The sequence below is a fragment of the Daucus carota genome, chromosome 9 (genome assembly GCF_001625215.2).
Source record: "Daucus carota subsp. sativus chromosome 9, DH1 v3.0, whole genome shotgun sequence".
NCBI lineage: Eukaryota > Viridiplantae > Streptophyta > Magnoliopsida > Apiales > Apiaceae > Daucus > Daucus carota.
The window spans coordinates 39,155,476-39,227,564 of NC_030389.2; the positions used below are offsets into that span (position 1 = coordinate 39,155,476).

Consider the following 72,089-nt stretch of genomic DNA (forward strand, 5'->3'; position numbering starts at 1 on the left):
ATGGTAACAAGATACTGTTTTGGGAAGACTGCTGGTTTGAGGACAGTCCACTAATGGGGAAATTTAGTAGGTTGTACAGTCTGTCTAAGCTCAAAGAACACTCAGTAAGCTCCTTTATTCAGAGTTGGTTTACATCATACTCAACTAAAGACAACATCTGGAGAAGGACTCTTAGGGCTTGGGAATTGGAGGACTTAGACAGGCTATCAGCAATAGTGAATGGTGTGTCATTATCAAGCAAAGAAGACAGACTCATATGGAAGATAGCAAGGGATGAGTACTCTGCAAAAAAAGCCACTCACGAACTTACTTATTCTACGGAAAGAATTCAATGGGAATTTATTTGGAAAATGAAGGTTCCTAATAAGATCAAGCTCTTCCTGTGGAAATTTTACCTAAATATCCTTCCCACCAGAGATCTTTTATCTAAGAGAGGGGTTCACACAAAAGAAATCAATGTGTGTAGCTTCTGTGGTTATCCAGAAGAAACAGAGTTTCACCTCTTTCAAAGCTGTCCTTGTGCTATAAACATGTGGAAACATGTATGTTTTTGGTGGCAAATCCATCCTTACTATTTGCAATTCAACTCTTTAGATGCGTTATGGAAATCTTCAAAGATGTTCACACACAAAAAGGCAAGGATAGTATGGAAAATAGTCTTATGTGCCACTTTGTGGATCATCTGGCTCTCAAGAAATGCAATAGTATTCAGAGAAAAATCAAAACATTGGAGAAATGCTAGCACTGGTAAAACAACAGTCCTTAGACTCGTGTTTAGCATCAGATTTAATAGTTAAAGATTCTTCCCGGTGGTGGTACTCAAATCCAATGGGAACAGTGACCAACTTAGTGTCATTACAGAGGCAGTCTCTGCTCCAAGTTCAATCCGAATTAATAGGCTTTATTGATGGATTGTTGAAGTCTAAGAATGGGCAAGGAAATGCTGGTAAAGGAGGGTTCATTCAAAAGCAAAATGGAAATGCCATTTTAACTTTTTCAGGGCCTTGCAATGCAAATTCTCCAGTGGAAGTGGAGTGGTGTGCACTATGCTTCTTGATAAAAAAATTTGCACAATCAGTTTGGGCAGACAAATCTCTATTGGTTTATGTGGACTGCAAGCCACTTATTAACAGATTTTTGGAGATATATTCACATGCATGGGGAGAAGGTGATACTGAGCTGGCCATGCAAATAGTCTCGAGGAAAATAAATATTAAATTAATTCCTAGAGAGCTGAATAATGTGGCGGATTTATTGGCTAAATTAGGGGCCCATAAGCTGGATATATCTAAATTTTGGGCCTTTACCTAATATATTCAAATTTGGGAGGGATTTTAAACTTGTACATAATTTTCTAGAGTAATGATTAATTCTAGAATCATCTGAAGGGTCTCTACGCATCACCCAATCCTGCTTCAAGCCTGATAGCAAATGTCTGCCCAGGCGTGCTTCTTGGATTTCCAACACATCCTTCACAATGGCTATTTATACAGGCCAGTTGAAAGATGTTTTCACTCACAACTCTTGCTTAGCCCCAAATACCTCTGTATTTTTCTCCCCCTCATCTCCTTGTTTCTTTCCTCTCCCATGGCTGAGGTCGAGAACGTCGATGCCAACCCCAGGTGGATAATGCCTAGGCCTGGCATCGTCAAAATCAATGTGCACGGCTGTTTTTTCGTCAATACTTTGCCAAATGGTAATGTTTCAGGCATCGGAGTGGTCATTAGAAACTATCGTGGCAAAATCATCCGTATGCTGTCAGGCTCATTGGGGATCACTAACCCCAAGATCAATGAGTATCAGGCCATGCTAGAGGGGTGCAAACGTGCGTACGTGGAGAAAATGGAGCATTTTGTGCTGGAATGTAACCATGTGGACTCCTTCTGGGAATGGAGGAACTCCTCTCTCGAAGGGGTTCACCCAGACCACGCTGAAATAGTTCAGCAGTTGAACCAAAGAAATGCAGACAGAAACTTTCACATGGAAGTCAGACTCTGCGAGACTAATGCCAATGCTCTAGCTATTTATCTTGCTCACCATGGAGCTGAGCACTACAAACAAATAGTTATCATGGCGCAGCCCTTTGGACAGGTGTTCGAGCTCTGGAACCGGGATATGGGGTTGGATTCTGTTGACCCCCAGTTTATGGCGGTTCATGAGGAAGATGTTGTTCCTGCTGTGGTGGATGATGGAGAGCAAGCGGTTCCTGAGGTCGACGATGGTGCTCAGATGCTCGCTGGGGAGGAAATGGTGGAAGTGATAGAGATTCTTGACTAACTGCATGGGGGGAATCGTGTAGTTTGCATGGGGAGTGTTTTAGCTTTTGTCAGAAGAGATAAGATTGTGTCTAGCTATTAGGTAATTTCCAAGGTCTTATGGGATAGAGAAAAGCATGCAACTTTAGCTGATATGATTGCTATCTTTTGTAGGGTCTCTAGATCCTAGTCACTAGCTATATTATGGTATTGGCAGAAAATCTTGTAACCCTTTTATCAATGAAATCTTTGGCCTTTCAAAAAAAAAATTATTTAAAATATAACCAATTTCTTAGCACTATTTTCAACCGTAAAAATACTATTTTGTAAATTATAAATCAATATTTTGTATAAAAATCTCACAAATATAGATATATAACATATATCTAAAATTTCATCGTTTTCACCCAAAAAAATCGCTAAAAATTAATTATAGTATCCAACGTGGTTTTAATGTGAAACCATATTTATCCAAAATGTTTTTACTGTTTAATACTAAATTTTAAAAATATATATATATATAAAACACTAAGTACTCGTCTGGGCACAACACAAATAAATTACTTACTCAAAATACACTTTAAAATTTTAAATAGGTAAAAAAAGATAACAACATATATAATTCTATATTACACTGGTTGGCGCAACAGTCTAGAAGAGCTAAAGTGTTTAGCTATTTTTAATTTTGTGTACAACTTTATTAAAGAAGCAGAGACGACTAACGAAAATGAGTTAATTAACAAGATTTTAATTATTCTTCTGCACATGCACAAATATTAATGGGCCTGCTATAATTTCAACCGGGCTGGGACCAACCCCAGCCCATATGACAAGTAAAAGGCATGGGAGAGAACTAGTATAGTTGCATTGTGCACTTTAATTCTTTTTCTCCACTTCCATTTAAAATACCCAAAAATAATGTCAATCAAAATTTGGGAACATATTTCGTTGATGGATTATGTACGATTTCTGTTTTAAAACTACTTAGTTTGATTTTTAAAAAATTATGAGGCTCGGTTATATTTTTTCTTATTTCCTTGTAAATTCATTGGATTCAAGTATTGCTATATGAAATCAAGGTATTTAAGAATTTTCTTTTACATGATTGATACTTGCTTTTCCTAAATTTTGGTTCTGCTTTAATTTTATTAATTCCGATTTTGTATGAACAGGTAATATAAATGCCATAACAATATATCGTATATTTAATCAATCTTCAACGTTAGCGGTGGAACTTTTTTAGAAATAGTAAAAACCGACTATATCATATACGTATAGTCAATGTAGGTTTAAAATGAATATGTTGTACGTCATATTTCAAGCTATAAGGTAATATTGTATGTCTAGTCAACCTTCAACATTCATAGTGCTACTTGATAGATATCAAAACCATAATATTTTGCAAATATCTTTAAACCAAAATTCCCTATCCATTTTTTGAGTTTGCATATAACTTGCACCCACCTCTCTCTTAGCTTGAAGAATAACTATGGGCATCCTAGTTATGATAAACATTAATGCAAACTAGTGTCCTTACATAGATGAGTCACATAGTAGTACTGCATGAGAACATGGAAAGTAATAAAATGCATAAAAGATAAAGGGAGCCTGCCCTAACACCAATCTCTTTTAGCTTCACTACACGAAAACTGGTCAAAAGTCGGCAACTAAAGCCACCACCCATAAAAGCAACCGGTTGGTTTTTGAAATCAATTCAAATTTTAGGAGAATATGGTGTTCAATAAAAAAATTGGCGTTGTAGAAGTTAAAATACATTCATGTATAACTCATGGACAGCTTAATTACATAAAAATTAATGCAAACTAAGGTCCTTACAGAGATGAGTCACACACTGCACAAGAACCTGAAAACTAATACAATGCATAAAACATACAGGGAGCCTACGACCAATCTCAATATTTTGATGAATCAATGGTGTGGTCATTTTGTTTAGCTTCGTGATACAGTACTGATGTAGAGGATGATCAGGAATACTAGCACCATGGAGGAAAAGATTGAGGTTAAAACCGAGAATCCAATGTGTCGACAGAAGGAATCATAGTCGCAGATCTTGTGCCATCCTACATTTGAGTTTCCTTTGAGTCCTAAGTAGGCTACTTCACCTGAGGCTTCAGTTGCCCAAGCTAAAATCCCTAAGAGTAGCTGAGTACAAAAATGCAATGGTTATTTAATTATTATACATGGTGTCGTATAACAGTGTAGGGATATAGAATATATATTTCCATTGCTTACCACATCTACGGCGAAAACACATGACATCAACTTTATTGACGTACCAGAACGTCTCATGAGCGTAGATTAAGATAAAATGGTAGTAATTATGCTGCAGAAGCGAGTCACTGAAAGGGCTGATGACGAATATCTGAAAAAAAAAAGATAAAGAAAAATCCATGTTGGTAGAGGGTCATAGGCAAGAAACATTTGCATTAATTGTACTGTGCAAAACAAAAACTCCACTTACGTGAAGGATGGTAAATCTGTGAATTCAGCTGAAACAGATGCTCCGTAAGGTGGGAAAGGCATGGGAATCGTTTCGGTTTGCTTACTGGTCACTAGAGCTACAAGGGACGTTAGGAATGTTGCAAACAAGAAGGCCCTAATAATACATCATGCAATCATTGTTACACACCAAGTTTATAAACTATTTTTATGATAACTTATTTTTGTATATACAAAATAAGAAAAATATATTGATTAGCTAAAGAATGTTTTGATTATTATATTCTAGTTGAACTCTGTATAATTTACTTGGAGGTTCTGTTTTTGGGTTCTCGAGAGCCGGGGATGGATAAATTTATATTTTACATGTGTTCTTGTATACAAAATACTCCAGATACCTTGTAGCTTAACTTTTATATATAGACTAGTTGCTATACAGCATCACAACCACCTGTTTAAGCCCCTGTTTGGCTAAAGCTTCTCTAGCCGACTTTCGGCTTACAAGTCATAAAGAGCTTATTCATACTCTTTGTGCAAAGAAGTTATAGCCAAACTCCTTGCTTATATCCAAACAAATCCAAGTCATATTTAATTGCCATAACCCCAAGATTTCTTTAGCTTTTGAAATCTTTCTTTTATCAATGGGAGATGCCGGCTCTTCTAGCTATGACAGTTTCCCTTCAGCCAATCAAAGAAGAATGGAGTAGCCATGGGTCCATCACTAGGCCGGAAATCTCTGTACTGAGCATAAGAGATCTTTTTGATGAGTTTGGAGATGTTTTCTCAAAAATGCTCTAGTGGGAGGTCCCTAACAAGGCATGTTGACCTCTTGGCTTAACTTTTCTAAATCAATGTCCCTAACAAGGCTATTTCTTCCCCTCCTAATAAGAAACCAATTAAAATATTTAATATTGTGCAAATTTATTTTTTATTTTTTAACAATGTTACCCAATTCTTGAAGAAGTCTAATACAATGCATAAAACATACAGGGAGGCCGCCCTAAAACACAATCTCAATATTTTGATGAATCAATGGCATGGACATTTGTTTATCTTCCTCATACAGTAATGATGTAGAGGATGATCAGGAATTATAGCACCATGGAGGAAAAGATTGAGGTTAAAACCGAGAATCCAATGTGTCGACAGTAGGACCTATTTTGACTTGTGCATTATGTAGTTGGGTTGTGGGGGCTCTCCATCATTTATCCACCTCCTAGCACCTTCAGGTGTGTTCAAGAAACTTCTTGTGTGTCTATATAAACACTCAATTTTATAGGTGATGGATATAATATTGTAAACACTAATATAAACTTTCTCTCATAATTGTTTTGGGTTTTAATACCACTATTAAAATATTCAAATGTGTGGATTATTTGTTATTCTTTCTCCATCCATTGATATTCTTTATTAAAATGATTGTATTATCCATTTGATAGATGCATGTGTATTATTTGTTATTCTTTCTTCATCCATTTGCTCTTCAAAAGTTTATGGTAAGTGTTTATATACGATTTTTATATATGTATATGTATATGTATGGTTGTATTATTCATTTGATAGATTTGTGTGTATGTATGTATAAGGACGTTCATATTAATAAAGAAGTAATGCTTATTCTAATAACAATCTTTCTTAAAAAAAAACCTTTTAAAATGGTTTTTGTCATTTTCTTTAAAAAAATACAATTTTAATTCTTGGTAAATAAAAACAGTCAATTGTGCCTATTAGCTTAAATAAGATATTAGTTAAAATATAAATATATTGTTGCAATTACTTGTGACATGGGAAGATATCATATTGATATTATCGATGAGCCTATGATTATGAATCTAAAATCATATAAATATTACTGTGCCTATGTAATTCAGCTAAAATTTTTTACTTATCCAATATGTTATAAACTCATGTTTTCTCAGGTAGCTATAACCTTCCATTACAATCTTCCTAAACAATGAAGAAATTGCTCCAATCAAATATCAGGTATGGATACTAATTTTAATGATCTGCTTATTAATATATAAATATTAATAAAAAATTAAAAATATTTTTGACTTGGTTATTTATATATATTGGTAATAAAATTGTATATATGCATTATCTAAATAATAATCATCTAGGTTCTTTTTTTCCATTGTACTAGAATGAACCGTCATTCAAGGTTACCAGAGCTCTTGATACTCTAAGTGTGGGAGAAGAGAACAAGGAGCTACTGGTATAACAGATAGAATTGGTATATATTTTGCTACATATCAAAAGGAATATATTGCACATATCGATAAGTTTTAAAATAAATATGTTGTATTGTCCTGTTTTAAGCTACAAGATAATATATATTGTATGTGTAATCAACCTTCAACATTCATAGTGAAACTTGATTGCAAAATTAATAGCTAGATATCAAAATCATAATATTTTGGCAAACATCTTTAACCCAAAACTCGCCATCCCCACTACCTGTGCACGCGTGTCTCACTTAGCTTGAAGAATAACTATGGGCATCCTAATTATGAAAAATATTAATGCAAACTAGAGTCCTTACATACTGCATAAGAACGTGAAAAGTAATACAATGCACAAAAGATACAGGGAGCCTGCCTAGAAACCAATCTCAAAATTTTGAGATTATAAATTCACAAGTATACTAAGATTATAAATGTGAACAAATTATTAATTTTAAATTAACTACTTATGATTCACTTATTTTTAAGACAAGTATAGTATAATAATTTGTTTATAATAATATTAATTTTCACACTCGACTAAACTAAAAAAAAGTATAAAATGCACCTAAATCATGTGGAATATGTAATGGACCTCAAACTTTTCGGCCTAGTTTGACTTGTGCATTATGTAGTTGGGTTGGTTGGGCTCTCAGTCACTTATCCATCTCCTAGCACATTCAAGTTTGTTCCAGAAATTTCTTATGTATCTATATAAACACTCTATTTTATAGGTGATAGATATAATATTGTAAACACTAAATTAAGTTATATAAACTTTTCTCTTATTATTTTTTTAGTTTTAACACCACTATCAAAAACATTCAAATGTGTGGGTTATTTGTTATTCTTCCCCTATCAAATGATCCTTATTGGAATGATTGTATTATCCATTTGATAGATGCATGTGTATTACTCCCTCCGTCCCTATTTATCTGTCCACTTTCGAAGTAAAAATTTGTCCCTATTTATCTGTCCATTTATACTTTCAAAACTAACTTAATGATAGTTTTTCAAATATATCTTCATAATTTCAATTTTCAAGGCTTGACTTATTTAAAACTTGGTTGAATTCATGTTTTCAAGACATAAAGTAGGGGTATTCCACCATCTTCAAGATATTAATTAGAGGTATTTAATGAAAAAGTTTATACAATCAATTATTCCTTGGTATGCGTTTTTTTTTTCCAAAATGGACAGATAAAAAGGGACGGAGGGAGTATTTGTTATTCTTTCTCCATCCATTTGCTCTTCCAAAGTTTATGGTATGTGTTTATATATGTGTATATATATATATATATATATATATATATATATATATATATATATGTATATGTATGATTGTATTATCTTCAAAGATGCGTACATGAACATTTATATTAATACAGAAATAGTGCTTATTCTTATAATAACTAAAGTTCTTAAAAACTCCTTTTTAAAATGGTTTTTGTCATTTCCTTGAGAAAAATACAATTTTAATTCTTGATAAATAAAAACAGTCAATTGTGCCTCTTAGCTTAAATAAGATATTAGTGAAAATATAAATATATTGCTGCAGTTATTTTGACATGATATGAAGATATCATATTGATTTTATCAATGAGCCTATAATAATGAATTTAAACTTATATAATTGTTATATTTTCTCAGGTAACTATAACTGTCCATTGCAACCTTCCATTACATTCTTCCTAAACAATGAAGAAATTGCTCCTATCAAATATCAGGTATGGATACTAATTTTAATGACCTTCTTATTAATATATAAATTCAAATAAAAAATTAAAATTAATTTGGAATTGGTTGTATATAGTATAATCATGTATATATACATAAACTCGTAATAAATTTGTATATATTCATTATCTATGTAATAATCATCTAAGTTCTTGTTTATTCATGTTTGCCAAAGCTCTTGCACTAGTGTTACTTTGACTCACCTCCTCCGTCGCCGGAAAATTGAAGGTCGTCGAAGTAATGTAAATCAAAACTCGCCGGAGATATGTAGTTTTGAAGAGAGACGAGATGACACTAAAGATCAAAAAGAAAAGGAGAAGAAGAAGAAGAAGAGGAATGAAAGATGAAAAGAAAAAATAAATAGAGAAGAAGATGTAATAGAGAAGAAGATGTATATGTATATGCGTGTATATACTAGAGACAAGCTGTATAATGTATATAGACTTGATTTAGTCCGTGTTCATTTTGAATATAATAAGCGGAAGCAATTGGTATCCGCTCACACTTATCTATATAATATAATATAATTCTCTCTAAACTAATTAAATGACTTATATACACACAAATACATATATATATTACAACAACTCACGATTAAACATAATGAGAGGATTAGTTATTAGAAATTTATAAATAATTAGAAAAAACAAATCAATATTAAATCTAAGAAAATATATAAAATATTCTAATTATAGAGATGTCTACAGAGCACACATAAAACACATTTAAAAAATTTAAATAGCTTAAAAAAATTGAAAACATATATAATTTTGTAACACAAGTCCAACCAATAACAGTATAAAAGAGTTATGTATTTTGAGTGTTTAATTCTTTGTCTAATGAAAACAAGACAGAGGAGTGTTTTTTTTTTTTTAATTTTGTGTCTAATTGTGTTAAAGTAACTGAGACCATTTATAAATTGGGCTAATCAGGATCTTATTTTTTTCACCCCCTGGACTTTTACATATATATAAATATTAATGGCCTATCAAAATTTAATCTGGGCTGGGGCCAACCCCAGCCCCTCTTATGGTCCGCCCCGTATCAGTTTTTGAGAAGGTTTAAGGTTTCTTAGGGGTCAACTCGGTCCGCCCCGTATCAGTTTTTGAGAAGGTTTAAGGTTTCTTAGGGGTCAACTCTTTTGTCTCCATGTAGAAATCCCGATCAAGAAAAGTTTGTTTCTTGTTCTTTTTTGCCTGCGTTGTCAATTTTGAGAATGAGTGTCACCCTCTCTCTTGATTTCCATAAAAAATGAACAGAAAATTATCCTTCTCCACAAATTTCATTAGTCCATCATTTCTACTTCTGTTTGGTATAAAAAAGAACAGTGAACTTTTGCTTGCATATATATATATATATATATATATACTCTATCCTGCTAATTATCCTTCTCCACAAATTTCATTAGTCCATCATTTCTACTTCTGTTTGGTATAAAAAAAAACAGTGAACTTTTGCTTGCATATATATATATATATATATACTCTATCCTGTGCCCTCGGGGCACAGGTTAAGCTGTCATTAATGCTCTTTTTTTCGGCAACAAGTCAACAACTACTATTCTCTCTGTCTCCTTCTTTTCATGTGAAACAATAAATTAATGTTTTTTTATGGTTGTGTTTTCTTCTTTAACCACATATTTTACTTTTTTAACATATTATATTCAGAAAAATATTATTTATAAATTATATACAAATTAAAATTTTATTAAATACTAACTATATATTCACTCTTGATTTATCTTTCAAAATTTTATATTTATAATAAAATGTTATTTTATTTTATAAAATGCAACATAAAATAATTTTGTTCTCAAATTTTATATGACAACTTTTAATTAATATCATCCCACAAATAATAACGAGGCCCCCCTGCATATACACCAATTTTCTAATTAAAATCACCTTCTAACTAATTTTTTTATTAAATATCAAATTGGAAGATTTTAATGAATCAATGGCCTGGACATTTGTTTATCTTCGTCATACAGTAATGATGTAGAGGATGATCAGGAATGATAGAACCATGGAGGAAACACTTGAGAATTGAGATTAAAACCGAGAATCCAATGTGTCGACATTAGGAATCATAGACATTGCAGATCTTGTGCCATCCAACGTTTGAGTTTCCTTTGAATCCTAAGTATGCTACTTCACCTGAAGCTCCAGTTGAGGAAGCTAAAATCCCTAAGAGTAGCTGAGCACAAAAATGCAAAGGTTATTCAATTATTATGCATGTTGTCGTATAACAGTGTAGGCCGTAGGGAAATAAAGAATTTCCATTGCTTACCACATCTACGGCGGCAGAACTTTTCATGAGTGTTGAGAAAGATAAAATGGTAGTAATTATGCTGTAGAAGCTCACAGAAAGGGCTGATGACCAATATCTGAAAATCCATGTCCGTAGAGGGTCATAAGCAAGAACCACATCCATTTTGAATACACTGTCGTCCCAGTACAGATATTAGGGAACTCAGCGCAAATGAAGAAAATTGTAGGGGCTGCATATCTTTAATATACATCAGCATGTGAAACATTCACGCATGTAATAGTTATATACGTCCACAGCATCTAAATATATGCAAACATATAGAAATTTTATTTAAGTTAACTGAAACTTAGGATTGGTGAGTATTAGGTTTGTGGAAACTTTGGCTATATTATTCAAAGGTACATTCGGAAAACTTGGAGGGTTGAATCGAACACTTTAAACACAAACCTAATACTCACCCATCCTAAGTTTCAGTTAACTTAGATATAAGTTCTATATTTGAAATTTTGAATTTGATCAAATTACATGTTTGGATTAATTTAAAAAATAGTTGGATTAGCTTTTCATTTGAAATTCAGTACATTCAAATACAAGTATAATCGCACATCAAATCATGTCATTTGAAATCCAAAATTTGAAATGAAAAATGTATGTTGTCAAACGCAACGTGGCCATCATGCACAAAATATAAAAAAGTTTTTAAGATAGTATGTATGCCTTTATAACTTCTGAAATATTGCAATTTATGACATAACAGAGATATTAAAGTAGTTTAAAAGTATACTTATTCATTATCTTTGAGAAATATATATATATATCTATTTATAATTTGTTTTATGTTAGATAACACCCATTTCTTTTGTTAAACATAACTTCTTTTAAAATTTAGAAGTGAGGTAGAAATGTGACTCATTAGAATATAATTTTCTCGAAAACTTAGAAGTGACATATATTGACAACTCCAATCTAGGCATCCTGACGTTGCATGCATAATTTTGGATGAAAAAGTTAATGTTGTTTGGTATATCTTGAGATTGAAAAATTAGAAAATGGTGAATATTAAATCTCTTTTTTCTATTATTTTCAGATGAACTGTACTTAAGTTGTTGGAACTTCCATTCAACACCTGGACATTGATAAACACTAGACACCAAACACTTGCCAATTCCTCTCCAAAATTACAGTTCAGCATATCACTGCAGTATTTACTATATTCAGCTGAATTCTCCCATCTTAGTAATAGAAACAAAGACCTATTATATTAGAAACCATGGGGGAATCCAAAATTGTAGTATATGCCCTGCTCCCTGGCATTAGGAAACTCTAAATTTTTGAAACAAACCTTCCCTTGTTATTTGATTGAGTAATTATAGCACACTCATCATAGCTGGGTTGAAACCGCAAAAGTGTTTTAGGCCACAAATTTGGACACAACGAGCCATAAAATCCCCTCATGTATGGGAGCTTGGATTCTTTGACTATGAGCAGCGAAAGCTGTAATTTGGGTAGAACTTAATGGAAGGGATAGTTTAGTGGTTGGAGCATCATCTTTATTATATACCGAGATCGTAAGAAATCATTAGAGGTACCTCAGAAAATATGTTTCATAATTTAGTATGTAACATGTTGAACATTAGAAATATTCGCAAACAAAAGTATGACATTTTAATAATATTATATAAATTCAGTGTTAATTGCTGACTAAATTGTAATGAGAAATGTTATGTGGCAGACGACACCAGGGACTTTGTGGCATGCAAGTATTTGCGTTGATCACCATTATTACTGTGACATCCCCAAAATCCGGGGGTCTGGATTTGGTGCCACTAAAACAAAAATCATTTAAAAACCTGTATTTGCGGAAAAAGGTAAAACAGATATTTGAAAATCTGAACATTTTAAAAGAGATTCAAATAAAAATCACTTTGACCCCCTAAAAACAGGATCGCTAATAGGTTACAGCACTGAAATCAGAAACCAAAACTATCAACTCTTATTACAACTTAAACTACATTATCAGTTAAACCTCGATAACAAGAGTAACTGATAACCAAATAAATAAATCTATTGTACAACTGAACTGGATAAATCAATTCTAACCAGAACTACTCTTGTAGACACCTCCCTGGCAATCTCGCCTAGAATCAGTCTCACGCGCAGCTTATACAGGTGATCAACTTAATCCTTAGCTGAAAGGATTAGAAATAATAGCAAGAGTGAGCGAAGATGCTCAGCAAGATAATATAAAAGGAAAGAGCCACAAGATATAATTTCTTTTGAATTAAATCAGAGTATTTGAAATAAAACAAACTTTTGAAGTAAATCACAACAGTTGTAACTCAAAAGTTATCAAACATATATATCAATATGCTTGAAAATCACAAAATATATTTGACAGTAACATAAGCTATCACAAGCTTAAACAATAATGACCAGGTTTTAAACAACGGCGTACTATCACAGTTGATCAACCCGTGTGATAATACCGGGCATGTTTCGTGGAAACATGTCTCAAAATAGGTACCAATACAAGGCAACACATTGGCCTTTGGCAGAAAAGTATTATAATATTTCAATAATACCCAAATAGCCCTCCGCTGGACCGCCGTCTCGGTCTCTTACGCAAAAACAAAGAAATCTTCTGATTTCTTCCAGAAGCAGATGACTAATCATCTATTATTAACACAACATTTTGCTGGTCTATCTGGCTGGAGTATTAAATAGCCCCATACACCATAAAATCATCATTTCGAAACTTTTCCAGAAAACTCTTTAGTTTTCAAACTCAAAATACTGTCAAAATAAATTTCATTAAAGTCTGAGTATAGTTTTAAATCCACCACAATACGGTGAAAAGCAATCAACAGAGTTATTTAGTTATTTAAAATCTAGGGTTTATGTCTGGGACAGGATACCAGGCATATATTGTAGTATCGAAATATGACTACTCTAGAGTCATCAATAGTTCCAAATTGTAAAGTAACTCAGACAATAATCTTTCTAGAAAACTGATTAAAATAATCAGAATGTTTTTCAAATAAAGTTGTCACTGCACATATAACAGTAAAAAGTATCGAACTAAAGATATTCGATATTTTAATTCACAATATAAAGGTATGAATGCTTGTGGGAAATACAAGTCATGCATAAATAGAAAACTGCATTATCAAAAGAGAGAGTTAAAATACTTGCTCTTTAAATAAAAGAGAAGAATAGAAATACTTGCCTCTGATAAAAAAATAGGTGACAACTCGGTCACACTACTCGAGATTCCTAACTTGGCCTCAATTGCTACTCTCTGACATCACTACACTCTATTGGACTATCTCACGGCACAATATCGCCTTATCAAATTATTTCTGGCTTGATTTGCATCACTAATTTCTGGCTTCTGAAAGTCGCTGATGTACACGTCTCGATCGACTATTTATGACAGTAACAATACTTCAGTTGAAGAATAATCCAGAGCATCGTTTAACTTGCAGAATCGAAATTATATTACTACCCTTCGCCATATAAATATATTATATACAAATAATATATACACGTTGTGTCAAAAAGTTGAACACGTCGTCACATAAGCACTTATCAAATAATTTACATGCTTTGATATTTAAATAAATATAAATATAATTTAATAAATCATGTATATAATCTTATATTTTGATTATATACAAACAATTAACAGAGTGACAATATAACCCTGGCAATAATCCATTTCAAAAATATAACCCAAACTAATCTGAATCACAAATCCAATTGTAATTCAATCACACCTCACATCAACTCAAAATCTCATCAAACTAAATTAATAAAATAATATAATTTTGGACATCATGTATTTTAAAATCGAGCAAACCCCAACTCAATAACACAACAATCTATGTCCAAAAATATAAATATACATCACAATGTCAAAACAATCAAAGCCCGAAAATAATCTTTGACACTAAACACGTATTATTTTAATAATAATAATACAATTTGTAATTCCATTCACATTCCAACTATTTAAAATTAAACTCTAGATGCAAATTCTTAAAGCATCACATATTACTCGCATATGATAAGTCATAAAACACGTATCATTCATCGATGGCAATATCAATATTGTATATAATCAAGAATTCGCATTATTCGATCTCAAGGACAACCTTTATTCGTCAATACTCGAGACAGAAATAGAATATAATTTAATCAATTATTAATCATTAAGATTATTAAAAGTATCACTTATCATTATCATTATCAATTGAACCGATAATAATAATAATACCGATAATAATAATAACTCAACAATACATAATTAATTAATAAAATATCTATCTCTCGGCCTATCTGGTTTAGTTTCATAAGCAATAGCCGGATTTCTGGCCATTTGAATCCACTCCAACAATCACCACTGCATCCTTCTGCAGCCTCCCCTCTCTCAACCCAGTAGTTTACCTCAACCAATTTCCAACTCATACAAACATGCACCATCACAACATGCCAACAGTTGCTCCCCCTGCTAACAACTAAACCGAAAACAACCACCTCCAGGTGGTGCCAGGTGCAGCTAAACATAACAAATCCAAAGCCTTTTTTTCCATCTCCATCCCCATCTCTATCAGTCTCACTGGCTGATGCTTTTTGTTACCAACCTTGAACTATTAATCCACTACTCCTCCGTCATGCCCCAATCTATATCTTCTAACCCACCACAAACCAAATACATCCAAATCAACCCACAACCAAGTTCTGTCCCGCCCCGGCTTCTTCCACCACGACTCCAGTGTAACTTTGTAAACGCCAACAATAACTAAAACAACTCACCACCATCATCTCCTTCAAAACAGTCCCTCACTTCCCCTGCGATTCTGCTCCAATCTACTCAACTACCGGAAACGCAGCAGCCCCCTCACACAAGCAAATTCCCAGCCAGACTTGGCATCTCGACACCCTTCAAACAGCTCCAAATTCCCACGGCGGTAACACAGCCTCACGGCGGCGCTGGCCTACCCACGCACAGCCACCGGTCGCTCTCCCTCGAACAGACCCACTGGCCACCTACGTCCATGCCGCTTGTCACCGCCTCTCTTCAACTGCGCAACACCCCACTACTAACCAACACCCACAACTCGACTGCCACCATCCTGAGTTCCAACAACGCGGGGTTGCCGCTCTCTCTGCTGCAGATACAAACGCCGGCCAGCCAACAAACAACTACCTACCGTCGCCCTCCCTTTTCCTCCGACAAACAATCAGCCCCATACTCCATGATCGAACACCAACACATATACAACCCATCTCTTTCATCAGCCAACACCAGCCACCGCACCACTCCGGCCGCCGCTAGTTCAGGCCATCCCTTTCAATCCCAACAATTCCAATCACAAACAAGTAATACATACACATATAAGCATGTTTATAAACTCGACCCTCACCTGAATCGTGCTCGAATTGGATTAAAAGATTGAAACCCTAGCTTCTACTCTGTTTTCCCCAAATCGATCGACGCCTCTGTTTTTGTGTTTTTCTCGGTGTTTCATGAGTTTTGGGTTTATATATTAACAAGGAATAGCCACGTTATACACACGTAACTGCCAGCACTACATACTTATTAAAATATGTTTATATAAATAACAGTTCACATCTCGAATCAGAATAAACATCTACATTTAGCAATAGTTTTAAATTTAGGAGCTTGAAAATATTTTCAAAAATCAAACTAAAATATCCCGAATACTCAATATTTGTAGAAATAATATTTTTAAAATCTTTTCTCTATTTTTACACATAAAGCTCAATCATTTTAAAGTGCAAATAATTAAAATAATCATTTGCAAGTTTTCAAATATTTTTAAATCGCTCAGAAATATAAAAATACCAAAATTTAAATATTTTGGGTAATTTAAATCCGATAAAATTTTTGGGCTCAAATAAAACAAACTTTTGATTTTGAAATCAAAAGACAATTTTGATTTAATAAAAACTATAAATAAATCCAAATTCTAAATTAACCGCTCACACAGAAAATAAACAGTTAAAACTGCACATCTAACACATCACACAATTAAATCGATTAATCACATAATTACAGTAACTCACAAAATTGTTTTTGAAAATCCAACAAATTGAAATAAAATATAAAATTTTATTCCCGCTCTTTCATAAAATTTAAACAACTAATAAATAATATTAAAATATCCGAGTCGTCACAGACTTCCCCCCTTATAAGGATTCCGTCCTCGGAATCCACGAAGAGAAAACGAGAGCATGCTTGCCAGTTGCATCATGATCCGCTTCTATAGTTGTAGTTCTTTATGAAATCTTGAAATATATTGGCAGGTTAGCTCATTAAATCTAGTTGGCGTACCCTCAAATTTAAATATCAAAGCAACATCAGTCGTATGAGTTTGCAAAGCGAAACTGATTTGAAATGAAGAATTACTGAGAGATCAATATGATCTAGAGAACTCAATGTTGCGTATCTTGCGGAAGATACTACTAAAGGTAATTAGCCTTCTTGTAATGCACAACACACAAGTGATGGCGTCCCATCAAACTTCTATCACACAGACAGATAGTCCTTGTGTCCCCTATAATAGGGTTGTTCATCTCAGTTAGAGTAGAGAAATCTGAAAGGGATTCAAAAATGAAGTAATTAATAATTGTCTTTCGACGAATCAAGACAAATCAATCTCTAATGCATACATTGGATTAAAAGTGAAAAAATAAAAAATCCAAAGATGTTAATTTCGGAGGAAAAGAATAACCGGAAAAATCATTATACTTAACGAGTGGTGATAAATTGAATTAAGAATTATTCACCACTCAGAGAAAATGAATTTTGAATTATCACAATGTGACAGAGCCTTGCACAACCTAAAAGTAGGAATTATATCAGCCTCTATCACACTTTAATCCAAATACGAGTAACACAAGGAAAATAATACATCTCAAGAGAGAGTATTTGCTTTTTAATAAACATCCTTATGAAAGAGATGTTAAAACAATTCATTGATTGGAAAAATAATCAGTAATGAGGAAGGTATTGCCAATATTCCCACAGATGTCTTCTCGATTGATTACTCTGATGGCTTGTTTCGATTCTAACAATTCTTCTTGACGTTATTCGTGATCGCTTCCATATAATATCATTGACAGTATTTGAAGATTTCATTATAGATATCCACGATCTTCAAAAGTCCCGGTCGGCATCGCATATATAGTCAGAAATCTTATTCAGTCTTGTACCCTCATCATCACTAAGTGTTGATGGTGCAACCTACTTAAAGATACTATATCGAGTAGTCTAACACGAAATCTAAACAAGCTCTCAAACTAAGAACTATACACATGGCATCTCATTCTGACCCAACAATCTCATACTCATTCTATATGTGTCTCTAGAAAATCAATAAATGATCCTCTACCAATACTCAAGAAGTGGTAGAGATGAAAAGAAACATTCTAGACTAGACTCACGAGTCTAGCTGACATTGGTTACTCAAAAAGTCAACCTCAAGTTCAAAAAGATTGGAAATTGAAGATTCTACCATGTTTCCCTCAAATCCAAACTCACTAGTTCTAGAACTGGAAACTAGGATATCCAAATGATTACTCAGAATCACTACTCCAATCTCAATCTCAATTCCATCAACAATGACTACAACCAATAGTCTTAACTTACCTCTATATAAGGTTCCACTAAACATAATCCTATCACATCCTACATTCTGATTTCAATTACTTATAACCTATAGCTCTGATACCAACTGTGACATCCCCAAAATCCGGGGGTCTGGATTTGGTGCCACTAAAACAAAAATCATTTAAAAACCTGTATTTGCGGAAAAAGGTAAAACAGATATTTGAAAATCTGAACATTTTAAAAGAGATTCAAATAAAAATCACTTTGACCCCCTAAAAACAGGATCGCTAATAGGTTACAGCACTGAAATCAGAAACCAAAACTATCAACTCTTATTACAACTTAAACTACATTATCAGTTAAACCTCGATAACAAGAGTAACTGATAACCAAATAAATAAATCTATTGTACAACTGAACTGGATAAATCAATTCTAACCAGAACTACTCTTGTAGACACCTCCCTGGCAATCTCGCCTAGAATCAGTCTCACGCGCAGCTTATACAGGTGATCAACTTAATCCTTAGCTGAAAGGATTAGAAATAATAGCAAGAGTGAGCGAAGATGCTCAGCAAGATAATATAAAAGGAAAGAGCCACAAGATATAATTTCTTTTGAATTAAATCAGAGTATTTGAAATAAAACAAACTTTTGAAGTAAATCACAACAGTTGTAACTCAAAAGTTATCAAACATATATATCAATATGCTTGAAAATCACAAAATATATTTGACAGTAACATAAGCTATCACAAGCTTAAACAATAATGACCAGGTTTTAAACAACGGCGTACTATCACAGTTGATCAACCCGTGTGATAATACCGGGCATGTTTCGTGGAAACATGTCTCAAAATAGGTACCAATACAAGGCAACACATTGGCCTTTGGCAGAAAAGTATTATAATATTTCAATAATACCCAAATAGCCCTCCGCTGGACCGCCGTCTCGGTCTCTTACGCAAAAACAAAGAAATCTTCTGATTTCTTCCAGAAGCAGATGACTAATCATCTATTATTAACACAACATTTTGCTGGTCTATCTGGCTGGAGTATTAAATAGCCCCATACACCATAAAATCATCATTTCGAAACTTTTCCAGAAAACTCTTTAGTTTTCAAACTCAAAATACTGTCAAAATAAATTTCATTAAAGTCTGAGTATAGTTTTAAATCCACCACAATACGGTGAAAAGCAATCAACAGAGTTATTTAGTTATTTAAAATCTAGGGTTTATGTCTGGGACAGGATACCAGGCATATATTGTAGTATCGAAATATGACTACTCTAGAGTCATCAATAGTTCCAAATTGTAAAGTAACTCAGACAATAATCTTTCTAGAAAACTGATTAAAATAATCAGAATGTTTTTCAAATAAAGTTGTCACTGCACATATAACAGTAAAAAGTATCGAACTAAAGATATTCGATATTTTAATTCACAATATAAAGGTATGAATGCTTGTGGGAAATACAAGTCATGCATAAATAGAAAACTGCATTATCAAAAGAGAGAGTTAAAATACTTGCTCTTTAAATAAAAGAGAAGAATAGAAATACTTGCCTCTGATAAAAAAATAGGTGACAACTCGGTCACACTACTCGAGATTCCTAACTTGGCCTCAATTGCTACTCTCTGACATCACTACACTCTATTGGACTATCTCACGGCACAATATCGCCTTATCAAATTATTTCTGGCTTGATTTGCATCACTAATTTCTGGCTTCTGAAAGTCGCTGATGTACACGTCTCGATCGACTATTTATGACAGTAACAATACTTCAGTTGAAGAATAATCCAGAGCATCGTTTAACTTGCAGAATCGAAATTATATTACTACCCTTCGCCATATAAATATATTATATACAAATAATATATACACGTTGTGTCAAAAAGTTGAACACGTCGTCACATAAGCACTTATCAAATAATTTACATGCTTTGATATTTAAATAAATATAAATATAATTTAATAAATCATGTATATAATCTTATATTTTGATTATATACAAACAATTAACAGAGTGACAATATAACCCTGGCAATAATCCATTTCAAAAATATAACCCAAACTAATCTGAATCACAAATCCAATTGTAATTCAATCACACCTCACATCAACTCAAAATCTCATCAAACTAAATTAATAAAATAATATAATTTTGGACATCATGTATTTTAAAATCGAGCAAACCCCAACTCAATAACACAACAATCTATGTCCAAAAATATAAATATACATCACAATGTCAAAACAATCAAAGCCCGAAAATAATCTTTGACACTAAACACGTATTATTTTAATAATAATAATACAATTTGTAATTCCATTCACATTCCAACTATTTAAAATTAAACTCTAGATGCAAATTCTTAAAGCATCACATATTACTCGCATATGATAAGTCATAAAACACGTATCATTCATCGATGGCAATATCAATATTGTATATAATCAAGAATTCGCATTATTCGATCTCAAGGACAACCTTTATTCGTCAATACTCGAGACAGAAATAGAATATAATTTAATCAATTATTAATCATTAAGATTATTAAAAGTATCACTTATCATTATCATTATCAATTGAACCGATAATAATAATAATACCGATAATAATAATAACTCAACAATACATAATTAATTAATAAAATATCTATCTCTCGGCCTATCTGGTTTAGTTTCATAAGCAATAGCCGGATTTCTGGCCATTTGAATCCACTCCAACAATCACCACTGCATCCTTCTGCAGCCTCCCCTCTCTCAACCCAGTAGTTTACCTCAACCAATTTCCAACTCATACAAACATGCACCATCACAACATGCCAACAGTTGCTCCCCCTGCTAACAACTAAACCGAAAACAACCACCTCCAGGTGGTGCCAGGTGCAGCTAAACATAACAAATCCAAAGCCTTTTTTTCCATCTCCATCCCCATCTCTATCAGTCTCACTGGCTGATGCTTTTTGTTACCAACCTTGAACTATTAATCCACTACTCCTCCGTCATGCCCCAATCTATATCTTCTAACCCACCACAAACCAAATACATCCAAATCAACCCACAACCAAGTTCTGTCCCGCCCCGGCTTCTTCCACCACGACTCCAGTGTAACTTTGTAAACGCCAACAATAACTAAAACAACTCACCACCATCATCTCCTTCAAAACAGTCCCTCACTTCCCCTGCGATTCTGCTCCAATCTACTCAACTACCGGAAACGCAGCAGCCCCCTCACACAAGCAAATTCCCAGCCAGACTTGGCATCTCGACACCCTTCAAACAGCTCCAAATTCCCACGGCGGTAACACAGCCTCACGGCGGCGCTGGCCTACCCACGCACAGCCACCGGTCGCTCTCCCTCGAACAGACCCACTGGCCACCTACGTCCATGCCGCTTGTCACCGCCTCTCTTCAACTGCGCAACACCCCACTACTAACCAACACCCACAACTCGACTGCCACCATCCTGAGTTCCAACAACGCGGGGTTGCCGCTCTCTCTGCTGCAGATACAAACGCCGGCCAGCCAACAAACAACTACCTACCGTCGCCCTCCCTTTTCCTCCGACAAACAATCAGCCCCATACTCCATGATCGAACACCAACACATATACAACCCATCTCTTTCATCAGCCAACACCAGCCACCGCACCACTCCGGCCGCCGCTAGTTCAGGCCATCCCTTTCAATCCCAACAATTCCAATCACAAACAAGTAATACATACACATATAAGCATGTTTATAAACTCGACCCTCACCTGAATCGTGCTCGAATTGGATTAAAAGATTGAAACCCTAGCTTCTACTCTGTTTTCCCCAAATCGATCGACGCCTCTGTTTTTGTGTTTTTCTCGGTGTTTCATGAGTTTTGGGTTTATATATTAACAAGGAATAGCCACGTTATACACACGTAACTGCCAGCACTACATACTTATTAAAATATGTTTATATAAATAACAGTTCACATCTCGAATCAGAATAAACATCTACATTTAGCAATAGTTTTAAATTTAGGAGCTTGAAAATATTTTCAAAAATCAAACTAAAATATCCCGAATACTCAATATTTGTAGAAATAATATTTTTAAAATCTTTTCTCTATTTTTACACATAAAGCTCAATCATTTTAAAGTGCAAATAATTAAAATAATCATTTGCAAGTTTTCAAATATTTTTAAATCGCTCAGAAATATAAAAATACCAAAATTTAAATATTTTGGGTAATTTAAATCCGATAAAATTTTTGGGCTCAAATAAAACAAACTTTTGATTTTGAAATCAAAAGACAATTTTGATTTAATAAAAACTATAAATAAATCCAAATTCTAAATTAACCGCTCACACAGAAAATAAACAGTTAAAACTGCACATCTAACACATCACACAATTAAATCGATTAATCACATAATTACAGTAACTCACAAAATTGTTTTTGAAAATCCAACAAATTGAAATAAAATATAAAATTTTATTCCCGCTCTTTCATAAAATTTAAACAACTAATAAATAATATTAAAATATCCGAGTCGTCACAATTACTGTATGGTATCTGGATCCGTCACCTTGAGCAATTTTATCATAAAGTTGAATATATACATAGGGCCATTTGGTTCACCGTTAATGATCAATCGGAACCTCAATCTCATGCACAAGCGTTCGAATTAGTTATTTGGTGGTATATATGGAATGTCACCTCGATCATTTTAGGTGGTTAAATCATAATTCATACCCTTATCACCTCTTGGATTTCCATACCATTGCCATTCCTATCAAACCCATTCACATACCCCATTCTCATTTACCAACCTTAATCTAAACGCCGGTATATTGAAACTCCCACAACAATTTTCAAAATAAAATTTACCCCTTGCATACTTTTTTTTGAACTTGCAAGATTTCAAAATTCACAAAGTCATGCGTACTCCTAGGTATTTTAGCTTCCGCAACTGGAGCCTCAGGTGAAGTAGCCTACTTAGGACTCAAAGGAAACTCAAATGTAGGATGGCACAAGATCTGCAATGTCTATGATTCCTACTGTCGACACATTGGATTCTCGGTTTTAACCTCAATCTTTTCCTCCATGGTGCTATCATTCCTGATCATCCTCTACATCATTACTGTCTCACAAAGATAAACAAATGACCACGTACGCCATTGATTCATCAAAATATTAAGATTGGTTCTTAGCTCGGGCAGGCTCCCTTTATGTTTTATGCATTGTATTACTTTTCAGGTTCTTGTGCAGTGTGTGACTCATCTATGTAAGGATCTCAGTTTGCATTAATGTTTATATAATTAAGCTGTCCATGAGTTATACATGGAATGAGTTATATTATCTTCATGTCAACTCTAAAATGGATAGGGAGTTTTGGTTTAAAGATGTTTGCAAAATATTATGGTTTTGATATCTATCAAGTTCCACTCTATAAATGTTGAAGGTTGACTAGACATACAATATAAATATCTTTTAATTGCAAATTCCTAGACTGATTATATGTGATACAGTCCATTTTTTCTTATTTCTAGTAATTCCACCGCTAATGTTGAAGATTTATTAATTATATACCATATTTTGTTATAGCATTTATATTTACCGTTCATACAAAATCGGGATTAATTAAATTGTAGCATAACAAAAGTTTAGTAAAAACAAGTATTAATCATGTAAAGAAAAATCCTTAAATACCTTGACTCCATAAAGCATTGATTTTAGAGTGATTGACACTTTGCACCCCTTATGTTTAGGCGATTTTTCAATTTGGTCTTAAACAATTTTTTTTGGCAGTATGCACCCTGAAGTTTGAAAAGCGCTTCGCTTTGCACCCTTTTGACCAATCTCCGTTAATTGACCGTTAAAGTTAACAGATTTCAGGTTTTCACTTTGCACCCCACAATTTTAATTTTTTTTCATGAGTGTTTTGAATAAAGCTTTTGAGTTATTCCGTGGTTTGCGAAAGAAAGATGTGGTTGTTTATACAGCTATGATAATGGGATGCGGCATAAATGGCCGGGACAGTGACGCTATCGAGTTGTTTGAGGAGATGATACATTCTAAACTTTCTCCAAATTTAGTAACTTTCACAGGACTATTAACTGCCTTCGGTCATGTTGGTCTGGTGGAAGAAGGTTATCATTGCTTCAATTCCATGAAAAACTATGGACTTGTTCCATCTGCAGACCATTACAGCCTCATGGTTGATCTCCTTGGTCAAGCAGGGAAGTTAGTAGAAGCCCGAGATTTAATAAAGAGCATGCCTATGCAGCCTCATGCTGGGGTTTTGGATCATTACTTTCTGCTTGTAATTTACATAACAATATTGAACTTAGGGAAATTGCTGCTAAGCATTGCTTTGAGTTGGAGCCTGATACTACTAGTTATCGTTCACTTCTGGCCAATATTTACTTCTCGGCTGGGAGGTGGGATGATGCCAAGAGATTGCAAACCGCTATCCATGACACGGCTATGGAAAAGGGCATGGCCAAGATATCTGGTAGTAGTTGGATGGTACATAGTTGAGTTCCCTTGCGGTCGTGATTTTTTGCGGAGCAAACCTCCTATACACATTCGTCTCCTGTGGTACTTTTCCATGGTAATCACTTTCCTCAACTAACTTCAGTACTTAACCATATTTCCATGACGCATGTTCAGTAAATCTTATACCAGACATCATACATATGTTAGATTTTTTTTTCCTGGTCATTTTATCTTTCATATGACTATTTAACCTCGCGCGTGTGTGTAAATCTATCTATGTTTTACCCTTTTTTTTGGAAAAAAAATATTTCAAAACACTCGTGAAAAAAAATTAAAATTGTGGGGTGCAAAGTGAAAATCTGAAATCTGTTAACTTTAACGGTCAATTAACGGAGATTAGTCAAAGGGGTGCAAAGTGAAGCGCTTTTCAAACTTTAGGGTGCATACTGCCAAAAAAAATAGTTTGAGACCAAATCGAAAAAGCGCCTAAACATAAGGGGTGCAAAGTGTCAATCACTCTTGATTTTAAAAGAAAATAAGTGAATACTCTCAACTATTTTAATTCAATAAGAAATTTTTTACTTGCATCATCATGTTGTTTATTTAGGTACATAAAATTCTACAATAAATTAAAAGTAAATATACCATAAAAGTTGGTGTGATCATACAAATTCAAGCATGATTACATACAAAATTTGGACTTCAATCTTTGGCTACATGAGGTTTTCCTAGTTTGATATGGATCATATAGTTCTCATCGGGATCCTCATGTGTTGTTATAGTCACGATGTCCTATTTTAGCTTGATTCACATGAACTATCGAGTCTAGTCTCCATTGGCGCGAAAAACTTTTCTTTACTCCACTCCACTTATAAGTAATTAACTCGACCAGGAGGTCTCATATATATAAATCACGCTTAACTCTTCCTGATGATATTTTAATACACAAACGCCTTATTGCAATCTTGTAAATGAACGTTTGGGCAAAATGAGTATATATTGATAACTATCCTTGTATCAATCAATCACAAGACTAATCATTGTCAACAAAAATAAAATTGAACAATCTTTGACAATTCAAGTTTATTTCAGGTACCAATTGAAAATTTAAATATATTTGTTGAAGTCAAGATACCATGTTACTCCAATATATACACAACATATGTTATTAAAATATTCATGAAGTCAATTGTCTCAACCCAATTCTTGTGAAATATAAATGGTCCATCAAATGCTACCTAACCTGCATCCCGGCCACATAAAAAAATATGGTAAATTATAATCTTTTTGCAATTTAAACTAGCAAGGTCAATCACATAATTTTCATATATGCTAGTATCGAACAATTAATTAGTCTAAATAATATTATGTGGTGCTACTAGAAATAAATGATTTTCATTAACCATCTCAGGAAAAATAAAATTCACCATATGTCCAAGTATGCAGTATAAATGAAAGATGAAAAATATTTTAATTAATAGCTAAAACTGGATTAACATTTTTCAGATAAAAATAATAAATATGATAAATAATTGTTGTAATTAGAAAATGGGAGGTTACATAGTAACCGGCTCATTAATCTAGCATCCATGTTAGATTCCCCATATTCTACCAAAATAAGTGCCGGGCATTTTTTTTTAAAAAAAATAAACCTTTTATTGATATTATTGTGGATGAAATTAAATATTTGTTCTCGAAATTGATAACATTTTTATATAGAAACTAAAATATGGGATTGTGAAAATTAGACTTCTTCAAGAATCGATAACATTGTTACAAACTAAAACATATAATTGCATAATAATAAATATTTAAATTGGTGTCTTCAATTTAACATAATTGTATTTTATAATACAAGTAAGAATATTTATACACAAGAGGTCATAAAAAGGCCCTTATGTGGTCAACAAATAACTCCACTAACAATTGGGCTAAACTAAAATAAAACACTATGAGCCTGTACAAAATAAACAAATTTAAAGAACAAATATATAAGACAACTACTCAAAATGCTAAATTGGTTTACAAGTTATCCTCAAAACCCTCTATGCAATATCTTGAAAAATAGTACTATGCATTTGGAAACCACTGGTAGGGGAATATGATATTCCGTAGCAATCCGAAATATAAATACATAATAAAATGATAATTAATATATAATTTTACATAGCTAAGTTAAGAATATATACTAATTAGATATGTTATACCAGTAGCTCCAATTTTCTTTTCCCACACTGAGAATATCGAGTGCAAGAGCTCTGTACCATGAAACATGAAAAAGAAAGAACTTAGGTGATTATTATTTAGATAATGCGTAGATACAATTTTATTATGATTATATATATATATATATATATATGTGTGTGTGTGTGTGTGTGATTCTACTATATACAAGCAATTCAAAACTAATTTTAATTTTTTATTAAAATTTATATATATATATATATATATATATATATATATATATATATATATATCTATATCTGTGTGTGTGATTCTACTATATACAAGCAATTCAAAACTAATTTTAATTTTTTATTAAAATTTATATATTAATAAGCATGTCATTAAAATTGGAATCCATACCTGTTATTTGATTGGAGCATATTCTTCATTGTTTATAAAGACGGTAATGGAAAGTTATAGTTACCTGAGAAAAAGTTCATAATTTTGTATAACATATTTGATAAGTAATTGTAATGACGATAAAAAAGTTTTAAATATCAAAATTTGAGCGGAGTTACATAGGAAGAGTAATAACTACATAATTTTAGATTCATAATTATAGGCTCATGGATTATATCAATATGATATCTTCACATCATGTCAAAATAATTACAAATATATATTTATATTTTCACTAATATCCTATTTAAGCTAAAAGGCACAATTGACTACTGTTTTCATTTATCAAGAATTAAAATTATATTCTTCCCAAGAAAATGAAAAAACATTTTATAAGGGGTTTTTTATGAGTTGTTATTAAAATAGATAAGCATTATTTCTTTATTAAAATGAATGTCCATATACATACACACACACACAAATCTATCGAATGGATAACACAATCATACATATACATAAACACATACCATAAAATTTTGAAGAGCAAATGCATGGAGAAAGAATAACAAATAATACACACGTATCTATCAAATGGATAATACACTCATTCCAATAAGGATTAATGGATGGAGAAAGAATAACAAATAATCCACACATTTGAGTGTTTTTGATGTTTTTGACGGTGGTGTTAAAACCAAAAACAATAATGAGAAAAAAGTTTATATAAATTAATTTAGAGTTTATAATATTATATCCAATCACTTGTAAAATAGAGTGTTTATATAGATACATAGGAAATTTCTGGAACATACCTGAAGGTGCTAGGAGGCCGTGGATAAATGACAGAGCCCATAAAGCCCAACTACATAATGCACCAGTCAAACTAGGTTCAAAATTTTTAGGTCCATTACATATCCCATATGATTTAGGCCCATTATATGCTTTTTTTAGGTTCGATAGTGTGGGAAAATTAATATTATTAAAAACCAATTATTATATTACACTTGTGTTAGAAAATAAGTGAATCATAAGTAGTTAATTTTATAGTATTAATTTGTTCAAAAGTATTCACATTTATAGTATCCTTGTGGCATATACATGGATGAGTTTATAAATTCACAAGTAATTTATAAAATTCATTACTAAATAATATTTTTACAATATATATGTGTGTACACTTTAAATATTTATTTAATAATTCATTGAAAAACAAGAAATCTTAATTTTGCATACAAATATTTTTAGACAAATTTTTGTTTTTAAATATTAAATTTCTACGAATAACTGACTATATAAAATTTGTAGAATAACCGATTTTGATAAATATATATATATTCACATCATCAACTTAGTATTTCCAATAATCTCTTCTTGTTTAAGATTTGATAACGTAATCATAAATCTGAGTTGATGATGTCCAAACTCATAATATATACAAACATTATTGCAATTTGTACATATGTACTCGGTTAAAAAAAACAGATATCAAAAAAATTTGTGCGCTAGGTATTCTTGAGAACTCACCCATAGAAGTCAGAAAACATATCAATATAGCATGCAAGTCAGCTATCTGTACAAAAGGCAAATACACACACAAGCCACTTTCGCTTTTTCAGCAGGCAGGTAGCTCACAGAATGGGAATTTACAAACCCCTTAGCGAACATGTAACTATACATCATTTCTTCCATAGCATGGAAATAATTATATTTTGTTGAGATGGAACTTATCAGGCCTAATGTTAAAGAAAAATTGAAGCCCTCACCAACATGAATAAAAATTATTGTTTTTCAGTAAAAATTAAATATTACTATGTTAGATCTATATTCCTATTTGTTTACACAAAATTTAGAATTATAACATTAAATTTAAATACCTAGACTTTTTTAGAACAGGTCCGAGTCAAGGAGCAGTGATTCGTTTTTACGCCATTTCGGAAACCCAAGGATTAAATCGTATGGATATGTAAAATACAGGATTTCCAATCATAGCAGGAAAAGGAGGGAAACCGATACTCAATTTAAAGTGAGTAAACAGAATTCCATACTCGATTTTATAGATGCATATAGAATTATGCGGAAAGCCGTATTCGATGAAAGTTGTATGTACGGCTTGGAGTGAGATCTTTCTTTCGAGAACCACCCTACAATATGGACTAAAAAAGTCAAAAAAAAGTGATTTTAGCCTTTATAAAAAAATAAAACGGATTATTGAACCCCTCCACGCTCATGTCACGTCGAGGTACTGCAGAAGAAAAAACTGCAAAACCCGATCCAATTTATCGTAATCGATTAGTTAACATGTTGGTTAACCATATTCTGAAACACGGAAAAAAAATCATCAATGGCTTATCAAATTATCTATCGATCGGTGAAAAAGATTCAACAAAAGACAGAAACAAATCCACTATGTGTTTTACGTCAAGCAATATACATATTTATTTTTAAATAATAATAATATATATCCATATAAATCTTTTTCATGTGGTATAACTAATCTCAAATAATATCTGAAATTTGACATTAAAAAGTGGTTACAAATTTTATAGAAGTACTCATATTCTAAATAAATATGACTTTCAATTTTCTGATGTAATAGAAGTTGAGTAAAACTAAATCGGTAGTCTGAATCTATATTATTCAAGTATTTATGGAATAAAATGAGTTGTACAAGAACTTTCAACAACCACCTCAAATCAAAATATCATTAATTAGAAACGGGTTAATTATTAAAATCGATAAATGGTATCAACTTCATCACTAATCTCTACAGGGTCTCAAGTGACTCATTAAACTAGCTTAATGGTATCAAACTCATCACTGTCGTTAAAAATAGTAACGGAAGTATAGACAGAATAACAGATTGGCGGTTGACGTGGCACATTAATAAAAAAAGTTAGTGATATAAAAAAAATTAAAATATTTTTTTTCCAACAATAATATATTCATAAATAAAATTTATTAAAAGAGAAAACACTTCAATATTATTCAAAAATAATTATAATCTAATAAAAAACATAAAAGTTAATCTTGGATGTTTAGTTAATTATGTCTTAAAATTTAGTTCCATGCATTTATTTAGATAATTATATTCTAAAATTAATTTAATAAAAAGATTGCATACTTTATTTTCATATAAACTTCAAATTATGTGGCCTACCACATATCAAACGGTACTGCCAATCTGTCATTCCGTCTATATTTCCGTTATCTTTTTTAACGGCAGTAATGAGTTTGATACCATTAAGCGAGTTTAATGAGCCAGTTGAGACAGCCGCGGAGATCAGTGATGAAGTTGATACCATTTGTCCACTTCAGTGATGAGGTTGATAATTAACCCAATTAGAAACATAACTGAATGCCATAATGTTAAAAAATAAAGGAAAAGCAACATGATGTAAAGATACACGGCATATAGTATAAAGAAACAAGGCCACCTGGCTGGTTTAGAGGTAAATTACTAGTTCTGATCAAGGTGAAAGGGTAAAAACGTAGAGAACAATAAGCGATATTAGTGTCATGGCTGCAAAGCTTGAAATGAGGCAAGAGAATCCGACATGGAGACAAAAGGTATCATAGAAAGTGCAGATCTTGGGCCATTTAACAGCTTTGTTTCCTCTGAGTCCTATGTAAGCCGCTTCTCCTCCTGCTCCTGCTGCTGGTGCTACGATCCCAACTAGTAGTTGTGCCACATATTTGTTAAAAAAAATATTTTCTATAAAAATACTATAAACTCCATTAATTTGAAATAGAGAAGTTGAAAACCTTACCAAATCCATCACAAAAATAGTAAACGTTAGTTTTGCTGATCTTTCTGCTCCCTTCATGAAAGAAAAAAGGGATAAGAGCCCTGTGATGATGCTGTATAAGCAAGCCACCGAAAGCGCTGATATTTCATACCTGCAACAGCATTGAGTAATTCTTTTGTAATACTCTCTAGCAAAACTGCTCATAGTGGTGATATATACATGAATATCCCATCTGCAGAGGGGCGGATCTAGGATTCGAACTTTAGAGGGCACTTAATAAATTTTCAGAGAACACTTATATATTTTTTAAATTTTGCAAAATTTAAAATGGTAAAAAAAAGAAAAAAAATTTAGGGAGGACACGTGTCCCCAGTGCTCTTCCTATATCCGCCCCTGCATCTACATGATATTTTAACTAGCAAAATCATGTCGAAAGAAACCGTTTGAAAGAACGAGTAATATTCTGACGAAGATGAAACAGATTTGCTTGTAAATAGCTTACACCAAGGCAGGCATAGTAGTGAATTTAGCAGAAACTGACATTCCATAAGGAGGGAATGGTACTCGAAAAAACACCGTTTGCTTACTAGTGGCAAGGAGTATAACGGGAGCTAAAGCTGTTAATAACAAAATGAACCTCAGCACGACTTCAATGACCCTCACATAATTCTCTTGTTTATAGCTGCCAGCCTGCCATGACCATTCTTTTTATGGTCTTGAGCCATTGATTGTGATTTAGGGTTAATGGAAGACATTACTTAATATTAGTACCACTCTTCTTCCTTATATATATAGGTATGAAGCAGAGTAGAAACAAGAGTTGAAGAAATCTGAAAGCTTGAGGTTTCTTAAGAATTAAGACGTTTTAAAGCACTATTTATAGAGTTGCATGAGTTGTGAATATGAGCTCTATCGTTACCTTATTGGTGGTGATGATAAATTAATTAATGATTTTCTTCAAGTGTATTGTTAAACGTTGCCAGAGCTAAATGCATCCAATTTTAAGATATAAAACAAGAACCACATAATTGGAGTAAAAGCACGGTACTGCGTGCCACACTCCCGAACCACTGCTATAAACTTAAATTATTATTGTAAGAATTAGTGATACAAATGAAAAAAAGGTTCAAAAATATAATACCACCAATTTCTTGGAAAGAGTTACCTATTCCTCGGGAAAAAAATTCAACCACTTTATATTTTTATATATATTTTATACTCTCTTTCTCATAATATAAATTAAATTTTATTCACTCCTCATTTTTTCCCTATTTATAATTAATTACATCCGAATTCCTAATAATACTGTCTTAGCATAGGTATTAAACAATTTCTAACCATTAAAAAAATGATAGTTCCTGAAAATATATTTACAACTAATTGAAAAATTCTACATCTGGCAGCTTAATAGACTCATCCATATGCATGTTTTTCTTGCGTCTCCGCGTGAAAATGCATACTTTTCAAGTATTCATTGTTAATATGTTATTCAACTGATAAATATCATAGAAGTCAACAAATTAATTTTAATTAACTTAATAAAGTACTTTAATACTATTGTTTTAGCACTACAAGAAAAAAGGCTAAAAGCGACCGTCAAAATTTGGTAGCTTTTATCTAAAAGCGACCGTGTGCGGTCGCTTTTAACTAAAAGCGACCGCAGAGAGTTGGTAGCTTTGAAGAGGGTCGCTTTTATTGATTTCGGTCGCTTTTATATAAAAGCTACCGCTTTGTTGGTCGCTTTTGTTAAAAATTCAATCCTTTATATCACTGCAAAATTTTGGCCTATTTTGAATTTCCCGCCAATTCTACACCAACATTAAAAAGCGACCATAATTCTCCTCGGTCGCTTTTACATGGCTATTTCAAAAAAAAAAAAATTTGTTGCTACCCCTTATTTAGTGCACAACTCAATAAACTATTCAATCATTCAAATAATCAACCATTCAATTACTGTGCTGGGGGATGTGTGTGAACAAAATACAAATTAATTAACATAAAATGAAGCTTTCATAAATCCGTAAGTCATTCACGATAATAAACATATCAGATTATAAAAAGAAATCATCAGAATATCATGAATCAATCACAGTCCTGTCATCATCAGCCTCAAAACCCCATTCAATAAGAAATCAGTTTCGTACATTGAATATCAGAATTATTATCCTGCATAAACAAAACATATAGTCAGGAACGATGTGAATAGTTATAGATTACTATGTCTAATATTTGCAAACCTGACATAATTAGTAATCATGTGTTTATAAACACATATACACAACATGTTCTTCAAAAAACTGGAACCATTACTAAAACAGGAAGGACTTCTAAAATTAAATGGAACCAAATTCACAGCGATTGACTTTAGAAAACTGTTTATTTGAAAATAATGTTTCTAGATTGATTAAAGACTTCTGTCTAAAAACTATGCCCAACAAGGATCCCTTGTTTCCTTGTATTTTATCATCTCTTATTATCGCTACAAGTACATCTACAGCTCACCAAAGAATGAAAAACTTTTTTAACTTCACTACGTAATAATGTCAACATTAATCTGCCTTTATTAAGTACCAGCAGTTGAAGCAGAATTTAATATAATCATTTAGGATAAATTTAATATTTTTATACTATTTTTCACATGACTAAAATTAATATATCTTGACATCATACAGTTGGATCAATGAAAAACTTATTTCAAAATTTTAAACGAATATCATTTTAAGATTTAGTACTTTCACTAGATTTTCCTTATTAAGTCACACAAGATAATCTGTCAAAAAAAAAAAAAGTCACGCAAGATAAGTTTGAAATTTTTAGTTATTTTTTCACACAAATAAAATCAAGATATATTAACATTTATAAGTAACGGCTAAAAAAAATAGTTCTGTTTTTCTCTCCAGCCCTATGTGAGAGTTCTGAGTTTCTCTTCTTGTTCCTATTTCTTTCTTAGAGATTTGAACTGTAAGAGTTTGCTTTTTCTTTCTTTTCCAATGGCACGATATCATGATCTAGACGCTCAAATGGCTAATCTTGATATTGAAGAAGAGGAGAATGAAAGCTTTGCGTTTGGTGAAGATGTTGAGGAAACGACAAATAGGTTTGAGTTATGCTTGGTGGGTCGATTTCTTACGGAGAAGACGATCAATTCAAGGGCAATGAAAATAAAAATGGCGGATGTTTGGAAGCCTACAATGGGAATCAACATCAAAGAGTTGGAGAATGGGATCTACCTTTTCCAGTTTTTTCATAAGGAGGATATGCAATGGGTCATAAAAGGAGGACCTTGGATGTTTGACAATGTTATGATGGCTATGGAACCAGTGGCTGCTAATGAAGATCCAGTTCGAGTTCCTTTATGGCATGTTAATATTTGGATACAGATACATGACTTGCCAATGGGTTTTATGTCAGAGGCTGTAGGTAAACAACTAGGGAATTTTTTTGGAGAGTTCTTGGAGTATGATGTTAAGAATAATACCTCAATCTGGCGCGAATGTATGAGGTTGAGGATCAAACTGGACGTCAGGAAACCACTCAAGAGAAAAAAGAAGATTGTAAAGAAGGATGGTACGGAGTTTACAGTGACATGCAAGTACGAGAGGCTGGGAGAGTTCTGCTTTCTCTGTGGTCTGGTATCTCATACAGAACGGTTCTGCAGACGTTTTATTGATAAGCGAGGGGCTGAAGGGGAAAAGGAGTGGGGGCTGTGGTTGAAGGCGCCACCACGAAGGGCGGTGAACCAAACTCATAGCCGGTGGCTCAGAGAAGAAGGTGATGCCACGTGGGAAGCTAAGATTGGTGGAGAAACTAATTACCATAATTTTAGGGGGGATAATCATTTGAATGAAGAAAGACAGGTAATCAAGGAGAGTAATTCTAGGAGGGTGGTTACTGCAGAATCTCGAGCTATTGTTACGGAAAGAAGTTTAGCGGGATTCACAACAAATTCAAATGTTTTATATGGGCTTAATGAGGAAGAGAATATTGGGCTGAAGTTTAATGAACGTAAGAGAATTCGAGAAGATCCATCAGCGTTAGGCCCAAGAGATGTTGTCATGAGTCCAGCCTTCATTGGACCTCAACTAAAGGAGCATGTTTCAGAGGTTGGTATTTCTACAGGTGATTTGCCAGCTTCTTCTAGTTCTGTCTCGGCTGAGCTTGCAATGCAAGCCAGCCGGTTCCAATGAGTCTGATAAGCTGGAACTGCCGTGGCCTTGGCAACCACCAGGCAGTTCGAGTCTTAGGTGAGATGTTAAAAACTCACAAGCCTGATTTACTGTTTTTATCTGAAACTCTTTCTGTTAGTAATAAAATCGAAGAACTCTCTTCGAAGTTTGGCTTTCCAAATTTTTTCTCAGTTGATAAACAAGGCAGAGCAGGTGGTCTTGCTGTATTGTGGAAGAATAATATGATCTGTGAAGTTTTTGATTCGTCTCAAAATCATATTGACCTGATTGTTAAAGAGAATAGCTCTGTTTCTTGGAGACTCGCATGTTATTATGGCTTCACGGAGCGAGAGAGACGTAGTCAAGCCTGGGACTTCCTTCGCCAGTTATCGTCTAAATCTCAACTCCCTTGGTGCATTATGGGAGATTATAATGATCTCCTGTGTATCCAAGATAAAAAAGGAAGACATCCGCACCCGCCAAGGCTTCTTGCGGGGTTTAAGAAGGTAATAGAAGACTGTGGTCTGAATGAAGCTGATTTGATAGGGGGAAGATATACGTGGGAGAAAGGAAAAGGAAAGGAGAACTGGATTAGGGAAAGGCTTGATAGGACCTTTGCAACAGATTCTTGGTGGAGTATTTTTCCTCTGTGCACTCTCTCGGTTTTTCATGCAATAATTTCTGATCATGAGCCCATTAAACTGAATTTATTCAATACTTCGATCACAAAAAAGCAGTTCAGGTTTAAGTTTGAAAATACCTGGTTGAAAGAGGTGGATTTTGTCTCTGATGTGTCGAGATTCTGGCAGGATTTGCCTCCAATTCATCTCCTTCCAAAGCTTATCTCGGTTTCTTCTTTTATGGCTAAATGGGGAAGAGTTTTCTTTCATAAATTCAGAGATAAAGTGATAAAGCAGAAAGAAGCTCTAGACATTCTAAAAGATAGAGAGGACAACGACGGAATCCAAGCTTATTTCAGCGAAAAGGCAAAGCTGGAAGAGCTGCTATTTCAAGAGGAGACTTACTGGAAACAACGTGCCAAAACCTTTTGGTTAGAGGAGGGTGATACCAATTCAAAGTTTTTTCATGCTTCAGCGTCTGCCAGGAAAAAGATGAATCATATAGCCTCCCTTCGATCTGATAATGGGCAAATTCTAACGAACCATGCTGATCTGTGCTCTTTGCTTAAGGAATATTATTCAAATATATTCTCAGAATCTAATCCGGAGACTGAGTTCCCTGAATACGAGAATGAAGTTCAAGTGTCCGCAGAGCAGAACAATCAACTAACAGCAGATCTCACTTTTGAAGAATTTACAGAAGCAATTAAAAGTATGCATCCTGATAAGGCAAGTGGTCCGGATGGTTTGAACCCCGCTTTCTTCCAACACTTTTGGAAGCTCATTGGTAAGGAGGTGTTCCACTGTTGTAGCGACTGGCTTTCAGAGGCAAAGTTCCCAGCTACTGTAAACGATACAAATCTGGTGCTGATACCTAAGAAAGAGAAGGTTGAAGAGGTCAAAGATTTAAGGCCTATAGCCTTGTGCAATGTTTTATACAAGATTGTTGCTAAAGCTCTTGCTAATAGGCTGCAAAAAATTCTTCCAGGTCTGATTTCAGAAGAACAAAGTGCTTTCGTTCCAGGACGAAACATTACTGATAATGTTCTGGTGGCTTTCGTATTGATTCATTACATGAAGAGGAAGAGCAGTGGTGATGTAGGTGAAGTGGCCCTTAAGCTTGATATCAGCAAAGCTTATGATCGAGTCAGTTGGGGTTATTTAAAGAATCGACTGCTGTCAATGGGATTTTCAGATAAATGGGTTAGATGGATGATGATGTGTGTCACTTCTGTTTCATATTCAATCTCTTTTCAAGGGTCTAGCATTGGTCCAATAATTCCCAGTCGCGGCCTCAGACAAGGTGACCCGTTGTCACCGTATCTTTTCCTTCTTTGTGTTGAGGGTTTGTCTCTCTCCCTTAAATCTGCGGCTTCTAATGCCTCCATCACAGGTTGTCGAATTTGCCCGCAGGCCCCATCTGTAACTCACCTATTGTTTGCAGACGACAGCTTTCTATTTTTCAAAGCAACAGCAGATGAAGCAACATCCATCAAAGATCTTCTCAACCATTATGAGCTTTTTTCTGGTCAAGCAGTGAATTTCCAAAAGTCTGCTATTTTTTTCAGCTCCAACGTGCGCAGGGATAAACAGGCTGAAATAAAAAACATTCTTCAGGTGCATAGTGATCTTGGTAATAGTAAGTACCTTGGATTACCTTCTCTTCTTGGCAGATCAAAAAAGGTGGTCTTTAATTATCTTAAGGATAAAATCTGGTCAAAAATCAAGTGTTGGAGCACGAAGTTGTTATCACGAGCAGGCAAGGCTGTTTTATTGCGTAATGTAGCTCAATGCATCCCGGCGTATACCATGTCTTGCTTCCTAATTCCGAAGACACTTTGTCAAGAATTAGAGAGAATGATGAACGCATTCTGGTGGAACTCTAACTCGACAAATAATAAAGGTGTCAAGTGGCTTTCGTGGTCACGTATGAGCATACCGAAAAAACAAGGAGGGTTAGGTTTTCGCGATCTGCATGGTTTTAACCTAGCTCTTCTGGGTAAGCAGTGCTGGAACATCCTTAAAAACCCGAATGCCTTGGTGTCAAGATTGCTTAAGGCTCGGTATTATCCAGAATGCAGTTTGCTTCAAGCTAGTAGAAGTGGTGGATCGAGCTTTACTTGGTCAGGCATATGGGAAGCAAAAGAGTTCTTGAAGGATGGTTTACGATGGGTGATGGGAGATGGAAGATCAATAAATATCTATCAGGATAGATGGTTGCGTAATAAGCCAGACTTCTGTGTTGATCAGTTGACATATCATCACGCTTCTAGAGATACTAAGGTATGTGAATTTCTAATGGAGAATCAGAAGACTTGGGATGAAGAGAAAATCAGAGGAACTTTCAACACGGCTGATGCTGAAGCCATTCTAGCAATTCGAATTTCACAAAATAGTACAAGTGACAGGGTAGCCTGGCTCCATTCGGTTAATGGGCAGTACTCGGTGAAATCGGGCTACCATTTTTGGCGATCAGTTAATGGAAATGTGACGGATGTTCAACAATCTGGTGGATGGGGAAAATTATGGAGGCTCTGTGTTCCTCACAAGATCCGTGTTTTCCTTTGGAGATTATGTCGTAACAATGTACCAGTCCGTTATGTTCTGAGAGGCAAAGGTGTTATGGTTCCTATAAGCTGTAGTATGTGTACTGGTGATATCGAGCATCTGATTCACTTATTCTTTGACTGTAACTTCGCGAAGGCTTGTTGGCAATACATGGGAGTGCAATACGACATGGAAGCAGTAGACAGTGCACCTGAATGGCTCCTAAATCAGCTGCACTCTGAGACTAGTGACAACTTGATACGGATTGCGACGGTATTGTGGGGAATATGGTGGGCAAGAAATCAGCGAGTTTGGGAGGAGAAGACAATGACCCCAGCAGTTGCCATGGAATGGAGTGCTAGACAGGTGGCTGACTGGAAGCAAGCGCATAGTAAGGCAAATCACCACCACAGTCATCATCTGCAGAAGGAAAGGCCTCAGTACAGTACAAGATGGGTAGCTCCGGACATCGGCTCTCTAAAGATTAATGTTGATGCCTCAGTTCCGGACAATGCTGACTCGTTCTCTGTTGGCATGGTTCTTCGAAACCATCAAGGGACTTTCATGCGAGGTAAAACAATGAAGTTTTTGGGTAGAGTTCAAGTACTGGAAGCAGAATTAGTAGGCATCCTGGAAGCTATTAAATGGTCTGCTGAGTTTCAAGGACATGTAATCAACATTGAAAGTGATTCTCTGTGCAGTGTGCAAGCAATCAACGGGCAAGATCAGAACCAGTTAGAGGCAGGGCTGTTAATAGACCAGTGCCGTGATTTGCTTAAAAGTAGAGAGTGCGTAACATTGAGTTTTGTTAAGAAGCAGGCAAACAGGGTAGCTCACTTACTAGCTAGATTCCCTTGTATGCCTAATAGCTTCATTGTTTTATGGTCTCCTCCATCATATGTGTTGGGGACACTCATGTCGGATATTTGATTTCTATGACAGTTCCGTTATTCAAAAAAAAAAAAGATATATTAACATTTATAAGGTTGGATCATAAAAAAACTTATTCAAAAAATTATTTTATGAATCGAAAACTTCGGGTGATGATGAACTCATTAACTGTCAAATTTATACTAAGTAAAAATTCACAAAAATTAAATATATTATATCTAATTAATAAGAAAGTGAAGAATTGGATACCGTAAATATTGTGTAACCTACGGTGAATTCGATACCATAAATCTTTGTAGTTAAATTCGGTTCTAAACAAAAAACAGCAATAAATAAGAAATATTCTGAACAAAAGCGACTGCACTACAAAGGGGGTCGCTTTTATATTCCACCGAGACCGGTCGCTTTTGAATTAACATTTTTAAGCTCCCTCGGCGGGAATATTCCCGCCTTTACTCAGAAAAATAAAAGCGACCGCATAACATTTTTGGTCGCTTTTGTATTTAAAAGCGACCAAATAAAAGCTACCACATACAAAAGCTACCAATTAAAAGCGACTGCTGTTAAAAGTCACCAATAGCAGTCGCTTTTATTACAAAAGCGACCAAATAAAAGCTACCACATACAAAAGCTACCAATTAAAAGCGACCGCTATTAAAAACCACCGTTAGCGGTCGGTTTTATTACTCAGACAATTAAATTCTATACTCATGTTAAAAATGATCGAATATGGTGGCTTTTATTCGTGGTGGCTTTTACTTGGTCGCTTTTAATCAATTTTCTTGTAGTGTAGCTTAGTTGTAAAATGAGTGAAGGTAGGAAATGAGAAACGGAATGAAAATGTCTGAAATTCATAAACAAATCAGATGCATAAAAAAATTATAAAATATTTTTATCACGAAAACAATACAGTGTTATAATTACTGTCATACTTGTCCATCAAATTTTTTAGATGTATTTCAAGGTAGTGAACGGCGTCTTATTCACTAATCACTAAGTTGTTAAGGGTATGTTTAAAAAAAAATTCTTTTATAAATTAAAATCTTTTCATTTAAAAATTAACTACTAATTAATTGACTTTTCAAGATAAGTATATATAACATAATAATTTTTTTATAATAATATTATTTTTCACACACTAACTAAACTAAAAGAAGTAAATAAAGAGCATAAACTCTATCTGGTATGTAATGGACCTAAAACTTTTGGGCCTAGTTTGACTTGTAAATAATGGACCTAAAAATTTTGGGCCTAGTTTGACTTGTGCATTATGTAGTTGTGTTGTCTGGGCACTCCATCATATATCCACCTCCTAGCACCTTCGGGCGTGTTCGAGAAACTTCTTATGCATCTATATAAACACTTCATTTTATTGGTGATAGATATAACATTGTAAACACTAAATTATGTTATAAAAACTTTTCTATCATTATTGTTTTCATTATAACATCACTATCAAGAAACATTATAATTTATAAGGTGTGGATTATTAGTTATTTCTCCACCCATTGATCCTCATTGGAATGTATCAATCAAATTGATGCCTGTGTATTATTTGTTATTCTTTCTCCATCTGTCTATTCTTTAATTATGACCTGATATTTTTCCAGGTAACTATAATGCTTCATTACAATCTTCCTAAACAATGAAGAATATGCTCCAATCAAATATCAGGTATATGATGATCACCATATTCCAGGACCGATGGGATAGTAATCCTGCCCAACCTGTCCCTTCATTATAACTAGTTGGTCGGAACTGCTGTCAGAATCTCCTCAATCCACCCATCTTCCTCTTCCTTCTCTCCTTCATCATTTTCAGTGTGAAGCTCGAGAAGTTCTGGCTCAGAACCAACTTTATCCAAGACATCCATAACAGAAACAAAATAATGGTTTCCTTTCACTAATCCTCTTGAAAACTTCTCAACACCAGGAGTAAGAAAGACCAGGGTATCCTTTGCACCTGGAACACAAGCTTGTTTCTTTGGCTGTTCTGAGTGCCATCCGCTTGCCAACAAACGTGGCCAGACTGCTACTATACTTTGTATTTGTATATTAAATTCAATATCAAATATTAATGTCCCTCGGATTTTTTCATTTTTCTAAATATAATTTTTTTCAATTTTTTTATACACTTTAAAAAGCTTAAATTAAAAACAACAAGTAATCCCCAATTTAATTCACATGATTATACCAACTTCTACATTCAACTCCTATATACATATTATGGGTAACAGGAAATAGGTTTGTGAGTAGCTTTTATCTTTAAAAAGAAAAAGTAAAATATATTTAATTTTAGTTATGTTACTAAAATACTTTATTTTATTTTTTTAGTTTTTTTATATGATCTAAATTATTCTCCTAATTTTATGTTGATATCATAATATTTTTCGTTTCGTGATAGCTGCCTGCAATTTATATTAGTATAAATACTTGTTTAATTAAAAATTAGCAGAAAATAATATTATATTCATAAATATATAACTTTTAAGGAAAATGTTTTAGCCAAGTTGTAAAATCCGTGGAGGTAGGAAATGAGAAACGAAATGAAAATGTCTGGCCATAAACAGATCATAAAAAATTATAAAATATTTGTCATGAGTCTTAAAAAATTTTAGAGGTATTTCAAGGTAGTTTACGCCACCCTATTCACTGATTTGTTTCACTCATTATTTTTAAAAAATTTCTTTTATAAATAATTTTTTTTCATATTTATTTATTTTAAAAATTAATCTGAAAACGACTTTTAAACTAGGAAATTAAATGAGATAGAGTATAAAATTACTCAACAACAACTTGCATGTGAATATTAATAAATAGTGTCATACATTAATCATACTTATAAATGAAGTAATATCATTTCTCTCCTGAGTAAAAGTTTCTTTTTAATAAACTCATTCATGTATATGTCACATGTATATTATTCGAACAAATTAATAATAAAAAGTAACTACTTTTAATTCACTGATTTTACAAAATAAGTATAATATAATAATTTGTTTATAATAAGATTATTTCTCACACACTTACTAAACTAAAAGAAGTATATAAAAGGCCTAAATTCTATGGGATATGTAACGGGCCTAAACTCTATAGGATATGTAACGGGCCTAAAATTTTTGGGCCTAGTTTAACTTGTGCATTATGTAGTTGGATTTTGTGGGCACTCCATCATTTATCCACCTCCTAGCACATTCGGGTGTGTTCGAGAAACTTCTTATGTGTCTATATAAACGCTTCATTTTATTGGTGATAGCTAGGTACAATATTGTAAAGGCTAAATTATGTTATTAAAACTTTTCTATTATTATTGTTTTCATTATAACACTACTATCAAAAAACATTCTAAGGTGTGGATTATGGATTATTTCTCCATTCATTGATTCTTATTAGGATGATTGTATTATCCATATGATAGATGCGTGTGTATTGTTTGTTATTCTTTTTCCATCCATCTGCCTCTTCAAAAGTTTATGGCATGTGTTTATATATGATTCTTGTATATGTATAGGTACGATTCTATCATCCATTCTAGAGATACATGTGTGTGTATGTATATGGACATTCATATTAATAAAAAAAATTGTGCTTATTCTACCAACTTTTTAAGAAACCCCTTTTGAAATATTTTTTGTCATTTTCTTGAGAAAAATACAATTTTGATTCTTGATAAATAAAAACAGTCAATTGTGCTGCTTACCTTAAATAAGATATTAGTGAAAATACAAATATATTGTTGCAATTATTTTGACATGATCTGAATATATCATACTGATATTATCAATCAGCATAAATATGAATCTAAAATTATATAATTATTACTATGTCTATGTAATTCGGTTAAAATTTTTTATATTTAAACTTTTTTTTGTCATTCAAGTTACTTACCAAATATGTTAAACAAAATTATAACCTGATATTTTTCCAGGTAACTATAATGTTTCATTACAATCTTCCTAAACAATGAAGAATCTGCTCCAATCAAATATCATCAGGTAATGTTGAATCTGTGGGGAAAACGCTGTTTTGAAAGTTTACAGGTTGTTGAGGTGAGTTCAAGTCAATTAACATGCCGGATTGAGGATTTTCTTGATCACGACGATTATCATCTAGAGAACCTCTGGGGCTCCAACAAGGGCTTTTTTTTCGTGAACTGGTTGCCATCCTATCTTTGGATAAACCTAGTGGAGTAAAATTTTTGTTGTTTGGATCATGAAACCACCTCTGATAACCACTATCAATCACATTACCAATTCCATATCCTGCAGCTATGGACCGCTTCATGGCTAGCTTGATCCTAATGTCTTGTGCGCATCTCAGTCCTTCCGAATCCTCCGTGAACTTGGTGTCAAATCTCCATTTACCAGGGCTTCTAGTGCTCTTGCAGTTGGGGCTCTGTTCCTATTACTCTGTCTCCGAGGGTTTAAGTCAGCAGGCTGCTCAGGAACACTAATGTCTGCCGAGGTATTTGGTGCATAGAAGACATTTTGTTGTGTACTCGTGATATCATCTTGCATGTTTGGAAAGTCTACAGGTTGTTGAGGCAAGTTCAAGTCAATTAACATGCCGGATTAAGGATTTTCTTGATCACGACGATTATCATCTAGAGAACCTCTGGGGCTCCAACAAGGGCTTTTTTTTCGTGAACTGGTTGCCATCCTATCTTTGGATAAACCTAGTGGAGTAAAATTTTTGCTGTTCCGATCATGGATATTTGAGCTGCAAACATTGGCATGATGACCAATTTCCGGGACAGATGGAATAGTACTCCTGCCTGAACCTATCCCTTTACTATAACTGATAGAAAACAGCTTTGCTGGTGTATATATTAAGCAAGTAAATGTTTGAAGCTTGAAAGAAAAACTACTGCTCTCTCTTATTAAAATTTCAACGAAAACAATACAAGCATAAATAGAAAAACAAGTTCCAGAGGATAGCTACTGAACAGACTCCTATTACTCTACTCCACCATCCTACTACTTATTCAGACCCAGTAAAACACTCAGCTGATATCTACTACTTAATGAAAATTCCTAAACTCACTCTACTAACTAAATCAAACTACATTAACAGCAATATTCCACAGCTATTAATATTTATTTAAATTAAATATGTTTAGATTAATATAATATCCAACATTATTCCCCCTTAATCTAAACATATTCACTTCAGCTTCTTAACACCCAGTAGATCCCTCATCCTTTCAAATTTTGCAGTGGACAACGCCTTTGTGAGGATGTCTGCTCTTTGCTCCTCAGTTCCAATATGTTTGATGACAACCTCTCCTTTTTCCACACACTCCCTGATAAAATGAAAACGCAAGTCTATGTGCTTACTTCTTCCATGGAACACTGGGTTTTTCGCCAAATCTATGGCCGATCGATTATCAATATACAGAACAACAGGTCCTGCATTCACATCCATGATTCAACTTAGCAGATTCCTAAGCCAAATACCCAGACAGGCTGCAGCAGTTGCAGCCATAAATTCTGCCTCGCAGGAGGACAAGACAACGCACCGTTGCTTCTGAGACACCCAGGTGATCAGGCTTTCACTTAAATAGAACGCCATTCCACTCGTACTTTTCCGGTCATCAACATCGCCTCCTAAATCACTGTCAGAGTATCCAGATAGCAAATGACTCCCAGAGTTCTTCGTGTACACCAAACCATGATCCAACGTACCATTTACGTAGCATAGAATTCTTTTGACTGCATTTAGATGCTGAACAGTTGGCCTTTCCATAAAACGACTCACGATGCCTACTGCGTAGGATATATCTGGCCTGGTGTGCACTAGATACCTTAGACCCTCCACTAGACTCTTAAACAATGTCGAGTCAACTGCCTTTCCAGTGGCGTCTTTGCTTAACTGAATCTTAGGCTCCATAGGATATTTGGTTGAATTACTCTCCAACATTCCAGCCTTTTCTAACAATCTTTTTGCGCAGCCCGTCTGTTTCAACTCAATGCTACCTCGTCTCTGTTCTACCTCAATGCCAAGATAATATGAAAGTTTTCCCAAATCGCTCATATCAAACTCACTCCTCATCTGATCTTTAAATTTCTGTATGTTTCTGATGCTTGACCCTGTAATCAATAAATCATCTACGTAAACCCCAACTATCAGAAACTCGTTACCTTCGCGCTTAGTGTATACTGCATGTTCATATGGACATTTGTCAAAACCCAAGTTCTCAAGGCATCATCTCAATCGTGCATACCAAGCACGTGGGGCTTGTTTAAGCCCATATAGCGCCTTCAACAATTTATATACTTTATGCTCTTATTTTTCTTTTTCATAACCTTCTGGTTGCATTACATATACTTCCTCTTGAATCTCCCCATTCAAAAATGCAAATTTTACGTCCATGTGATGTACTTCCTACCCATGTTTTGCTGAAAGCGCCAAAAGAAGTCTTACTGTCTCCATTCTAGTGACGGGAGCAAATACTTCTTCAAAGTCAATTCCTTGTTTCTGAACATATCCCTTTGCCACTAACCGTGCTTTATGTTTTATCACATCTCCATTCATATCCTTTTTTAGCTTAAAGACCCACTTCAACCCGATTGCTTTGTGACCATGAGGCAGATCTGTTAAAACCCAAGTGTTGTTTTTCTCGATTGAGCTCAGTTCATTCTCCATAGCCTCTCTCCATTCCTTTTCTTTGGCAGCCTCACTATAAGAGGTAGGTTCCTCTACTGATAACAAAAGCAACTCATCATCGATTTCAATTTCCTCCGTTTCGTTATAAATATCACTCAAAAGTCTGAAGTTCCTGGGTTCACTGCTTGTGTCTGACGTAGTTGAACTTGAGCTATCTTCATCTTTAGTAGAGGAAATGGGTTGAGTTGATGTATGTGACTGCGTAGGGGTAGCTGGCTCAACTTCAGTTACAGGACCCTCAACTTCTAGTGAATCAGAATTCAGTGTAATATACGAACTCGGAAAGTTTACCTCATCCCCAAATTTTGAATGCTCCTCCCATGGCCAGAATTTGTCCTCCTGATATATCACATCTCTACTAATATGAATACGCCCAGAGATGGGATCATATAGACGACTAGCTTTCGTCCCTGGTTCTTTTCCCAAGTACACAACAGCCTTGCTACGGTCATCCAACTTCTTTAAGTGTACCTGAGGTATTTTCATATATGCAAGACAACCAAACAAATGTATGTGCTCAAGATTAGGTTTCTTACACTTTCATGCTTCATAGGGCGTCTTACCCGATAGCACTCGTGTTGGCAATCTGTTAAGTAAATAGACAGACTGACGTACGGCTTCTCCCTCAAGAATTACCTTGTTGTTGTTCTCTGACATTTGACCAAGGCTTATTATATTATTCCGCAGCGTTGGAATGAAATACACATCTCGTAGGAATTTTTCCTCTCCATTCTTGCATCTGAACGAAACAGTTCCCTTTCCTTTAATGTTGACAGTGGATCCGTCCCCAAACTTTACTAGGCCGGTCACACTTTTTCATCAAGATCCTTGAATTTTCCCTTCGGTCCAGTCATGTGGTTACTGGCGCCATTATCCAGATACCATACTTGTGACTCTCTGTTTTCATATGTTGCCTTTAACTCTGGAACTACCTTTTCCTCGCTCAACATGATCATATCAGTTTCCTTACTTCCACACTCCGTAAACAAGAGTGCAGGCTCATCCTCTTCCGTCTTTGACAGGTTGATCTCCTTCTGCACATCTCTAACATTTCTGCGTGGTTTACGACATTCTGAGGCATAGTGTCCATATGCCTGACAATTAAAGCATCTCACTTTGCTCCTGTCCCGTCCTCCGCGATTCCCATCTCTTCCCCGAGATTCTGTGCTACCTCCGGTTCCCTCCTTGTTGGTTCTCTTTAACCATTCTTCTCGAGTCAATAACAGTTGTCCCTCGTTACTTTCCTTCTTTCTCCAATCCTCCTCTGTCAATAGAAGCCGTCCTTGGTTTATTTCGGGCTGCCCACGAAGCCTCTCTTCATGAGCCTTAAGTGATCCAACGACCTCTTCCACAGACATCTCCTCCAAATTCCCAAATTGTTCGATAGCAGAAGCAATCTGTAAGAACTTCGAGGGAACAGCCCTGAGCAGTTTCTTCACCACGTAAGCCTCCTCCATCTTCTCCCCCAGTGCTCTAATATTAGTCACCAAACTATTCAATTTCATGTAGAAATCATCCAATTGATCTGTTTCTTCATGTTCAATGACTCAAACTCACCCTTGAGTGTCTGTGCCCTTGCCTTTTTGACCTTATCTGCACCCAAACTCACTGTCTTGATAGCTTCCCAAGCTTCTTTTGCTGTGCCCTTTTCTGCGATTGATAACAGTAATTCCTCAGAAATTCCTTGATAGATAACTGCCAAAGCTCGTTTGTCAACCTTGTCTTCAACAACGACGGCTTTACCATCAGCTTTACCATCTTTATTCTCCTTCTGTTCTATGGCCTCCCACACACCATGGGCCTGCATGAAAACTTTCATTTTCAAAGCCCATGCAGTGTAGTTTGTTTTTGTCAGCATAGGGTAGCTTAGCCCGAATGAGCTCTCCTTAGGTTTAGTTTCCATTTTAAGTGATTTCAACCTGGCTCTGATACCAGGTGATAGAAAACAGCTTTGCTGGTGTATATATTAAGCAAGTAAATGTTTGAAGCTTGAAAAAAAAACTACTGCTCTCTCTTATTAAAACTTCAACGAAAACAATACAAGCATAAATAGAAAAACAAGTTCCAGAGGATAGCTACTGAACAGACTCCTATTACTCTACTCCACCATCCTACTACTAATTCAGAGTTCAGACCCAATAAAACACTCTGCTAATATCTACTACTTAATGAAAATTCGTAAACTCACTCTGCTAACTAAATCAAACTACATTAACAGCAATATTCCACAGCTATTAATATTTATTTAAATTAAATATGTTTAGATTAATATAATATCCAACAATAACAAGAAGCTACAGTCCTATATCTTTTTCGAACTGAAGTTGAAGTATCAAGATCATTTCGCTTATGCTTTTGGCTTAGCTGAATATTCACTGGATTCCTTTCCTGCTGGTCATCATAAAAAGTTTTCAGATTCTTGACCTTTTTTACTGGTTTTACGGAATCTGGACCATGGATCTGAACTAATTGGTTGGAACTCCTGTCAGAAATCTCCTCAATCGACCCATCCTCCTCTTCCTTCTCTCCTTCATCATTTTCAGTGTGAGGCTCGAGAAGATCTGGCTCAGAACCAAAATAATTTTTTCCTTTCACCAATCCTCTTGAAAACTTCTCAACACCAGGAAGAAAGACCAGGGTATCCTTTGCACCTGGAACACAAGCTTGTTTCTTCGGCTGTGCAGAGTGCCATCCGCTTGCCAACAAACGTGGCCAGACTGCTACTATACTTTGTATTTGTATATTAAATTCAATATCAAATATTATTGTCCCTCGGATTTTTTCATTTTTCTAAATATAATTTTTTTTAATTTTTTTTATACACTTTAAAAAGCTTAGATTAAAAACGACAAGTAATCCCCACTCTGATTTAATTCACATGAGTATACCAACTTGTTACTTGTACAATCAGCTACAAATTAAGGTGCTGAAACACGGATCTAATTAGTCCATATTCTTAACTTAGCTATGTAGAATTATATATTAATTTGATTATATTATTTATTTATATTTCAGATTGGTGCGGAACGTCATATTCCCCCACCGGTGGGTTCCATAAACACGAGTGCTATTTTTTCAAGTTATTGCACAGAGCATTGTAGGGGAGTGTGGATAGTGGTCCATGACCTCTCGTTCATCTATTAGCTGAGGGAAAAAAAAGTAAATATAATTATGTTAAATTGCATACACCAATTTCAATATTAAATTGAAGAGACCAATTTAAATAATTATTATTGTGCAATTTTATGTTTTAGTTTTTAACAATGTTGTTGAATTCTAGAAGAAGTCTAATGTTCACAATTGGATATTTTAGTTTCCATATAAACAATGTTATCAATTTTCTGAGGAAATCTAACAAAAGTTAGAGTATTTTTATCATTAATGATATCACCATAGGGTTTATTTAATTTACTAAAAATTTCTTGTACTTACTTTGCTAACATATGGGGAATCTAACGTGGATGCTAGATCAATGAGCCCGTTACTATGTAAACTCCCATTTTCTAATTACAACAATTATTTATCGTATTTATTATATTTATTTCAAAAATATTATTCTAGTTTTAGCTATTAACTGCAATATTTTTCATCTTTGATTGTACTCTATACTTGAATATAAAGTGAATTTATTTTTTCCAATGCTATGTATCAAAATATTGATTGATTTAATTAAAAGATTTTATAAAATAGAAGAATTCTACTCCAACAGCCTTTTCCTAATGGTATTAAATATATAGATTTATTTTTTGGTGACATGTTGTTCAAACTAGAAAAAAAAACCCCTCCCTATCTATTACTCCCTCTGTCCCTCTCATTTCTTTACCGTTACTATTTTGGGATGTTCCTCTCATTTCTTTACATTACTATAAATAGTAAGTTTTTCTCATCATTACACCTACTATCTTCCCATACTATCTCATATTTAACAATAAAAACTACTATTACACCCACTACTTTCCTCCATTATCTCAAATCTATTATTAAATATTGATAGGTCCCACCACTTTACCCACTTTTCATCTAACTTTACTTATTTTTCATACATTGTCTTGGTCTCCGTGTCCCCCTCCAATGTAAACAATTGAGGGGGACGGAGGGAGTACTTAACTCTGCATCCAAATACAGATCCACCTAGTTCTACTACACCTCATCCCTTGGATCCAATACCAGCCACAATAATCTCTCATCTCTTTTCAATCGGGTTAATTATCAAACTCATCACTGAAGTGGACAAATGGTATCAACTTCATCACTAATGTCCACGGGGTCTCAAGTTGCTCACTAAACTCGCTTAATGGTATCAAACTCATCACTGCCGTTAAAAAAAGTAACGGAGGTTAGACGGAATGACAGATTGGCGGTTGACGTGGCACATTAATAAAAAATACTGAAGAAAAACAAATGAAAGATAATAAAAAAAAGTAGAAAATAGAAATGCCACATAATTTGAAGTTTATATGGAAATAAAGTATGTAAACTTTTTATTAAATTGATTTTAGGATAGAATTATCTAAATAAATGTATGGAACTAAATTTTAATATATAATTAACTAAACAATTAAGATTAAATTTTATGTTTTTTATTAGATTGTAATTTTTTTTGAATAATATTGAAATGTTTTCTCTTTTAATAAATTTTATTTATGTGAATATTATTGTTGGCAAAAAAATATTTTTAAACATTATGTGTTGTTTTTGAAGATTTGGACAATGTGTGTTGCTTCATATGTTAAATTTACATATATTTATTTTCATGTTTTTGTTTGGTACGAGAAACTCCAAAAGAAATAGAAGTGTCAAAAATCGGAATGAATTTCTTTATGTTCTATCTCTAGATTTTTCTTAAAATTTTAAAAAAGTTGGTGATATAAAAAAAATTGAAAATATTTTTTTGCCAACAATAATATTCACCTAAATAAAATTTATTAAAAGAGAAAACATTTCAATGTTATTCAAATATAATTATAATCTAATAAAAAATATAAAAGTTAATCTTAATTGTTTAGTTAATTATATATTAAAATTTAGTTCGATACGTTTATTTAGATAATTATATCCTAAAATCAATTTAATAAAAAGTTTGCATATTTTATTTCCATATAAACTTCAAATTATGCGGCATTTCTATTTTCTATTTTTTTTAATTTTCTTTCATTTGTTTTTCTTCAGTCTTTTTTATTAATGTGCCACGTCAACCGCCAATCTGTCACTCCGTCTAACCTCCGTTACTTTTTTTTAACGGCAGTGATGAGTTTGATACCATTAAACGAGTTTAGTGAGCAACTTGAGACCCCGTAGAGATCAGTGATGAAATTGATACCATTTGTCCACTTCAGTGATGAGTTTGATAATTAACCCCTTTTCAATCTTATTCATGAGGTCTTTTATTTGAACCTTATCCTAAAATGCATTATAAAATCTCTGATTTTGTCATGGTCATGTTATCCACACCCTCTGATCAGATACACGCAGGCATCCCCTAGTAAATTTATATGGGGGATCCAGGATTTTTTTACTGCCCGGGGAATTTATAAACATTATCAACGAAAAAATGAGCAAACTAGCAAAAAAAAAAAATCACTTGTAATAATAAAGGAGTCAAAGTATGAACATTATTTAAAGTATGACCAATTTTTTAGCACTATTTTCAACCGTAAAAATGCTATTTTGTAAATCATAAAACAATATTTTGTATAAAAATCTCACAAATATAGATATATAACATATATCTAAAATTTCATCGTTTTCGATCAAAAAAATCGCTAATAATTAATCGTAATATCCAACATGGTTTTAATGTGAAACCATATTTATCCAAAATGTTTTTACCGTTCAATACTAAATTTTAAAAATATATATATATAACACTAAGTACTCGTCTGGGCACGGCACAAATAAATTACATACTCAAAATACACTTTAAAATTTTAAATAGGTAAAAGAAAGATAACAACATATATAATTCTATATTACACTGGTTCGCGCAACAGTCTAGAAGAGCTAAAGTGTTTAGTTATTTTTAATTTTGTGTACAACTTTATTAAAGAGGCAGAGACGACTAACGAAAATGAGTTAATTAACAGGAATTTAATTATTTCTCTACTCGGGCTAAATTTTAGCACATGTACAAATATTAATGGCCTGCTATAATTTCAACCAGGCTGGGACCAACCCCAGCCCATATGAAAAGTAAAGGGCATGGGAGAGAACTAGTATAGTTGCATTGTGCACTCTAATTCTTTTTTCTCCACTTTCATTTAAAATACCAAAAATAATGTCAATCAAAATTTGAGAACATATTTCGTTGATAGATTATGTACGATTTTTGTTTTAAAACTACTTAGTTTGATTTTTAAAAAATTATAAGGCTATTTTTTCTTATTTTCTTGTAAATTCATTGGATTCAAGTATTGCTATATGAAATCAAGGTATTTAAGAATTTTCTTTTACATGATTGATACTTGCTTTTCCTAAATTTTGGTTCTCCTTTAATTTTATTAATTCCGATTTTGTATGAACAAGTAATATAAATGCTATAACAATATATCGTATAATTAATCAATCTTCAACTTTCACGGTGGAACTTTTTAGAAATAGTAAAAACCGATTATATCATATACGTATATTCAATGTAGGTTTAAAATGAATATGTTGTACGGCATATTTCAAGCTATAAGGTAATATTGTACGTCTAGTCAACCTTCAACATTCATAGTGCTACTTGATAGATATCAAAACCATAATATTTTGCAAATATCTTTAAACCAAAATTTCCTATCCATTTTTTGAGTTCGCATGGAGATAATATAACTTGAACCCACCTCTCTCTTAACTTGAAGAATAACTATGGGCATCCTAGTTATGATAAACATTAATGCAAACTAGTGTCCTTACATAGATGAGTCACATAGTAGTTCTGCATAAGAACATGGAAAGTAATATATATAATGCATAAAAGATAAAGGGAGCCTGCCCTAACACCAATTTCTCTTAGCTTCACTACAGGAAAACTGGTCAAAAGTCGGCAACTAAAGCCACCACCCATAAAAGCAACCGGTTGGTTTTTGAAATCAATTCATATTTTAGGAGAATATGGTGTTCAATAAAAAATTGGCTTTGTAGAAGTTAAAATACATTCATGTATAACTCATGGACAGCTTAATTATATAAAATTTAATGCAAACTACTGAGGTCCTTACAGACATGAGTCACACACTGCACAAGAACCTGAAAAGTAATACAATGCATAAAACGTACAGGGAGCCTACCCTAAAAATCAGTCTCAATATTTTGATGAATCAATGGCGTGGTCATTTTGTTTATCATCGTGATACAGTACTGATGTAGAGGATGATGAGGAATGCTAGCACCATGGAGGAAAAGATTGAGGTTAAAACCGAGAATCCAATGTATCGACAGAAGGAATCATGGACATCGCAAAACTTGTGCCATCCTACATTTGAGTTTCCTTCGAGTCCTAAGTAGGCTACTCCACCTGAGGCTCCAGTTGCCGAAGCTAAAATCCCTAGGAGTAGCTGAGCACAAAAATGCAATGGTTATTTAATTATTATACATGTTGTCGTATAACAGTGTAGGGATATAGAATATATATTTCCATTGCCTACCACATCTACGGCGAAAACACATGACATCAACTTTATTGATGTAGCAGAACGTTTCATGAGTGTAGATTAAGATAAAATGGTAGTAATTATGCTGTAGAAGCAAGTCACTGAAAGGGCTGATGACAAATACCTGAAAAAAAAAAAAGATAAAGAAAAATCCATGTTGGCAGAGGGTCAGGCAAGAAACATTTGCATTAATTGTACTGTGCAAAACAAAAACTGCACTTACGTGACCGTAAGGTGGGAAAGGCATGGGAATCGTTTCGGTTTGCTTACTGGTCACTAGAGCTACAAGTGACGTTAGGAATGTTGCAAACAAGAAGGCCCTAATATCACATCATGCAATCATTGTTACACACCAAGTTTATAAACTATTTTTATGATAACTTATGTTTGTATACAAAATAAGAAAAATATATTAATTAGCTAAAGAATGTTTTGATTATTATATTCTAGTTGAACTCTGTCTTGGAGGTTCTGTTTTCGGGTTTTTCGAGAGGCGGGGATGGATAAATTTATATTTTACATGTGTTCTTGTATACAAAATACTCCAGATAACTTGTAGCTTAACTTTTATAGACTAGTTGCTATACAGCATCACAACCACCTGTTTAAGCCCCTGTTTGGCTAAAGCTTCTCTAGCCGACTTTCGGCTTACAAGTCATAAAGAGCTTATTCATACTCTTTGTGCAAAGATGTTATAACCAAACTCCTTGCTTATATCCAAATAAATCCAAGTCATATTTAATTGCCATAATTTATGATATGGCTAGGATATTTTTAACCCTTATCATTTGTCCCCAAAAAAAAACTTCTAGGAAGCTTCTTTTCTCAAATCTTCATACAAGTTATGATATTTCTTCATTTGTTAGGTATTTTCAGTATTTTTATTTTTAGGAAGGAAATAATAACTGATCCATCTTGAAAACAAAGTCTCTACACCTTTACTTATTAAAATCTAGCGCTCTCCACTGCTCAGCATAAATATGGAACAGAGGTGGGTTCTCCTAGTTCATTTCCAGGGCCCTCCTCTTTTTCCTCTTTTGTTTTTCCAATCTTCCCTGCTCGGATTAAGGCACCACCAGGGTACTCTCCTGGTTGGTGCTTTGACTAAGAGAACTTAGTTCTTTCTAGTCGGTTTGAAACCCGATCAGGAAGGGTTTGTTTCTTTGTTTGGTCCATTTTGAGAATGAGTGTCACCCTCTCTCTTGGTTTTCACGAAAAATGAACATTGAAGCATCCAGAATTTCATTGGTCCATCATTTCTACTTTCTGTTTGGTATTAGAAAGAACAGAGTAAACTTTTGCTCGCATATACACAGGGGCGGACCCAGAATTTATTTTTATGGGGGCACTACTACAAAAGGACAATTTTTTTTAGATATACAGTACATGACAACAATTATTTATTTCGTTATCTTCTTAAATAATTTAATTATAAAATTTACTATGTACCAAATATTCAAAAAAGATTGAAATTTGAAGAATTATCTCACATATATGAGAATATATGACAATTAAATAGCTGAACTTAGACTAATTTCAATGCAGTATCATTGCTAATAGGTAGAAAACTTTATACTATGCTGGAAGTTGACTGGGACACCTCCCCCAGTACACAATATATAGGTCCGCCCATGCATACACACACACACACACCTACACACACACATATATATATATGAGTTAACTACACAATGTTGCTTTGTGCATAATGTGTACCTCAACTAGATTCAACATATTGTGTACCTGAACTAAATAATTTGATGCAATGTGTGTACTAGAGCATAACGTCCGTGAGCTCCGTTAAAATAGTACTCGGACATTCATGTTTTCTCATCTAGGTGGGTCCTGGACAACACATTTATAAATTTGCATAGACTATGCTAACCAGACCATAGTTACTCATATTTATAGTCTCATACTCATTCATTTTATATTGTTTATTGTTTATTATACGTATATTATTTCTAGTATTAAAATTTGTTAATCTTATAATAAATTAATAAACAACTTTTAGATCAAAATTATTAATTATTTCCCTAATGATGAAAATTTTAGATTAAAATTTAATTTAATTTTATATTTCCCTAATGATGAAAAATAATATTAATTATTTGGTTGAAATTTAATTAGTTCATATATTTTAAAAATAATCAAAATTAAAAAATAATTCTTATAACCCTTTATACACTTTAATTATTGTTTAATATTCTTAACTTAGATTTATATACATATGCAATTTACTAAAAAAATGATAATTCTGAATCTCATTTATTATCTCGTATTGTTTAAGACATCTAACACACATAAAATTTATAAATGGTAATAATATAAATAATTATTATTTAAATTACGAAGAAAATCTTAAACTAAAAAATTACTATTAAGAATTTGAAAAGGCTATTAAAATTTACATAAAAGCTATTGTATTTCAACAGACTTAATTATTAAGAATTTGTTCAACATGTTAAATAAAAAATTTATTGAACACATTTATGAAAAATATATCAATTTAAACACGTTTATTAGTTATTTAAAATATTATTTTTATTAGTACTTGAGTTATATACATTGGGTAATGGAGACGCGGCACAGACTTTAATGCTTCTTTAAAGTATAGTTTTATAACTTATTTTTAAGAATTTTTTTCTGAATAAAAGTTTGAATGTTATTTTTTATTCAGAAGAAGAAAATATTAAAAATAAGTTATAGAACTATATTTAATAAGAGGCATTGAAATGCGTGTCGAGTAGTGTAAAAAAAACGTATAGAATTAAATAAGATATTAGTCTAACATAATCTAATCTTCATAATATAATTATATTTTAAAATATATTACTCCCTCCGTCCATAATTATATTTTAAAATATATTACTCCCTCCGTCCCTATTTATCTGTCCACTTTGGAAGTAAAAATTTGTCCCTATTTATCTGTCCATTTATACTTTCAAAACTAATTAAATGATAGTTTTTCAAATATATCTCCATAATTTCAATTTTCAAGGCTTGACTTATTTAAAACTTGGTTGAATTCATGTTTTCAAGACATAAAGTAGGAGTATTCCACCATTTTCAAGATATTAATTAGAGGTATTTAATGAAAAAGTTCATACAATCAATTATTCCTTGGTATGTGTTTTTTTTTCAAAATGGACAGATAAAAAGGGAGGGGGGAGTAATTAACAAGTACATCCAGGGTATGAACTAAAAGGCGTCCTGAAAGATTTCCAAACAAGATCATATATACATGCAACGTGAAAAGACGAGAAAGCCCAATGTCCTTTAAGTTATTACCAACGGAGCTAACAGAAGTTAGCACCTGTACACAGATTGCACCCATTCACATAGTTTAGGTACACAAAATGTTAAATGGATAATTGAGGTACACAAAGTGCACAACAAGTATACTTCAGGTACACACTTTGTATTTTACTTTATATATATATATATATCGGAATTTGAAGGGGTTATTCTAGATCCTTCTTAACTTCCAAGCTTTCTTTAAAATTTTCTAGGCCCATCCGTTCAGGCCCCTTTTATCTATATAAGGAAAAAGAGGAGATTGTTATTCATCAGTTTTCTTATTCCTCAGAAGCTCTTCTCTTCATTATCCTGTTAACCCTAAGATTTATTTAGCTTTTGAAATCTTTCTTTTATCAATGGGACATGCCGGCTCTTCTAGCTATGACAGTCTCCCTTCGGCCAATCAAAGAAGAATGGGGTAGCCATGGGTCCATCACTAGGCCGGAAATCTCTTGTGCACGCAATTCTACTGAGCACTAGAGATCTTTTTGATGAGTTTGGAGATGTTTTCTCAAAAATGCTCAAGTGGGAGGTTCCTAAGAAGGCATGTTGACCTCTTGGCTTAACTTTTCTAGATCAAGGTCCCTAACAAGGCTATTTCTTCCCCTCCTAATAAGAAACCAATTAAAATATTGAATATTGTGCAAATTTATTTTTTATTTTTTAACAATATTACCCAATTCTTGAAGAAGTCTAATACAATGCATAAAACATACAGGGAGGCCGCCCTAAAATCAATGGCCTGGACATTTGTTTATCTTCGTCATACAGTAATGATGCAGAGGATGATCAGGAATTATAGCACCATGAAGGAAAAGATTGATGTTAAAACCGAGAATCCAATGTGTCGACAGTAGAAATCATAGACATTGCAGATCTTGTGCCATCCAATGTTTGAGTTTCCTTTGAGTCCTAAGTAGCCTATAATCGAAACCTAGAAGATTAATTGTAAAATAAATTTTGTCTAAAATTTGAGAATTCACTTAGTTCACTAACAAAAAGAGAATCATAATTATCTTCTACTAAAAAAGAATCTCTTCTTCATTACAAGTATCTAATGGTGTTGAGTCGCAAAAACACAATGAGATGGCTGAGAGGACCAAAATTTATGATGATAGAAATCGATCATATTTAATTATTAATAAAAAATTGAGGTCATAGTGTACTTAGAATATACACTCTCGTCCCCTTTTAACTAAAAACAGTTGACCTGAAGTTTATACCCGATAGCAGATTTCATCATTAGAGTCTGATTGATACAAGTAAAATATAAGCTAAAAACACAATACAAGATTATCCTCTTGACTAAAACTTACCCAGCTTCAAAAACACAACAATCAAAAGCTATGTGCTTAAATTATTATATATGAATAGATACAAGCTATACTTTTATTTATTTATTTGTAAATTAGAAATATTTATCACTAATACTATGCAGAAGGATTATTTGTTGAATAATCACTTGCACGTGCTAACATAATATATAAACATTCAGTTTACACCATGTAAAAATTTGGAGGTTTTAAACAGAAATTATATTCAATATTAAATTACGAACAATGCCATTAAATTTAAAAATATTTGTAAGCAATATTAAGAGTTCTACTTTTTTATTAAATTATTAAATAAGTGTGTAAAGCGCGCGTGCGCGCCACACACACACACACACACACAAATATATATATATATATATATATATATATATATATATATATATTGCAGAAATATTATTTAGTAATAAACTCTATAAATTATTTGTAAATTTATAAACTCATCCATGTATATGCCACGTATATACTAAAATTAAGAAATTTGAATAAATTTGAACAGATTAATAATTTAAAAACTTATAATTCATTTATTTTCCAAGACATGTATAATCTAATAATTTAAATATAGTAAAATTATTTTTAACACATTAACTAAACTAGAAAAAAGTATATAATGGGCTTGAATGGTATGGGCTATGTAATGGGACAAAAAATTTTAGAGCCTAGTTTGACATGTGCATTATGTATTTAGGTTGTTTGGGCTCTTCATCATTTACCCACCTCCTAGCACCTTGAGGTGTGTTCGAGAAACTTCTTATATAAATCATTTACCCACCTCCTAGCACCTTGAGGTGTGTTCGAGAAACTTCTTATATAATTTTTCACACACTAACTAAACTAAATAAAAAGTATAAAATGGGCCTGAATGTTATGGGATATCTAATGGACCTAAAAATTTTGGGGTCTACTTTCACATGTACATTATGTAGTTGGGTTGTGTGGGGTCTCCATCATTTAGCACCTTGGGGTGTGTTCCAGAAACTTCTTACATATCTATGTACTTAATTTATTTTATATAGTTTGATAAAAGCTCAACTTTTATTTATTTATTGGAAAAACACAAATATTTATTCCTAATATATGTAGAAGGATTTTTTTTTTTGAATTATTCCTAATATATATATATATATATATTGGTAATAAAATTGTATATGTGCATTATCTAAATAATAATCATCTAGGTTCTTTCTTTTTCATTGTACTAGAATGAACCGTCATTCAAGGTTACCAGAGCTCTTGCACGGGATACTCTAAACGTGGGAGAAGAGAACAAGGAGCTACTGTTATCTATATATTTCACTACATATCAAAAGGACAATATATTGCACATATGGATAAGTTTAAAATAAATATGTTGTATTGTTCTGTTTTAAGCTACAAGACAATATATATTGTATGTGTAATCAACCTTCAACATTCATAGTGAAACTTGATTGCAAAATTAATAGCTAGATATCAAAATCATAATATTTTGGCAAACATCTTTAACCCAAAACTCGCCATCCCCACTACCTGTGCACGCGTGTCTCACTTAGCTTGAAGAATAACTATGAGCACCCTAATTATGGAAAATATTAATGCAAATTAGAGTCCTTACATACTGCATAAGAACGTGAAAAGTAATACAATGCACAAAAGATACAAGGAGCCTGCCTAGAAACCAATCTCAAAATTTTGATGAGTCAGTGGCATGGTCATTTGTTTATCTTTGTGAGACAGTAATGATGTAGATGATGATCAGGAATGATAGCACCAAGGAGGAAAAGATTGCATTTAAAATATTTTAGGAAATTTACCAAGTATAGTACCACTTTTTGGATCTTCTTTGCAAATATACTACCTTCTCTAATTACAAGTATATATTTTTATATGTGCAGTGATGGCTAGAGATGATACGGTGGATGTGGCAATGAAAGCTCTAGAACATGGGCACTACAAGAAATTTCATTGTTCATAACGAAATATTTTGTTGGCAATTCAAGAAAATCCGTTGGTAAAAGAGATTCCTAACGGAATTTACACTCAATTGGACCGTTAGAGTATACGTTGTTGGGAAGCACCTCGCCAACCGAATAAGGTGTCCGTTGCTATGTTTAGCAACCGAGTAGTAACAATCTAGTAACAGACCTCTGTTTTGCAAAATAACAAAAGAAACACCACCCTGCCAACAGAATATTTGGTTGGCAATTCTAGCAACAAATGCCCAACGGAAAATCTGATGTTAAATATAGTAATTTAGCAACCGAGTTGTAACAATCAGGTAACAGACCTCTGTTTTGCAAAATAACAAACCCGCCAACAGAATATTTGGCTGGCAATTCTAGCAACACAAGCCCAACGGAAAATCTGATGTTAAATATAGTCAAAAAATTGTTAAATTTAATAACAGAGAACTAACAGACTGTTCCGGTTGTTAACTTTCCGTTAGTAGATATGACACCTTCTGTTGGCATGCATGCTCAAATACAGTGCAAAATTTTCATTTTCTAGAATTGTACATTTTTAATGCAAAATAACAAATAACAAAAGTACTTTAACATATATAATATACCACAATCTCCAAAATGAGGTAAGAGTTACCCGATAAATAGTGTTCAAGTACTATATCCAAAAGGAGCCTTCAATTACACTAACGAGGCTTTAAAACTAGCTAATATTAATATGACCATAGCTAAATGATGTTCTCATTGCAGCACAGCTGCTATATTAGTGTCTTACAATGAACATAGATTCACCATTCTAAATAATTAATATATATTAAATTCACCATTAAAATTGGTTACTCGTCACCATTCTCGCTATTCTGGCCATCTGAATCAATAGTTGGGGGCTGAAATACTTGGGCTGAAGTAGCCTTCATAATTTTGGCAATTTTGGCTATTTGATCCTCCATTGCTTTCATCTTATCCTTCATCACAATTAGTTCTTCATGCAACTTTTGATTTTCTGCATCGGCACTAAAGGATGGACTGCAAGGAATCTCTGGCTTATAAAAGAGAGATTGCGATGAACCAACTCCATACACCCTCTTTTTCTTGTCAACCCCACCAGCTGCCTGAAGAAATATTGTATTTCTATCAACAGGCTCTCCAGCTTTCTCATGCAGCTCACAAAGTTTCAGGAATGTTTCGTGCACCCGCCAACAATTTTTTTTATAATCCATAGTAATAGAACAAGACCGAAATCCTTAAAATTAAAAGAATACAACACGCAAAAGGGAGCTGATCACATAAACAACAAACCACAAACCCTCTCAAATACATTTAACGTGAGAACAAAAGGACACCAGACCCAACTAAATTTGATAAACCTGGCGGCTAGAAACTGGACATTGCACAAGTAAAATGAGCAATCAGAATCCTAAATACATACAAGTAAACAATATTAATTTAGCTGCCACTGAACTGCACTATTGGACTATTGGACATCCTCACTGCCTCATGTAAATAAACCACTCCACAGCCCCATTCAACATATTTAACAGAAAAATGCCAATATAATGTTATTTATCCAGAATTAAAAGGACTGAATAACTCGTCATTAACCAAAACATAGCCTGTGCTTAAACACCATTCATCTCAAACCACAATTACATAAAAATCTACAATCCATAATTATGATACAAAATAGTCCTCAATTTATTTCTAACAAAAATAATGATCTAAAAATAGTCCTTTTTTATTTAACCATATAAATAAAAAATCTACAATCCAGCAAGCACGAAAAAACAACCTTGAAGTTAGGAAAACTTAAATGACTCACATATGTTTGTTGGCTTTTTTTGTCGACCCATATTCTTTCATAATCGGAGTCCACATCATCCTCATCATCCTCACTGTTCTCGCCTTGCGTATGCTTCTTTTTCTTCCCACGTCTCGTGTGTGTTAGTAAAAATACTTGATCTGTAGTTGGCTCTTTGTTGTACTTCATTTTCTGTAAAATTTTAGTTATTACAAATCTATGAGCAAGGGATAATGGAACGATTATTATTCTGAATTTTTTAGACTTCTTTTGAAATTCTGGTGTTTGCCAAAATTCAATCCACTTCAAATAAACATTCTGGCCAATTCTTCTATCCGGCTCTTCACCATTTTCCCAGCCTGAATGAGCTACACTCAAAAGTTCTGAATACTTCTTCCTTGCATTTCCTAACCATCCCTGATAGATTACTGCATCTGATTGCCTCCACACAAAGGATTTCTGCAATAATAAATGACTACGTGTTACAAAGCAACTTATAAGAAAAACACAAGTACAAGAAAAAATGACATTACAAGATAAGTAAATACCTTAAATTCTTCAGAATAAAAATCTTGAGTTATTTTTGAAACAGATTTCCAATTATAACCGGTGGGCTCAAGTCTCTCATACATTATTTTCCTGATCTTTGAAGAACATTGATGTGAAGGTTTCAACTTTAAAAGAAAAAAAATTATACATATTAATAACACTGCTTGAATTTAGAACTAAAAAATGAACTTGAAACTTACACGTTCTTAATGACTTCTACTCGAATCCGTCCATGGCTATGTGTAGAGCCAATAGACCAATAACCAAAATCATTTCCAGCTGTAGAAGATACATTTAGTGTGTTTGGTGTGAGTTGACGCGATTGAGCAGTAAGCTGCTGTGATTGTTGTGATTATCTGGAGTGCTTGGTCCTGAATGGGATGTGTGCTGTCCTGATTGAATAGGTGAGTGTTGTGCTTGGGCTGGTCTGCTGCTTCCACCAGGCTGCTGGTGAACCCATCGTTGCTTTTCTGAAATTAATTGTCGTACAAATTTCATATGTTGTCTTACATTTTCAAATTATATTGTAAATATTTATAATTATATTGTATACAATTATGATCATCCATAATAAGCAACCTGTTCACTAAGAATTATTTGATACAATTATTAATTGTCATACAATTATGATCATCCATATTCTGGCAACAAGTGAGTGTCCTTCTTTTATCCTTTTATTTATTATTTAGTTTTACAATTACTGCTTAGCTATTACAGTGTGCATGACATGTCATCAATCCTCTAATACGATGAAATATTTAAAATCCAAAGTAGATTGAGTACTATCCTGATACTACAATTTTATATGCTTCTGGCTAAATTCTTGACTTACTTGTTTGGTGTAACGACGCTCGGATCGAGCAGGAATCAGCTCTCCTAATTGAGTTGAATTGTGCTTTCCAGATTTTGCCGGAACGGGACCTGCAGATTGGGCTGATATGTTTTTGGCCTGGCTCCTTCGAAGCTCAAGCCCTTTCTTCCTCTTTTGAAATTAATTGTCACATAAATGAAGTTCAGCACATATATAAACACAACAATAGCGAAAATAAACACAATAAAAGCAAAATTCTTTGTAGCAGTAGCAAACCAGGTAAGTCTATTAACTTACTTGGTTGGTTAAACAATGTTTTGATGGAGCTGGTGGTTGTCCAAATTTAGTTGAATTCCGCTGTCCAGATTTTTCCGGTACGCGCCCTGCAGATTGGGCTAGTATATTTCTGGCAGGGTTCTTTCCAACAAACTCAAGCCCCTTCTTGCTTTTCTGTAATTAATTGTCATATGATTAATTATACGAAAAACCAAACCTCATCATTTCTATGTCTACTGTATCGCACAACTAATAAATTAAAATTCATGCACAATAAAATGCTGCAACTAATGAACACATTAAAGTACTCGTATATTTCCTAAAAATATAATCACTTGGTGAGATCATAACATGACAGAATTATTCCATTCTGGCAAGCAAGAAATATAGATATATAAAGTTTCACTCTACTGAGAATTGAGAACTGATATGCAAGAACGGATACTGGTGACATGGACTTAGTAGCTCAAACCAAGCTACAAACACATACAGGTCAAAAACAACCACCGGAAAGCAACAGTGAAAAAATTCATGCAGCAAAAACTCAATCAGACACATGTTTTAATCAAAAATTCACGTTAACAAGAGACGCCATTGTAAAACTGTAAATTCAACTTTTTTAAAAAAAAAAAATTGCATACTTGAGCCAGGGAAAATTCTGGTACGCTCTGTGTAGATTCCGCTAGTATATTTCTGGCAGGGTTCTTTCCAACAAACTCAAGCCCCTCCTTGCTTTTCTGAAATTAATTGTCATATAATTAATTATACAGAAAAGCAAACCTCATCATTTCTATGTCTACTGTATCGCACAACTAATAAATTAAAATTCATGCACACTAAAATGCTACAACTAATGAACACATTAAAGAACTCGTATATTTCCTAAAAATGTAATCACTTGGTGAGATCATAACATGACAGAATTATTCCATTCTGGCAAGCATGATGTATAGATATGTAAAGTTTCACTCTACTGAGAATTGAGAACTGATATGCAAGAACGGATACTGGTGACATGGACTTAGTATCTCAAACCAAGCTACAAACATGCACATACAGGTCAAGAACAACCACTGGAAAGCGACAGTGAAAAAATTCATGCAGCAAAAACTCAATCAGACACATGAAATTAATTATTCCATTCCGCTGGTATATTTCACGTTAACATGACAGAATTATTCCATTCTGGCAAGCAAGAAATTCAAGTTTGCACGCATATTAGTTAAATTCCCATGAAGGTAATACTAAGTACCTTAAATAAATGCAATTATTAATTGTTAAGATGATGTAGATTGTAGGCCATTATATCCATTACCTTAGCACTAAATTATCATTACTGTGTCGTACTTAGGAGCTAAGTTTGTTTTTTTAAGAGCTTTGTCTCTCTTTTGCAAGACACCAAGATGCCCAAGTTCAGAATATATATAGATATATAAGGTTTCACTTTACTGAGAATTGAGAACTGATATGAAATTCAATTTTTTTTTAAAAAAAAAACTTGCATACTTGAGCCAGGGAAAATTCTGGTACGCGCTGTGTCGATTGGGCTCGTATGCTCTTTCCAGGTTTTTCAGGTACACGCTGTGTATATTGCGCTTGTATGCTCTGTCCAGATTTTTCTGGTACACGCTGTCAAGATTGAGTTGAATTATTCTGTCCCGGTTTTTCTGTTACACACTTTTCAGATTTTTCTGGTTGCACATTGATCCTTCAACCCGTGCTTTGTTTTTCACATTATTCTTCAAGTGGCGTAAAAATCTTTCAAAAGGATACATCCAACGGTACTGTACAGGACCTGCAATGCGTGCTTCATATGGCAAGTGAACTAAAAGATGCTCCATGGAGTCGAATAATGCCGGTGGAAATATGCGCTCTAACTTGAAAAGTATAATAGGAATTTGTTCTTCAAGTCTACGGATATCATTTATCCTCAAAGTAGCTGAAGTGAGATCTCTGAAGAAAAGGCTTAATTCTGTCACAGCCTCCCAAACATTATTGGGAAGAAATTCCCAAAAAGCAATTGGAAGAAGTCGTTGCATAAACACGTGACATGTTAGTATTGGTGTCCTAGAGACAATACTATTGTGTTCTATCGTAGACATTTATGGATTATGTTATATTGATTATGGAATAAATATTTATTGTGTCTTTATTTACTGCGTAATAAATTGAAAGCATAATAAATGTCCTTGGAATATTATATGTAATTCTATATCTCTAAGTACGTGACTTAGAAATGAGATTATGAGAATAATATCAATATTCCTAAATGTCCCTAGTCGAGTATCATTGTTAAGGGACAATAATGATGCATTAAGACTAGTATGTTTGTTGACTGATGATCACATCTCATTGATCATAGGTATAGTGATGCTAAAGTCAAGAACATAAGTGCATGTATCGACACATGGCACTGGAATGACCCACCGTGAGATTTTACATGTTAATAAGTGTCATTAGAAATTCTCACTGTGATAATGATGTAATGATCCTCTGACTTGATATCATTATATTTCTATATGAGAATTAATATACTTTGGTTGCACTAAAAGTTACCTTTGACCGGGTAATGATGAAATGTACATTGGGTATATTATGAATCGTATGAGAAATATGAATGATCTAGAAAGGATTTAACCCTCCTATTTTAGGAGTGATATTATTGGCCTCTTGATTGAGTGAGACTATAAAATGCATGGCCGTGCTCAAATATTGATTTGTTTAATAGTCTACTCATTGATCAAGGAAATTCGGATTAGACGATGAAGAGGATGACACAATACATGCCTTGAGTCTTATCTATAATATAAGGTTAAAGGGATTATATTACATTGTACATTATTCACAAAAGGTTTAATTGAATCACCAATTATTATTATTACTTGGGTAGCAATGATGTATTACTAGATGCCGCTCATTGTTTATAATTTTATTATTGGATATTAAAATTATTGCCAGCGTAATAATAACCTAAAGGGTCACACACTTTGAACGTTTAAAGGAGTTTTAATTTAAATTCTGAATTTAAATTAAATGATTAAGTTCGAAATAAATTATTTAATTGAGCCAGTCTTAATTAAGTAATTAGAATTTCGAATTTAATATTAAAACCAAAATCGGATTAGGTTTGGAGAAGCCCAAATCCGATTAGGGTTTGGCCCATCTATCTCTCTTCCCTATAAATACATAATGATGTATTGTTTTAGGGTTAAGTAACATAAAATTCGTTTTATTATAAAACCCTAGCAGCTCTACATCAAGAGAGGCTAGAGAGAGAGAGAGAGGCTGCATTCGGCTAGTACCGGCTCCGGTGATCTTTGGCGATCAGACGTTCGTGTGGACTGCTTAGAGACGCGATCCTTAGACGAGGGCTGCGTGGTGATTGCTTGTTCCGGACCTCCATCTTTCGCTAACGTAAAGCTTCAACAAGGTATTATCTCGTATCTCCATGATCAGCCGTTCTTTATAGATGGATCCTCGGGTTAGGGTTTCGGATTTTTTTATTTTACGTCGATTATCCGCTGCGTTTGTTTCCCCGAAACCCAACAGTGGTATCAGAGCTACGTCTATAAGGGGCTGATTTGGTTACGTGTTTACAGTATTCGATGCATGTATGCATGTTTTATGAATCTGCCTTGATATGGTTTTGAGATATGTTGATTATAACATGCTATATTGATCATATATGATTCTGTTATGTTAAATAAAGTGATATGATGATACCAGCATGATTATGATTTGCCATGACTGATTAGTATGCGATTTGTATGTTCTGCATATGATGTGTTGTTTATATAATGATATAAACTGTTCAACAAGATGGTGTATGGACATGATCTGGTCACTGGGGAAAGATCAGCATGTATATGATACATGCTTCTGAAACTGCATATGATGCAGTAGTGGCAGAAGGTAACAGATATGATCTGTTGTTCCGAAATTGATGATTTTTGTATAGCACTTGTATTCAGGAATCAAAAATTTCCGAGCTGACCCCAGCCTGGGGCTGCCGCCCCCGGACCCCGCCCGGTGGCTGCCGCCCCCGGACCCCCGCCCGGTGGCTGCCGCCCCCGGACCCCCGCCCAGGGGTTGCCGCCCCCGGACCCCCGCTTTGTATGGTTATGTGTTCTTGTTTGTTTACTTGAGCATGGTGCTGGTTATGGCCTTAAGGACCCCTAGTTTAATGTTTTTTGGTTTTGGTTGTATAAATACGACTTGCATGTCGTGATATTCATTCTTGTAATTTTAATCTCGAATGTAACTCGAGTTTTCTCATGTAAGTACATTAGAATAGGTTGTATTCAATTATTCATTGTAATGTACTTGAAGATTGAAGGATGATCCACAAGGAGGGGCAATCAAGGAGCATGAAGACTTGTAATAGTTATACATCTTCACCATAGATTGACCTAGATTCTTTCATTAGCTTGAAAGAATCATATAGGATAAAGGCCATAACCATGCACGTTTACATACTGCACTTTACATATATGATGCATGAGATGATGATATGTATGCGTAGTTATAGAGATGCATGCTTAATTAGATTAAGATGTATGTATTCGATACGACACCCATGCCATGCTTGTTTAAACAAGATAAAATCTGTAACGACTCAAGATTTTTAAAAAGGAATACAACGATCATGAGATTCTCGTGTTTATGAAACACGGAATTAATTATGGATTTTCGATATTCAATGAGAGGAAGATTCCGTCGGATTTGGGGTTTTTAAGTATAGCCGTTGTGCCAACACCTCAGGTCGGGTTTTCAACCAATCAAAGAGTATTGATTTGAAATATTTGATTCAAGGAAAAATTGAGGATCTCTTTATGACAGGATCATGGTCGTTTTAATAAAATCCCTAATTAAAAAATATTAAGTTAATCAGATGCCTTCCAATGATTAATACTCGTCAAGATCTAGATTGAAAGAAGTAGGTTTGCCAAAGCAAAGTGCTTTAATCAATCATGGGAAGACGTGATAAGTAAATGTACTTAGTTATTGAATTATTGGGTCTAACTTAACTAAACCATCACAATAGGATTGTGGGTTTAGAGGCATGGAGTTTGGTGAGATTTATTACATAAATATGTGCAAAGGGTTGCTCCACCAAACTATCCAAGAGTTATATTTGATATAATTGACAAATGTTGTCTACCTAAATAGTCATGTTTTGAGAGTATTAGCCCACGCTAACTTAAAACATGGATGAAATATGGATCTTGGCTCACTAGAAAGATTTGCAGAAATGCTTTCCGAATTAATAGTTAGGGCTATTGATTTGAACAAAATAGTGGGAGATATATATTTTGAATATATATTTATAATCACTTGAACATAATTTAATAAACATCTGTAGACTAATTTATCTTATGCATTTGAAAATATTGTAGATATCCAATGGCAAATAATTCAAACAACTTCTCTGTACGATCAGTCCTTGAGAAGGACAAGCTGACAGGAACCAACTTCCTTGACTGGCAAAGGAATTTGAGGATTGTCCTCAAACAAGAGCGCAAGCTCTATGTCATAGATATTCCTCGCCCTACACCTCTCGCTGAAGGATCAACCCGTGCTCAGCATACTGCTTATCAGAAGCATATCGATGATGACACGGATGTTCAATGTCTCATGTTAGCGACCATGAGTGCTGAACTTCAGAAACAACATGAGAATATGGATTCTTATGATATGATTGAGCACCTTAAGCGTATGTTTGAGGGACAGGCTCGTCAGGAGAGGTTTGATACTTTCAAATCTTTGAATGCTTGTAAGCAGGGTGAACGTGATCCGGTAGGACCGCATGTTCTGAAGATGATAGGGTATATTGATTATCTTGAAAAATTGGGTGCCCCGATTGGTCCTGAGCACCAAATTGATCTGATCTTGCAATCTCTAAACAATAACTATTCTCAGTTTGTAATGAATTACAATATGAATGAGATAAACAAGAACCCCGCCGAATTGTTGGCAATGTTGAAAACTGCTGAAACCAACATTCAGAAGGCGTCCCCTACTCCCATATTGATGGTGAATAAGGGGAAGGCCAAAGGAAAGGGTAAATGGAAAGGCAAGAAGAAGATGGGATCTAATTATAATGCCAATCCGAAACCTGGTCCAACTAAGGCCTTGAAGCCAAAAGGTGGTGTTCAGAAGGAGGGTGATTGTCACTATTGCAAGAAACCAGGTCATTGGAAGAGGAACTGTCATGCTTATTTGGAGGATCTGAAGAAGAAGAAGGCTGCTGCCGCTTCTGATTCAGGTATTTATGTTATAGAAGTCAATTTGTCTACTTCAACATCTTGGGTATTAGATACTGGATGTGGTTCTCACATTTGTATGAATGTGCAGGAGCTACAGGGAAGTAGGACGTTGGCAAAGGGAGAAGTCGACCTACGAGTTGGCAATGGAGCAAAAGTTGCTGCTATAGCTGTAGGGACTTATCATTTATCGTTGCCCACTGGGCTTATTTTAGAACTTGAGAATTGTTTTTACGTGCCTGCAATTTGCAGAAACATTATTTCAGTTTCTTGTTTGGACAAGAAAGGTTTTGCTTTTTCAATTCAGAACAATAGTTGTTCCTTTTCTTTGAATAATGTTACCTATGGGGTTGCACGTTTATTTAACGGTTTATATGTTCTTGACTTGGATACTCCCATCTATAATGTGAATAATAAACGACTTAAAACTGATGACTCAAATAAAACATACCTCTGGCACTGTCGTTTAGGCCATATAAATGAGAAGCGCATTTCCAAGTTACATAAGGATGGATACTTGGATAAGTTTGATTTTGAATCATACGAAGCATGCGAACCATGTCTCATTGGAAAAATGACTAAAGCACCTTTCACAGGACAAGGTGAGAGGGCCACTGAGAGATTGGAACTAATACATAGTGATGTATGTGGTCCAATGCGAACTATGGCAAGAGGTGGCTTTTACTACTTCATAACATTTACTGATGATTTCAGTAGATATGGATATGTGTATCTTATGAAGAATAAATCTGATTCTTTTGAAAAGTTCAAAGAGTACAAAGCTGAAGTAGAAAAGCAAACTACCAAAAGTATTAAGACTCTACGATCAGATCGTGGAGGTGAATACTTAAGCCAAGAATTTAAGAATTTCTTAAAAGAGTGTGGTATTGTATCACAACTTACTCCTCCTGGAACACCACAATGGAATGGAGTTTCCGAGAGGAGAAATCGTACCTTGTTGGACATGGTGCGATCAATGATGAGTCATGCAGATCTTCCAATTAGTTTTTGGGGCTATGCCCTAGAGACGGCTGCCTATACACTTAACCGAGTTCCTACTAAAACGGTCCAGAACACTCCATATGAGATATGGACTGAGAAACGTCATAGCATGTCATTTATGAAAATTTGGGGATGTGAGGCGTTTGTGAAACGTCAAAATTCTGACAAGCTAGGACCTAAGTCTGATAAATGTAATTTTGTGGGATACCCAATTGAAACAAGAGGTTATTCATTCTATAATCCTTCCGAGAACAAAGTGTTTGTTGCTCGAACCGCTGTGTTCCTTGAAAGAGAGATGCTTTCTAAGAAAAACAGTGGGAGGATAATAGATCTCGATGAAGTTCGAGAACCACATGATAACATTGAACCAGAGCAGGAACCTGAGCAGGATGTACATCAAAATATTGAGAGTAATCCTGTTCCGGAAACACAGGTTGTTCGTAGATCTAGTAGGGTTCGCCATGAGCCAGAGAGATATTATGGTTTTCTCTTGACTCAAACTGGTGATGTGATGCTTATGGATAATGATGAGCCTCTAACCTACAAAGATGCTAAGAACACTCCAGATTCCAAGAGATGGCTTGATGCCATGAAATCTGAGATGGATTCCATGTATGAAAACCAAGTATGGACTTTGGTTGATTTACCCGAGGGAGTTAAACCTATTGAGTGTAAATGGGTTTTCAAAAAGAAAACCGACATGGATGGAAATGTTCAGACCTATAAGGCACGACTAGTTGCAAAAGGTTTCAGACAGATTCATGGTATTGACTATGATGAAACCTTCTCACCAGTTGCTATGGTCAAATCCATCAGGATTTTGCTTGCAATAGCTGCTTACTATGACTACGAAATCTGGCAGATGGATGTCAAAACCGCCTTCTTGAATGGAAGCCTAGAAGAGGATGTGTATATGACACAA

At 33.9% G+C, this 72,089-nt stretch overlaps 1 protein-coding gene and 2 long non-coding RNA genes across 3 annotated transcripts; all 3 read right to left on the reverse strand.

The window, feature by feature from the left end:
* Window positions 1–12,835: 12,835 nt before the first annotated feature.
* LOC135149140 (uncharacterized) lies at window positions 12,836–16,514 on the reverse strand. The gene is made up of 2 exons (XR_010287281.1): window positions 15,100–16,514; window positions 12,836–14,368 (listed from the first exon to the last, which is right to left on the reverse strand). It is a non-coding gene; the product is annotated as an uncharacterized LOC135149140 (long non-coding RNA).
* Window positions 16,515–18,810: 2,296 nt separating this feature from the next.
* Window positions 18,811–22,489, reverse strand: LOC135149142 (uncharacterized). Its single transcript, XR_010287282.1, has 2 exons — window positions 21,075–22,489; window positions 18,811–20,343 (listed from the first exon to the last, which is right to left on the reverse strand). It is a non-coding gene; the product is annotated as an uncharacterized LOC135149142 (long non-coding RNA).
* Window positions 22,490–44,760: 22,271 nt separating this feature from the next.
* On the reverse strand, window positions 44,761–45,969 carry LOC108201610 (uncharacterized mitochondrial protein AtMg00810-like). The gene is made up of 3 exons (XM_017369898.1): window positions 45,903–45,969; window positions 45,054–45,755; window positions 44,761–45,005 (listed from the first exon to the last, which is right to left on the reverse strand). The coding sequence occupies exons 1-3, from the start codon at window positions 45,967–45,969 to the stop codon at window positions 44,761–44,763; spliced, it is 1,014 nt and encodes a 337-aa protein (XP_017225387.1).
* Window positions 45,970–72,089: the final 26,120 nt, after the last annotated feature.

Coding starts and splice junctions, on each gene's coding strand:
- LOC108201610 (XM_017369898.1), bottom strand. CDS start 45,969: ATGGACGTAAAATTTGCATTTTTGAATGGGGAGATTCAAGAGGAAGTA. Junction 45,756..45,902: donor ATATGTAATGCAACCAGAAG/GTTATGAAAAAG, acceptor ATGAACATGCAG/TATACACTAAGCGCGAAGGT. Junction 45,006..45,053: donor AACTGCTGCAGCCTGTCTGG/GTATTTGGCTTA, acceptor ATGTGAATGCAG/GACCTGTTGTTCTGTATATT.